The sequence below is a fragment of the Lemur catta genome, chromosome 17 (assembly GCF_020740605.2).
Source record: "Lemur catta isolate mLemCat1 chromosome 17, mLemCat1.pri, whole genome shotgun sequence".
In the NCBI taxonomy this organism is placed as follows: Eukaryota; Metazoa; Chordata; class Mammalia; order Primates; family Lemuridae; genus Lemur; species Lemur catta.
In genome coordinates, this window is record NC_059144.1 from 15,156,950 (window position 1) to 15,217,090 (window position 60,141).

Below are 60,141 nucleotides of genomic sequence, written 5' to 3' on the forward strand. Positions count from 1 at the left end.
GGCGCCCATTGGCTGCGGCCTGTCGCTCCGAGCCCGCCCCGCGCGGCCGGCGGGGGGCGCCGCGGGCCAGAGCGCGCTGCGCCGCCGCCGCCGCCGCCACAGCTGCCGCCGCCGGGAGCACAGCGCGCCTCGGGCTCCGCGCGCCGCCAGCTCCCGGCCCGCCCGCCGCCCGCCTGTCGGCCCTGCCGCACCCGCCAGCCCCGCCGCGGAGCCCCGGCCCGGCTCCGGGCCGCCGCCACCACGCCGCGCGCCGTACTCCGCGTCAAGAATGGGGCGGCCAAGCTGCCCAAGCCGCCCGCCGCCGCCGCCGCTGCCGCGGCCGAGGCGCCGGGCGCCGGCGCGGGCATGGAGCGCTCGCAGAGCCGCCTCAGCCTGTCCGCCTCCTTCGAGGCGCTCGCCATCTACTTCCCGTGCATGAACTCCTTCGACGACGAGGACGCGGGTAAGCGCGCGGCCCGCCCCCCGACCCCGGGGGGTGTCCTGGGACCCCGGTCCGGAGGCTCCCTTCCCGACCCGGTGCGTCCTTAGAGGTGGCCAGTCTCTCCTCCCCACCCCCGCCCCGCTCGCGGAGGCGCCCCCAGGGTCTCCTTCCCCAGCCACGGACCCCAGGGTCTCTAGGATGCGCCCTCCTCTAGCCTTCCCCCAGGGACCCCGAGATCATCCGCAGGTGGGCCCTTTGGGTCGCCTGGACCCAGCCCTCCCTACTCACTTGCGCCTACTGGATGCCCTCTGCCTCATCCCTGGATCCTACCTGCCACCCACCCTGAGTCTCCTAAATGTGCCCACTCTTCACACCGCGGGGCCTTGGCCGCCTCACCCCTGGGGCCCCGACGCGCCCACCGCCATTGGAGGTGGCGCGCAGACCTTACCTCTCCATCTTTGTCTTGGCTGCATCCAAAGGTTCTCTGCCCAAGACCCCCGCCTGGCGCCTGAGGCCTTAAGCGCCCCCATTTGTCTCTTCTCCCCTTCCCCCACAGGCTGGGGCTCCGGACTCCCGGATCTTATCCGACTGGGGCGGATCGCGGGGAACCGGCCGGGTGACGGCCTTTCCTCCCCGCTCCTCCTGCAGGGAGGTGCAGGGCGGCGCCAACTCTACACTTGCGCGCCGGCCGGTGTGTGCCCCTGACCTCAGGTCCTCTTCTTGTCCCTTGAGTAGCCCTCCTGGGTGGGCCGAACCCGGCCACCATCCAGCGGCTGGAGCCGCCTCCTCCCGGGCCTGCGCGCAAGCTCAGCCAGAGCCCGAGGGGCGGGAAGGGGTAGGGAAACCTGCTCTTTGGAGCGCTGGGACCAGGCAGAGGGAACATGAGAGTTCCAGACCTGGTTCTGGGGTAGGGGAGTGGATCCAACAGGTGGGGAAGCTAGAGGGTTTGGGTGAGAGTTCCCCAGTGTGCCAGGTTGGGAGTCAGAAGCAGGTTCCAGTCTTCATTCTCTATTTGTTAGCTGTGACCTTGGGCAAGTCATGCCACCCTAGAGCCTTGATTTCCTCATCTGTGGAATGGGGATGACACTGCCTCAGACACAAGGCTCTATATGGTGTGAGGGTGGAGTTCAAAGTGTTTTGTGAGTTGAAAATCTGAGAGTATTTGAATTCAATGAGGGGACAAAGTGGAGAGGAGTGTCTGTGGTGGGGAGGAGCAAAATGGTTTCATGGCCACTTTCGAGACTCTGGTGAAAATATGGACTCTCTCTCCCACAGCGTGGATATATATGTTTATGTGTGTGTGTGTATTTATATGCACATATATATATATATATTATGCACCATCCACAACATTTAGCCTACATTTTTAGGGAGTTTGTGGACCCAGGTTTAGACTTTCTGCCCTTGGGGACCCTTGCCTGGTCCACTTGGCTATCTAGGTTCTATCATGGGATGGAGCCGTAGGTGATGGGTGCTCACGTCCTGCTCCAGCGGGAGGCAGGTGGGGAAGAGGAGAGAAGGCTGTCCTGGGGCATTTGTTGGCTAGTGAATGAATGGGGGTGGGTGAGGCAGACCCCTAGCAGACCTGTCTCGCTGTTGACCTGGAGGTAGGGGCGGGGGTAAAGATGGTTACTAGAGAGCCATTTTACAGAAAAAATAACTGAGGCTCAGGATTAACCTGCCCCTTGATATAGCTGAGGGAGGTTGTGTTGTTACTCTGGACTAGGCAAGGTGAGGAGGAGTGGGGTGGGGCAGTCCCTAACACAGTGGCCTCAACTGGAGCAAAATCAGAGAGAAGAAATCAGGCTACCTAAGGGTCTCAGGGAGGGAGCAGCTGCAGAGAGGGACCTGGGACAGGACACCGCAGCAGCCTAAATGAGCTGGCCCCATCCCTCACGTGATGGCTGGATACTCTCTTGAAGTTCAGGGGGCCACTTGGGTCTCAAGAGCCAGGCTAAGCAGGAGCATGGGTTTGTAGGAGTATGGGAGGCAGGGACGGTTTGGTTTTTCTCCAAAGCCATGCTCCCTGTCATGGGTCAGACACTTGATTACTGCAGGCTGCAGGTGACTTGCTCTGGTTTCACTTAAGTCAGAACAGACAACTTTATGTAATATTAGCAATATTTATAAAGGTCCACCTGATTTTTTTTTTCTAGTGGATTTCTTGAAATTCTTGTGTTTCACTTGGAAGGGACCTAGAAATTATCTTGTCCAACCTCCTTTTTGACACCAGTTGGATGGGAGGATGTGTGTATTTCTGTGAGCCTGGGTGCATGTGTGCGACTGAAGCCCTGGGTGGGGATGGGGGGGTGTGTACGTGTGTATCTATAACCCAAGGTTATCCAGTGAGGCAGACACAGAGCTGAGACTAAAATCAGGTTTCCAATTTTCTTTCCAGTAAACCAGTAGCCCACCCTCTGAAAGAGGATTTTTAAAAAAGCCAGATCTCACTCTGTAGAAAATGGTTCCCAGGTGAGGAGGCCTCAGGGAGCGGCTGGCAGCCCAGAGTTAGGTTTGGGCTTCTTTTGCCCACTGCTCTTCTTGAGGGATGCTTTGAGTTTGGGAGGGGGAGGGGGAAATGAACTTTGATTTCCGGAAGACTAACGAATGTCTGGTGAGAGTCGGAAGTAGGGAACGTTGTCTTGGTGCTTTAATTTCTCTTGTTCTTAAAGTCATTAGTTTTTTCCTAAAAGAAGCCTTTTGGATTTATTATTTTCGAACAGCACTGTGCTGAACTAATTTCTAAAAGCAGTTGGAATGGTCTCTCCGATACTGGCCAGAGACTCCTTCGGCAGGAGGCTGTCAGCAGACTGGGCTCCACCTACCTCTTCCTCCTCTCTCTCCCCGGCCCTCTTAATGCCTGTCTGTCCCTGATGGCTCGGAAGTGTGTCCTTGACAGGCCTCTGGCTCATCTACGAGCCTCCTCTTCGTTGCTGCTTCCAACTCATGTCGAATGCATCTTTTTCATCCACCAGATTGAGCCAGAGCCATCTTCAGGGCTTATGTGTCATCCTTCAGCCAGTTTCCTGAGAAATGGTGTGAGGAGGAGACTTTTTTTCATTAGCTTAACTGGGGCAGAGCAGATTCCTGCTTTGGGATCGGGATCCTTGGCCATTGGGGTGGTCAAAGGAAGCTGCCCTTTCTTCCCACCCTTTCTAGCCACCCCTGGGCCCAGGATGCTGGTCATTGCGGGTTCCTGGAATTCCTCTCAAGGGGCACTTTCTCTTATGTGCTCTGAACTGATTTTTTATGATTCTTCTTTTGCCCCTTTTCACAAGGATGCCAGGGTTTTAGAGAGCCATGCACTTGGGGGCATTTTTGTGTCTGTTGCTCAGCCTTGCTGGCACTGGACTTGTAATTGGGGAGGTTTGGGGTGGGGAGGAGTTAGACATGTGGCCTTAGTTTTTTCATCTATAGGAGGAAAAAAATAATAACCTGGACTGGATAGGATGAATGTTTTTTAAAATGATTGCCTTCTGCTGAACATATTCTTAGGCACTTTAAATATATTATCTTAACTCATTCCTCATAGCAACCCTGTAAAAATAACATCCTGTTAACATCCCTATTTTCAGATGAGAAAACTGAGGCACAGACGTTAGTAATTCGTTCAAGGTCACTCAGCCAGGAAGTGAGGGAGTTAGGATTTGAACTTGGGCAGTCTGACTCAAGCATCAGTGCTTTCAAGCATTATGCTACTTGTGCTGTGCAAAGGGCTTAGTATAGTACCGGGCACGAGGTTGACTCTCAATACATGTTAGCTATGATCTGTCTTATTACCAAGTAAGAGTTGTTTCTGAGCATGACTATAAAAAAGAATCTGTGGGTTTGGGAAGGGGAGAAGACTGATTTTCAAAATGTTAGCTTTATAATTTCAATAATTTTATTGCATTGTTATAGTTATTAAGGTGGAGCCGGGCTCTCCTTCTTCGAAGTGGCTTAAAGGTGGGGCTTTGGGGGACTTGCATGTCAAACATGCGGGTGGGGAGCATCCTGGCTGCCGTTTCCCTGCACTTCCTGACTGGTTCATTTGCACCAATCTCATCTGCAGTCCCAGTCCTGCCAGGCCGCCTTGGGGCATAGCTGGGGAGCTGGGTGTCTCCAGTTTCCAGCAGATGCCAAAGGGGGTTGTTCCATCAGGGTCTGGAATTGAGGATGGTGTTCCTGAGCCTGATTAAGTGGTTTTGGCGTCCAGTTTTCCCCCACCCGCCCAGGAGAAGGGCGGAGAAGCTGGAGCAGCCAGCTCTGATTTGCCCATAGGATGGAAGCTTCGATCCAGCGCAGGGAGGAAGTTGCCATGGCAACACCAGCCGGCTACCGGTCCCTCTCTTAGCGGTTCAGGCCACATCTCTGGGCTGGAAAGCCCTTCATGGTACCACCCTCTTCCACTCAGACCAAATCTGGTGGGCTGGGGTGGGGGGGCATGCTGGATGGGACCCACAAACTAGTACCCCACCCCACCCCTTTTGGACAGAGGGGAAATGGAGGCAGTGGTCTGAGTGCTTCTGGGTTGTGGGGTGGTGATACCCATATCCTGCCAGACAGATCCTGGCAGGGGGAATCAGAGTTCCAATTCCTGTCCCCCTCCCCCAGGGACCTGGAATGACTGCACTGAAATTCTCCCTTCCTCTCCTTTCCTCCCCATTTATTCCTTTGGCAGAGTTTTCTTTCCCAGGCCAAGTGCTAACTTTTGTCCTTGAAATTTGACCTGAGCTTTTTCTGGGAAACAAAATGTCCTGCTGTCCTACTCCTCTCCCCCAAGATGGTGGGAACAGAATCCTTCAGCCTTACCCAGCCTGGCTGGGTACATGAGGGGAGAGGCCTTAGAATATCCTTCATGATCACTTGAAGGAATGAGGTTGAGGCTTTGAAGCTTCCACTCCTGCCTGCACCCCCAGGACAGGCCACTTCCCCGTTTACCACTGAGCACTATGATCTTCTTTATGTTTTGGGAGCTGAGCAGAATTTTTCTAGATTTGGATAACTGAAACATGGAAGAGAATTGAATCAGTTGTTCCATAGCTCAGGTTGAGGACTGGGGTGAGAGTGTGGACCCAAACCACTTTATTTTAATCAAATTATCCTGAAAGAATTATCTCAGAAAAATCAGGTGCATGAGGATTCACCCCTTCCCCTATTATACAGATCTGGGCTGCAGATCTGCTCTGATGCTGTTAGAGCTCTTTCCTGAAATTCTCTCTCCCTTAGGCACCCCCCACCCCATCCCCAAGCACCCAGACTCCTGGCTCCAGCATCTTTGGTTTGCAGCCGCCAGAGGCCCACCTGGTGCTTTGGTGGGAGGGGAGAAGGAGGAGCTCATCCACCTTGTTTCCCGTTGAAGATGAGGCTCTGCCTCCCTCCCCACTCAGCCCGAGTGCCTAGTGCCAGAGTGCCGAGGCCGAGCCAGTCCCAGCTGAAGGCTGAGTGGGGGGAAAGCGTGAATGAGAACGTAAAGAAGCCTTCACCCCCGGCCTGTCTCACAGCCTTTCTTCACGTTGCCTTCTCTACGTCTTTTCATTATGGCTTTAACTACCGTCACTGCAGCATATCTTTTAAACATTGTTGGATAGGCGCCACTTTGGGCGAATGTACTCAAAAGGGTGCAACATCTCCCCCACTGTAATCCATCCTCCTGTCCCCCAGGGGTCCACAGCAATTCCTCTGTCTTTTTGTAGTGGAAAGGTAACTGGGCTTGGATTTGACTCCACTCTGGCTCTGTGGCCTCAAGCAAGTCCCTTAACCTTCCTGAGCCTCACCTGGAAAAAAAAGGATTAATTATTTTTGTCTGAGCATCTGTCAGGATTGTAACAATGAAATGATTGAGGGGCTTGCTTGGCCATGCTCAGTGCTTCCCATGATCTCACTGAATCCTGTAGCAACCTGCAGGGGTAGCTACTGCTGCAGATGTACCCATTTTGCAGATGAGAAAAGCAAGGCAGCTTGGAACAGTTTAATGACTTTCCCAGATTATGTGAGGATTCAAGCCCAGGTGTGTTTGACTCTAGGCTTTCTCCCTCTGGGTATGCAGTGAGATGCCCGGTCGGAAAGGGCTATGTAAGCCCCAGGGGCTGTCCTTATGCTGTCAATACAGCTGGTGACAGGGCTGGGGTGCAATGTACCCCACCAGGGTCTACCACCCCACTGTAGCCCACACCAGCCGGGTGGAGTGCCCTCCTGGCCATCAGTTCCTGGACGGTCCCCATCACAGTGGGTCAGCAGCTGCTGTGGCTGCCTGGCCTCCTTGAAGAATCCAGTTGTCTGCCCTGGCCCTGGGGACCAAGCTATCACCTGCCTCTCCAGACTGATGTAGGCCAGTGCTGGATTATATTTAACGCTGTGCTATTTCCACTTGACAGCTCCAGAGCGCCATCCCCCCTCCCCTTTTCTCCTTCCTCCCCCCTCCCCTTCTGATTCACTCGGAAACTGAGGAGGCTGATGTCAGCGCCTTATTCTTAGCCCCCGTAATTGTAACTGCATTTAGCAGTGCGCACTTCATTAACAGTTTCTGCGATGGGGGAGTGAGATGACTGTGTGGCTGGGCAGGGACGTGGGTGGGGGTGGGGAGAGGGCAGCTGCTGCCGGGACCCTGGCCAGCTGCCTCCTCTGGATGGACCAATTGGGCTGGTTCCAGGCCTGGCTTTCCAAGACTGGCAGTCTTGGAAGGACCCTTCGAGAGCATCTAGTCCATTTTCCTCGTTAGGCAAGGAAGGAAACTGAGGCTCAGAGAGGCAAAGTGGCTTGCCAAGGTCACATGCTAAGGATCTAGAGCCCTGGCCTCTGAGTCCAGGTTTTCTTTTCTGGTGTTTATTCATTCAACTAATATTTCATTAGTTGCTCTGCATTAAACAGCATTCAAGGTGCTAGGGATGTATCAGGGAACAAGTCAGACGTGGTTTCTGCTCTCATGGAGTTATGTTCTGGGGTTGGGGAGACACAATAAATAGGTAACCAATTAAAAAACAATTTCAGATTGTGTTAAGTGGACTGAAAATAAAACGGTGAAGGCATAGGCAATAGCATTAAGTAAGGCAGTCAGGGGAGGCTTACTAAGGAGGTGACATTCAAGTTGAAGCCTAAATGACAAAGAGCCAGCAATGGGAATATGAGGGTGGAGAGTGTTCCAGGCAGAGGGAACAGCTGTGCAAAGGCCCTGAGGTCAGTATGAGTTTGGGTTTTAGGGAACAGAGAGCAGACCAGCGTGGTTAGAGAAAGCAGGTGCTAGGAGACAAAGGTCAGAGAAGTAAGCAGGGGGCTAGATCATCTCAGCCTTGCAGGTGATGATAAGAATTATCCAGTGGGGAAACTGAGGTCCAAAGAGGGAAAAAAAAAGGGCCCCCGGCTGGGTAAAGCCAGAGAGAGGGCAAGAACTCATGTCTCCCGCATCCCTGTCTTTTATGTTCTGTAGGCACAGATGGCTGTGGCTTTAAAGGTGTAACATGGCTTCCTTTCACAGTGTAGCTGGAAGGTACTGTGGAGTTGGGGCTGGGCTCTTTCTGCCCACCCTGCCTGACCCAGCTTGGTCGCGTCTCAGGCTGACAGGCGTGAGAGATTCTGTGGACCTTCCCTGGCGGGACAGAAAGAACATGGCTTTGGAATCTGACAGACCTGAATTTTCATCCTGCCTCTGCCAATTGTAAATTATGTGATCTTGGGCTTCAATGCCCTCACCTGTAAAATGGGGCATAGTAATAGTAAATACTTTAAAGGGTTATTGTGAGGAAGAAATGACATAATGCACAGAATGCACCTTGCCCCGAGCCGGACATGTGGGATTAAGGTGTTCTCCGTTATGGGGACCGATGAGCATGTGTTTCATGCTTGGTACACAGTAAGTGCTCAGTCTGTGGTAGCTGCTGCAGTTGTTGTGGGTGTTGTCAGTTTTAATGGGTTAGGGCAGGGCCACCAAACTTGAGTGTGCCTCAGAATCATCCAGAGGGCTTGTTAAAACACATACTGCTGCCCTGCTCCAGAGTTTCTCATCTAGTTTGCAGTGGGACGTGAGAATCTCATTTCTAACAAGTTCCCAGGTGATGCTGATCTGGGGACCCTACTTTGAGAACCACTGGGTTAAAGGGAGAGGCTGGAGAGAAATGAAGGGGTCTTGTCAACGTGGGCTGTCTCCTGGCTCCCTGTGTCTTGGATGCTGGGACGCTGGGTACCACATTCAGTCCTGGATATAGTCTTCAGGCTCTCCTGTCGCCATCACATGGGCTCTGATCTAAATGAGTCTCAGCTGCTGCCTGCTTTTGTACTGGGCTTAATGTGCAGGACCCCATAAATCCTCTAGGAAGTCATCTGTATAAATGATAAATGAGTCAAAACGAATAATGCATCAGGCCATAATATCATTTCGTGGGACATTGGACTCAGACAGCTCTGAGAATTCTGAGGATTCAGGTCTAGCTTCTTTTACCAGAGGGAACAGGACGCAGTCCTTTTTCTGCATTGGGGAAAGGCAGGGCTATGTGTTAAAACCAGGAGGTTCATTCGAGGACAAGCCTCTACTGGGAAGAAGTAAATCAAGGGAATCATTGGTGTAAAGGGGCAAAATGCTGGGAAATGCTACCAAGGGAGTTTACCAAGTCAATTTATTTAGACATTTCTAAAAAAGGGTCGCTGATAGTTTTCTGGGGAAGGTTGGGATCTAGCTCAGGTTGGAGGTGGGGGATAGACCCTATGATGTGATGAGATTCTCACCCAGCCCCATAAAACTCACAGTCTCAAGACTAAGGCACTTAATACTTTCCAGGTGGGACTTATCCTAAACTGATGGGACATGCCCTCTGAGAGGGGTGGCTTGGGATAGCGAAAATGAACGGACGTTGGAGGCCCAAAGACATGGGTTTGCATCTCTGCCCCTTACGAGCTGTGTGTCTTGACTGTGATATGTAACCAATCTGGGCCTCAGTCTGTCCTTTGCAAAACGGAGAGGAGAGACACCTTGTGAGAATTGGAGATAATGTATGCACAACACATGTCCGAGAAATGGAAGCTGCTGCCTTTCCTGTTGTTGTGGGCTTACTGAAAATGCAGTCTACACACACCCGGGTAGAGGAAGGGTGTGAGTGGGGGAGTGCACTGCTGGGGTCTGGGCTTTAGGCCGTGGGCTGTGTATGTGGGGTTTAGTGTGTGCACGACGGAGCCCGAGAGGCTGCGTTAGGAGTTGAGAGAGGAGGACTCCATTGAGCTGCTGAATCTGTGTCTCCTATGGCCGCTTCCCTTCATCTCTTTGGGCCTCAGTGTCCCCATCTGTAGAGTGAGAGTCTGGTGGGCTTGGTTCAGATACAACCACAGTCTCCCGAAGAAGGGAGGACACTTGCCCAGGCCCCCCAAGGAAATGCCTCCCTCCCACCTCAGCTTCCCAGTCCCTCTCCCACAAACCACCATCATAGTCTTTGAAGCTACCAGTTTTTTCTTATTTTCTTGATACCAAATTCTTATTAAGCACTTACGGGCACTGTGAGGGTCCCAGAGAAGTCGGCTTGTACTAGGCAGTAGAGCATGGTGGGCGTAACAATACGCGCTCCATAGCCACATAGCCTGGGTTTGAATCCTGGCTCTGTCACTTATTGGCTGTGTAAACACGAGCTAACTTAGTTACTTAATCTCTCTGAGCCTGTTTCCTCATCTGTAAAATGGGCTTACAATAGCCCCTTCCTGCCTCGAAGGTGTCAGGAGGATTAAATGGGTAAATATTTGTACTGTGCTTTGCAGAGAGCCTGCACACAGTAAAAATGTGTTAAGAGTGTTAGCTGATATTTTAGCCAGAAGTCCCTCTGAGGTCATCTACTCTGGCTGTCTTAGGTGAGGCCCAGAGAGTGATCTCAATTTGCCCAAAGCCTCACAGAAGGTTAGCCGCAAAGCCAGGACCAGCCCCCATGTTTCCGACTCCCTACTCAGGGCCTTTCCAGACCCCCAAGGTGTCTCCGGAGGCCACTGTGGACTCTGCTGGCACCTAACTTTGCTTCAAGGCTGTACCCTGCATCTCCAGCACTCGGTGTCCCTGATAAATGCCACCTGGAGTTGCCCTGCAAGTGGGTGGGAGGATGTGTTACTAACTGGGGCCTGTAATGGAAATTAATTAGTCCTCAGCAAATGTCTTGAGAAACCTCTTTCATCTGCCTGGGCCCAACACTAGGACTGGACCAGGTGCCTCTGAGGTCCACCCCGGCCAGAGCCAGCCTACTCCTGAGCCATCTGGCCTCAGGAAGCTGCCATTCGTGCCCAGCTTCTGTTGGGCCTGCTGAGTCCCGGCAAAGGGACCCCCAAACTGGGCAGCCGAGCCCTGAGGGGAATCCGGCAAGTGCCTCTAGTAAGGGGGTTTGACACCCACATTATTCTCTGGACTCCTCCCAGCAGTTAGTTGGAATTGAAAACATAAGATGGGAGAACTCTTCCCTCCCATTTCCACCGTCTCGGCCTGGATTTGTGTGCAGGTGATAGACCGTGGGATGCCCTCAGGTGAAACCTAAGAGAGAGTGAGAGGGACGCAGCCCGCGCAGGAAAAGAGCAGCCAGCCTGGGCCCCCGTCTGCCTCAGCCTGGGCCCTGGGGAGCTCTAGAGAGTGGATGGCATCGCAGGCTGACCAGCCTTTGGTACTCCTGTATCAAGGGGTCCCCCAAGTTGGCAGAGAGCATCACTTTTGGGACAAGACAGCTCCCATGAGCTAAGGGCAGTTCTCCAAAGATGGGGCAGCTGCGAGTGAGCACCAGCCAGTATAGCAGCTGTGTGGTGGGTGACCAGCTTGGTACAGGGGATTTGGCCAGGGGACCAGCAGGGCCACCCACCCACTCTCTGGGAACCTCTGGCTATTGAGTGGGGGGAGCAGGTGTGCCCAGCTCTGTGCTGAGCAATGTCCAACCCTTATTTCAGGTCACCCTCTCCCCACTCCCTCAAGGTGGACACAATCATCTCATTTGACAGTATGGAGAAATCAAGTGTCCGGATGGACTCCTGACTTGGCGCAAGTCACACGGCTAGTGAGGGGTGGGGCAGGGCTTCAAACCCAGGCCTGACTCCAACACCTGTGGCCTTTCTGGGATTCTGTACTGCATTTAATTTTTTCTGATGAATATACATGTATATTTGGTGCTTCTTAGTGGGCCTCTTTCCAAGTACCTCTTTGAAGGGTGTCTATCCCTTCAAAGTAGGGATAGTCTATCCTGACCTCCTACTTCGCACTGTGCAAACATAAAGTTCATTGTGTCTGACAAAGCATGTTTATCTATTAGATCTCACCTGATCCTCGTGGAAAGTTGGCCCTATATCCAGAGAGGTGGGCAGGAGCCCTACCAGGCTACCTGAGGTGAAAGCTTAAGGGATAAGCTGATTTGTCATGGAATGAGCCCTGGATCTGTCATAAGGAAATCTGGATTTGAGATCCCATTTCTGCCAGTTTGCCAGCTGGGTGACTCTGGGCAAGTCATTCTCCTTGTCAGACCTTAGTTTCCTCATTGGATGAACAAGTCCATGACTGTAAGCAGCAGGTACCCTGCAGGTGTTTTAAGGATACTGCATATATCAAAGACGTATCCCAGGGCTCTGGTTAGGAGGTGGGGAGGGGGGTCCAAAACCAAGGCTGACCCCAGCCGTTGCTGAGGAGGCAATGTGCGTGCACGGAGCGGTCTCAGATCAGGGCTTATCTGTAAAATGGGCGTGGTGACACTTGCCCTGCTGTCCTAGTTGGGAAGCAGACCCTTAAACAAGGATTTAAGTACCAGTCTTAGGTCAAACCACATGAAACAACCATTTTTATAGGTCAAACAGTCTGATAGCCATTTTACATGATTTACGTGGTTCACAAAGTGACCGATGAGACCCCAGGACAGGAGTGAGAACATGACACAGGGAAAGAAAGAAGTCAGGAAGCTGTCTTTTGTCAGGAAGGTTACCCCTGAGTGGGGACAGCTGGAACGTAATCTTGCTGGGGACTTGGGAGGGACAGTGTAGCACAGAATTCGGCAAATTTCTGTAAAGGGACAGACAGTAGGTATTTCAGTTATTGTAGGCCATACGGTCTCTCTTGCAACTGCTCAGTCACATGGTTGTAGTGAGAAGCTGCCACAGATGATATGTAAATGGATGGATGAGGCTGTGTTCTAATAAAACTTTATTTATAAAAACAGGCAGCAAGATGGATTTAGCCCAAGAGCCATAGTTTGTGGACTCCTGGGGTAGAACACGTGCTTTAATTATCCCACCCAGGAACGAGGGAGCCGGGGTATTTATACGCCAACTCCCATCAGTCATTGGCTGAGGGCTGCTGGGGCAGGTCCAAGAGTTGGTTACTGCCTGTCATTTCCAGCCTGTCATGGGTGGTAGCCCTCAGGCAAGGAGATGCAGGTGCCAGCAATAGGCTGTTGGGCCAGGACAGGGCTGTGGGACAGGGGAATGACAGCATTGCTCACTCCGGCTCTAGAGCATGTTCTGTGTGTTTGGAGCGGGTACTGGAGAGAAGGTGGCAGGATGAACAGGGAAAACAAGTCTTGCATTGGGCCAGATCATATTTCCAATCTTTCCAGCCATTTTTTTCTTCCAGGCAAAAATCAGCTTCCCCATATTTGGTGGTCTTGTTTGAGTTTTCTACCTCCGTGCCTCTGCTTGGGCCATCCTCTCGGCTAGGATGCCCTACCCTCCCTCCTCCAGGCCTCCATTGCCACCTCCTCCAGGAAGCACACTTCTCTTCCCCCCAGTGGAGTCGATCATTCCTCCTGGGCGTTCCCATGGTGCTTTGCCTTTCTTCCTCTCCAGCACTTGCACAGTCTGGCTTCTGTCACCTTTCCATTGCCACACCATGAGCCCCCTGGGTCAGGGACTGTGTGATTCCTGTCTGCATCCCACCAAGGGGGCAGTGATCTGGGACAGGCAGAGCTGAATCCCCTCTCTTCCTCCTTTTCTCCCTCCCTCCCTTCCTCCCTACTCTTCCTCCCTTTTTCCCTCCAGCAGTTGTTGACAGCCAGGCCCCGTTCTAGTGACCTAAGAAAAGCCCAGTCTTTGCCCTCATGGAGTTTCCATTCTGGTTCTGGGGGAAGGGATTAGACATTAGACAACCCAAAGGACAAACTCATAATCCACAGTCCCTACTGTGATGAGAGCCAGGTATGGCAAGTACAAGGTGCTGGGAAAGGCCATAGCAGGGAGGACTGGCCTATGGTCGGGGGGTGGGCAGCTAAGCTGAGGCCCAAGGGACAGTGGAGTTGGCCAGCAAAGACAGGGCAGGGGAGGACAGGATGCCACAACGCTGGGGGCACAGCCTTGGGAGCCAGTGATGGGAGTGGAGGTTGCATCCCAGGTTCTCTGCCTGTGTGGCCGTCTCTCCCCCTCCCTCTCTCCCACCCTCTCTCCCTCCCCACAAGACAGATGGAAATATTAACTATCACTGCTTCTGTATGACAGAATCATGGGTGGTTTTGGCTTTCTCATTTGTGCTTTTTAAAAATGTTTTCCAAATTTTCTACAATGAACATGTCATGGTAAACACTGAGGGCTTCGGAGTTGGAGACCACACTGCCCCTGGTAGTCGTGTGACCTTAACCATGTTATTTACCACCGGTGCTGCCTCTGTTTTCCCCCCGTAAAAGGGGGATGGTGACAACACTACTTACGTGGCACCCCTCATGTTCTGATGCTTCACTTCCATTGACTCATTCGAGCCCCACAACTGCTGTGTGAGGCAGGTGCTATCACTATCCCTATTTTATAGAGGAGGAAATAGAGACACAGAGAGGCTGAGTAAGTTGCCCCACATCACACAGTGAGGGGTAGGGGTAGGGTTCAGATACAGCTGTCCAGCTCGGGAGTCCGAGCTGAACCCCTGGGCTCTGCTGCCTACTTTACAGGGTAGGGGTGAGAGGACACCTGTCAAGCACTTAGCACAGTGCCTGGCACATAGTGCTCAGTAAACATCAGCTCTTGGTGTTACTAGCGGCCATGCAAAGGCCCTGAGGTCAGAAAGGGACGTGGTCTTTCGAAAGCCGAGGGAAAGGAGCATGTGGTGGGTGAGGTAGCAGGACTGGGTCGTACCAGGTCTTTAAAGTTAAACATTTTGGGCTTGAGTGTAAGGACAATTGGAGTCCCTGTTGGGTTTTTAGCAGGGACAAGACAGACTCAGATTTGGAGTTTGCAAATCTTTGAAGACCTCTCTGGTTGCAGGAGGGAAGAATGGAGCCAAGAGTTCGCAGAGGGTTCTCTCTGGTTGTAGCAGCTCTCTCCAGACAGACGGGACCGTCGTAGTCCTGAGTCCTCAGACCCGGCTGGGGATCTGGCGTCTGGGCTGGCTGCGTGGGCTAGAGTGCAAGAGACAAAAAAGTAGGAGTGTGTCACCAGCCTGGTCTGGTGACGCTGGGAAGTGCCGCTTTGAAGGCAGGAACAAATTACTCTCCTGGAGACGAGGCTGGGCCAATTCCTGCCGTGTTACATTATTAAATTTGTAATCTTCATTCTAATACTTTCCAGCAGTGAATAAGAACCAAATTTAAAATGCCGGCTTTACATTTCTGGAAGGAAGCTCTTTGTCAAGAACTCTTGAAACCCATAATTTCTCTCCAGAGGTGAATGTCTAAGTCTTAAAAAAAAAAAATTAAAATAAAAAAATAAAGGAAAACCACTCTTTAGTTAAAGGTTGGGTGGGAACGGTTTTGACCTCAACCCTGGCCGGGAATGAGGAGGGAGGGTCTGTCTGTCTCCAGCCCCAGAAAGGGCTCCATGGTGGACGGGGCCCGCAGGAAACGTAAACTCCCAAATCTGGGCCTTGCCAGGGAAGAAAGTGGGAGAAGCCTCATGCCCACCTCGCCCCCGGCTGGTTGGCAGATCTGTTGGTTTGTGAATGGTTTGGTAAATATCGGAGCACAGTTCCCAAAGGAATTGACCCACGTCAGGCTCCTGTGAGTTTTTGTTTGGCGAATGTTAGGCCTGGCTGGTGGGAGAATTGGGTGCTGCCTCGGTTCCTGCCTTTAGACCTGGGCAGGGAGGGCCCTGATCTGGGGTCACCAGCATTACTGGGCTGCTGTCTGCTCCTCCTCCAACCACATCTCTCCTGGGGGCTAGGGAGGGTGAGGAGCCTGTGCCATGAAGGGGAAGTGCCAACCTGGACTCTTCTTGCTGGGCCTGCTCCAGGTGTGGGGACCCTGGGATTCCCTGCCCACATGGCCCTGAGTCAGCCTTTGGGGTCTGTCTAGACCCCTTCCCTGGTCCATCCTCCTGCCGGTGGACGGATGACATCATTGCTGGTATCCCGAGGGGTGGCCCTGGAGGTGCTGTTTGTACAGGTAGGAACAGCGGACAGATGAGCAGAGTGGGACCCCTCGATATGAGGGTTGGGGGGAGAGACAGGGGGGCCACAGCTGAGGGCCACTTCCCTCCTCACTCCACATTCAGCCGTGGAACACTGAGGAGTCTAAATTTGAACCTGTCCTGGCCTTCAAGGTCATTATGAAGACATTTGTCAGAATGGAAGGATAAGACATATTTTGTTTGATATCCTGATTTATACCTTTTAAGTATTTAGAACAAGTATGAGGGCCTTCCTCTGTACTCTTGTCCTGGGCCCCACAATCTTAGAGGGGCCTTTGCCTCATCGTTTGAACTGAAAGTGAGCACAGCCCAGCGTGGCCCTTCCCCTCAGGGTCCGGGACTCTGGGCCCTGGCACAGACGTGTGGCTCATACGGCACCTTTGTGCAAACTGGGGGAAGGCACTTCTATCCCCACTCCTGGTGGCTGAACTTAAAAGATGCTGCCTCCTCTAGGGCTCTGCATTAGAAGAGGCTTTTCCTTCTCCAGTGCCATGAGGGTGTGGCCAGTGAAAACAGGCTGTGTCTCTGCATCGCTCCCCCCACTCAGCTGGGCACCTTCATGCAGGGAACAATCTGTGTGAGAGTTCCCGTGACCCCACAGCCCCGAACCAGAAAGGAGCCAGGGGCAAGATCTGAAGGGAAAGTGCTGACGCTCTGGGATCCCGGGATACTCATTAAGTCATTTTACGTTTTTGTAATCATCCTCATCAGGATAGTAATATTTATTGTGTTTCACGTATGCCAGGTCCTCTGAGCACTTTACCCGGATTAGCCTATTGAAACATCAGACCAGGAGGGGGTGCGTAATTGTCGTACCCATTGTACAGATGAGGAAACTGAGGCTCAGAGAGGATAGTCCCATCTTTGTCCCAGGGCCATTCAGTAGTAAGTTCAAAGAGACCTGCCTGGCCCTGGAGGCTGGTTGCCTGATCACTTCCCTGCACTGCCTTTGATCATTTTTTAAAGCATTCTTTATGCAGTCAACAAATATTTACTGGCCCCTGCTCCAGTGTGCTGGGTACTCAGGTATGGTGCTGAGTGGGACTCGGACCGCCCTCAGCCTAGGGGGAAAGATATGCAGAGAAGGTCACCCATCAAGACGGGGTGCCAAGTACCAGGCTAGACAGGGGGAAGGTACCCCAGGCCACCAGGAGTCTTTTATGGTCAGGGAGGAGCTGCCTGTGGTTTATTTATGTCTCATGGGGGCAAAGTAGGTGCATTAGGAGGTGGGTGCAGGGAGGAGGTGGGGCCAGGAAAGAGGGGTGGGTAGGACCAGGCCCTTCTGGAAGATCTGAGTTACTGCATCATCTTCAGTCCTCTTGGGCCTCTGCTGAGACGGGTGGGGCTTAATATCCAGCCCCTGCCACCATCCTTTTCAAAGTTAGAAAACCGATAATCGAGAGAGGAAGAAGGGGTCACTCGCGCATTTGGGGGCAGGTTGAGCTGGAACTCAGGCTTCCGAGCCCTCCCCAGCCACGATCCAGTCCCTTTGAAGGGCTCTCTCCACACCTGTGAGTGGGAGAGTCACTATTTATCCTTTTAATTTTTTTAAAACAATATTATGCTTTCACAAGTTACAAATGCTTGTACAGTTAAACTGGCATTTTCTGAGTGCATACCATATTCCAGATGCCATGCTAAGATTTCACGCGTATTACCTTGTACAGTCTTCAGAGCAAACCTCTAAAAATGGTCCTGTTGCTGTTCCCATTTTACAGATGAGGAAATTAAGTAACTCCCCCAAGGCCACACAACTGGCAAGTGGCAGAGCTGGTTTGCTTATAACATCCTATATGCTATATGTACCCATGGTGGGTTTTTTTTTTTGGAAAATGCAGAGAAAGCACACAAAAAGAAACTAAAAGCAACTCTAAATCTGTAATCCAAAAGCATAATGTTTATTTAACCAATGGAGTGTGTGTGTGTGTGTGCGTGTCCGTCCGCGCGCGCACACACAGGAACACAGAAGTTTAAGCCAAAGCAAGGTCGTACGTTGATACTAGTTTGTAAACTGAAGCCACCATTTAAAAATCACCTTAAAAGGACCTTCACAGGCTGGTCTCCACAGGGACACTGACTTCTAGGATCACGTCTGATTTGTCTGTAGTTCACCAGCTTGGCATGGAAGGCCCAGGGACAGCACAAGGCAGCTCACCCTAATAGCCACGGTTCATTTTTGTCCCTGCTTTCTGCTTCTGTTCTTGTAAAAAAATTAAATAAATAAAATTTAAAACTGACAGACCTCCCCAGGATTTTATTCCATGCTTGGCCCTGCATTTAAATGCAAGAAGCAGAAGGCTTGTATGCTATAAATAGCCCAGGCCTCTTCTGAACAGTGGCGGAGAGAATTTGTAGGTTCTGTCTCCTCCCAACCTGGTGACCTGGATTACTTCCTTCCTGCAGGGACTGCTTTCCTCGCCACCTCCTCTGTCCATCCTTTGTGGAGCACAGCAAGTCCCTCTCTGCAGATGTTTAGTGAGCACCTCCACTGGGCCAGGCACTAGGCGTTGGGCATGCAGACTTGAGTGAGACACTAACCCTGTCACGGCCTGGGGTGGCAGAGGGCAGATATAGACACAGACATCTACAAATGAGAGTTTTGTCTGGTGTGGAAGCCCAAAGAGGCATCCCTAGCTTTGGGAATCAGGGAAGACTTCCTGGAGGAGGGGATGCTGGAGCTGAAAAAGGGAAGGAGGAGAAAGGAGCCTGGGGAGGAGGTGGCCCAGGGGAAGGAGTCTATGGGACCACAGGTGTCCTGCTTAGCACAGAGCCTGGCCAGAGCAAGCCTTTGCTATTATGTTTCTTGAGAGTGTGTCCTGGGTTCCTTTAGTGACTTCTGTGGCTTCTGGAATTCAGGAGGGTGCTCAGCGTGTCACTAGTCTGTGATTCCCAACCCGCTGTGCACATGCTTTCCTGTCCACAGCCAGGATCCTGAGCTCCGACCCAGACCAACCAATTACAAAGCCTGGGCGGAGCCTGGACGTCTGTTGCTTCACAAGCTTCCCAGGTGACTCTGATGCTCATCCACATGTGGGATGGGCTGTGCTGATCCTGTCTCCCATCCGGGGACCACGCCCCAGTCCGCACTCCAGTCCCCCAGCTGAGTGGGAGCTTAGTCTCTTGGATGCCTCTAGTGACAGGAAAAGAGCTCACGACCTCTCAGGGGGCTCCTCCTTCCATCGACCGGCAGCTGCACTGCAGAAAGTCCTTTCCCTGTGCCCGGAGTCACCTTCGTCATTAATCCTAACGCAACGATGATACTGACAACCAACATTTGTACAGACCTTTGTTGTCCGCAAAATGCTTATTTGATTTGGGAGGCAAAAAATTCATGGAGTTAAAATTCGGATAGACCTAGGTTTAAAAACCCCCTTTCTTTTTTGTGCTACCCTATTAGCTGTGTCCTTAAACAAATGACTCAACTTCTCTGTGTCTCATTGAAAGGATTGACATGTGTCACAATTGTGACATTAAGTGTGAGATGGGCCCAGTAGAGTAGTAAGGCACTCACTTCATAGTAATTTATTATTATTATTACTAATAGTAAGACATTTCCATGGTAAAGTCAACATTCAAGAGCTTTTTACTGAGTGCTTAATGTGTGCCCAGCCCTACTACAGATGATGGGGTACATCGTGAAAAAGTTCATTAATGACAGTCATTGTTATCAATGTTATTAGTATCATTTGATTTTTACAATGCTTTGGGGACAGGTGGTAAAATCACCCATGTTTTGCTGATAGGAAGATACAGGTCAGAAAGGTTGGGGGCTTCTAAAGCCCACTCACTCAGCTGTTAAGACATGGGAAGGGGATTTATTTATTTATTTATTTATTTAGAGACAGAGTTTTGCTCTGTTGCCCAGGCTAGAGTGCCGTGGCATCAGCCTAGCTCACAGCAACCTCAAACTCCTGGGCTTAAGCAATCCTTCTGCCTCAGCCTCCCGAGTAGCTGGGACTACAGGCATGCGCCACCATGCCTGGCTAATTTTTTTTTCTATATATATTTTTAGCTGTCCAAATCATTTCTTTCTATTTTTAGTAGAGACGGGGTCTCGCTCTTGCTCAGGCTGGTCTCGAACTCCTGACCTCAAACAATCCTCCCACCTCGGCCTCCTAGAATGCTAATATTAAAGGCATGAGCTACCACGCCCGGCCGGGAAGGGGATTTAATCCATGCCTTCCATCTCACACTCTTCTCTTCTCCCATCTTCCACGGGCTTCTGCGACAGTCTGTATGTACAGGAAAAAAGAAAGGAAGGCAGGGAGGGGCAGACCATTACGCACAGAGGTAAGGGGCTCCCCCAGCCTTAGCCTCTGTGGTTCCTACTGTGCCAAGCAGTTTCTGGACAACTGTGTGGACCTTTCTCCTGTCCCTCAGTATTCCACCAAAGAAATCTAGTTATGATGCTTTTGAGCATCTTACAGGCCAAAAGGAGTCCTCAGGGAGCATTGTGTGACTTGGCTATTCTGCCAGCTCTCCTGGGGTTGGGTTTGCGGCTGGAGTGTGGTCTGAGTCCGCAGATCTGCCCTGCCAGCTGCAGGTGCAGCGGATACCTTGTCTACCGTCCACAGCCTCCACTCCACCCTGAGTCACTGCCTGGTGCCCACAGTGCGGCTTCCCCCAGTCGAGGCCTCATCAGATCTGTTGGGTCGAAGACTGGCCTGGCTGGCCCCTGAATGTCCCCTGCTCCCGGCCTCCTTCCCATCCTCGGAAAGTGAGCAGGAGTTTTTTGTTTTCTCGCCCAGGGGAACTGGCTGCTCAGCCTGATCTCTTCCCACGGGGTGAAAGGCCCTGCCCCCAGTAAAGAAACCTCAGGCATCAACAAGGAAATGAAAGAAATGTTGTAGTTAACGGGGGTCCCCATTATCAGACACACACACAAGTTCGTTGCTGGCGAGGTGGGTCCCCAGCCAATGGCTCTCGTGTCTTCTGCCCTGTACAAGATGTCAAGTTACGCCTCCCTCCTACAAGTCTTCTTTGCCAGAGTGCTCTCTAGCACACCCTCAGCTGTTCTATCCCTGTCTCCTCTTTGGGGTCCTCTTCATTTATCAGGCAAATCTAATTTCTAGTAGCCCCTGACAGTGGAGAAACCTTAAGTTGGGAGTCAAGAGACCAAGTTCTAGGCCAGCTCTGCCTAATTAGAAATTTCTGCAATGATGGAGATGTTCTGTGCCTGAACTGCTCAATACTACAGCTACGAGCACGTGCGGCTGTTCTGCACTTGAAATGTGGTCGGTGCAACTGAGGACCGAATTCTTTACTTTTTTAAAGTTTCATTAATTTAAGTAGTTAGTGGCTGCTGTATTGGGCAACACACCTCTAGACCCAGCACTGGATGTGTTGAGCTGTGAGACCTTGAGCAAGTTTCTTCCCTGCCCTGGGAAGATGAAAGGATGTCGTTGGAGAAATCAAAAGAGAGGCTGCCTGGAATAGAGACTTTGATCTGGGAGATTCCAGCTCTGCCATATACCAGCTTTGTGCCTCAGTTTCCTCATTTGTAAAGGGATCATAATTAAAGTCACCTCACAAGGTTAAAATGAGGTCTAAATGAGATACAATTCTACAAATGCCCCATTCCCAGTAGGCTCTTGACAAACTGTAGAAGTAGTTTTAGCCATTATACCTGCTTATGTTACCCTCTTGCCTCTTTGGAAATCTCTGACAATTCTTGTTCTTGCTCCAAATGTTTATAAAATGCTTACTTTCAGGGCTAGAGTTCATAACCTTGAACCTCTTGAAATTATATGCATGTTATATCATTGTGCATCTGTATTTTTTTCCTGGGGAAAACCAAAATTTTTCTCTGGGGAAAAACAGCTTCCAGCAGATTTTCAAAGAAGTTCAAAAGGTTTAGGAACTGCAGGAGGGAAAGAAACTGGTATTCATAGTGCACGTGGAACAGGACTGCCAGTGTTCCTGTCCCTTCCCTGCCACCTCCAAGTTTGTTAGACTTCAGCTTCCCCATCTGTAAAGCAGGGATAACATAGGATGTATTTCACAGGCTGCTGTGGGGATTGAGTAAACGAATCCACGTAAAGTGTGTAGCTTAGCACCTGGCACCTGTGCCCAGTGAACGTTGGATGCTTTTATCACCACGTCATCATCACCATCGTTTCCATCCGTCGTATGCCAGGCCTGGCGCAAGGTGTGTCTGTCTTCCAAAGTCTGCCCTCCCCGCCTGTCACATCCTCCTGAGCCTCATCTCACATTGCTAACCCTTGCTCCATCGCCTCCGGCCACTCTGGCCTCGTTGTTCATCGAATGTACCAGACTGAAGTCTGCCACGGGCCCTCGTGTTTCTGTTCCCTGTGTTGGGAAGGCTTTCCTCCACGTAGCCACAGGGCTGCTGCCTTTACCTCCTTCAGGGCTTCACCCACGTGCCCTAGTGAGGCCTCCCTGACCACTCTGTTCCAGAGAAACACACATCCTTCCACTCACTCACCGCTTTCTAGCATCCTCTTTGTCTTTACGTATTTGGCCTAATGTTTGCTTGCCTCTCCTAGAATGGAGCTTCAGGAGGACAGTTTGTTTTTTCTTATTTTGTTTCCTGCTCTAGGTCCAGTGCATAGAACAGTGCTTGACACTGAAGGTTCTCAAAAACAAACCTTCATGAATGAGTGAATAAATGGGTGAATGAATGAATCTCATCTAGTCTGAGATGGGCTCCTGTAGGGTTCCCAAACTCTGCCAAGTATCTCCTATGTGATATTTTCAATCAACAAATAATCCCTGTACCTTCCTCTGTGCCAGGTTAGGTCTCAGGTTCTAGGGATAGAAAGATGAATGAGAACATCTCAGTTCTTGTGGAACTCACAGGCACGTGGGTACGGTTCTCTTCCGAGCACTTAGCGCAGTTGTAACTATGGAATTGTGCTGCCATCCTGTTTGCTGTCTGTCTTTCACTCGAGACCGGAAGAGCTCGCAGAGGGCTCCTATCTGTCTTGTTCAGTGCTGCATCCTCAGCACTAGTACAGGGGCCGGGACATTCACCTGGTGTGTGGATGACAGATACAGGGTGTAGCGGGATAGGGACCAGCAGAGGGGTCTGTGGATGTATCAGGAAGGAGCAACTGGCCCTGCCTGGGAAAGGGTGGGACAGAGCGGGGTGGGGCAGATTTGCAAGGGAATCAAGGAAGCTTCTGTCCCTTGGCAGCTTGCCACTCTCACTTGGCCAACCATGAAGCCACTCGGGAATGATAGGAGGGTGGTACCTTCCCCACCCTCAGGAGGCTGGGTGGCCCTTCTATATTTCAGCTTCTGCCTGAGCTTCTGTCCTTGGAGTTAAAAATAGGCAAGGATGGGAGCACAAGGACATGCTGTCCTTCTCTGCCACTGAGCAGTGATTCTGCTACCTCTTCTCAAAGGGGGCTGTAGGGCAGCAGGTTTGAGAAGCCAATAGCTTAAAGAATTATCCCTCCCTACCCCCTTGAGGACAAGCACAGACTTCTCTTTCCCCAATCTGCCAGGACTCTAAATGAGCTGTGGAATGTCACAGCTGGAAGAGCTCCCTGGGGGATGTAGACATCTGGCAGGAAGCCCATCACCCTCCGGGCCTGGGACCTTGGCAGACATCACAAATCAGTCAAGGCCCCCTTTCCTGGGACCATGGCAGGCATCACCAATCAATCACGGCACCCTTTTCTGCCAAATCCAGACACAGTCTAAGAATTCTTAACACAGGGTATTTCAGGCAACAGCTCCCAGAGTTGGCAAAAAAGAGAAAACCTATTTATCATCCCCAATCTAGTCCATTCGCCTCATGGTAGGAAAACTGAAGCTCAGAGAGAGGCAGAAACTTGTCTGATGTCACACAGGAAGGCAGTAGAGGAGCTGGGACGAGACCCAGGAGTTCTGATTCCCTGCCAAGGCTTTTTTTTTTTTTTTTTTTTTCTGTCTGTTGCATCCTCTTTCCACCAGAACTAAAGTTTGTATGTGCAAAAGAAGGGCTTTTAACCTATGGACTGCAGCACCCCCAGTTTTATGCACCATATTGTGTGTATGTACTGGCAGATCCTTTTCTAAGAAAAGAGAGAATAGATTTCATCAGCTCTCAAGAGGTTCTTTGAACAACCAAGAAGGCGAAGAAATCAGAAAGGACAGTGAGTAGAATGTGCTAAAGTCTTGCTACTCAATGTGTGGGCCACAGGCCAGCAGCACTGGCCTCACCCAGGAGCTGTTAGAAATGCAGAACCTCAGGCCCCACTCGGGACCTACTGGATCACAATCTGCATTTAACGAGATTCTCAGGTGAGTCATCTGCACATTCAAGTTTGAGAAGCACAGGGCTGGGTTCTATTCAGCCTTTGATTTCTGCGTGGCATACCTGCTGAGTACCAGCAAGCGCTTTGCCAGTCTGGATAGACGTGGTCCCTGCACTCATTTGAGAGAGTGGAAAGAACTGAGTTGCCTTAGCCAGGATGGGGCCCAGCTGCTCTGCAAGGCTGCTAAGGCCAAGTCAAGGCAGGTGTTCGTTTAAACTGAAGATAAAGCGTAGTGCTTCCTATTCAAGGAGTATGAGACCCCAGCATGCATTAAGCAGGTGAGTGGGAGGTTCTTGTTGGGAAGCCTGAGCAGGCTCTGGGTTAGCTGCCGTCCTGCAGAGACGACTGGAGAGAGACTGGATTTTAAGCAGTTGTGGGATGTGGATGAGCTGAGCTGGAGTGACAGGCGGTGTGCTGCTTGAGGCCAGCGTCACTAGCAGCCTCTGGTGCTGGGAACGCCTTGACTAAGGTGGGTTTGCTCTGGTGAGTGCTGGTGTCAGGTGGTTCCAGCTGGTTCTAACCAGTCTTACTGATCCTGGCTCGTTCTCCTGGGTCTGGTAGGCTCTGAAGGAAGCTGGCCATGCATCGATTGAGGAAGGTGGTGGTGGGGAGCCTGAGGCTTGCCCTCGTGGGCCTGGGAAGAAGGAATTCCATCACCCCAACCCTATCCCATCCCCCACGTCTCTGCTTCCCATGTCCCTACTGCATATTTTCATCCGTGAGCTTTTGTGGGGATACGAGTGCACATGTGTATTCTGAAGATGACGTGCCTAACGTCCAAACTGCACAGCTCGGGCCTCATTTGGTCTTTGCAGCAGTCTTCCTGTGCCGCCTCTGCTTGTCCCCACGCTATAGGCTCCTTGACTCTCTGGGGGTCAGAGTAGAATAGGGGTTAACAACCAAGCCCGGGAGATGAGATAGGATGGAAGACAGAGAGAGAGAGAGAGAGAGAGAGAGAGAGAGAGAGAGAGAACACACGCGCATAAGCTTTTGAAGATTTAATTCACATAAAAGTGCAGTTCAGTGGGTTTTAGTGTATTTACATAGTTGTACAGTCATCACCACAATCAAATGTAGAACATTTTTGCCACCCCAAAAAGAAACCCTGTACCCGTTAGCAGTCACTTCCCATTCCCCACTCACTCTGGCCCCTGGCAACCACTAGTCTGCTTTCCATCTCTATGGATTTGCCTGCCTTGGGTATTTAATATAAATAGAGTCATAAAATATATGGTCTTTTGTGTCTGGCTTCTTTTGCGTAGATATCAAGGTTCATCTCTGTTGTAGCATGTATCAGTACTTCATTCTTTTTTATGGCTGAATAATATTCCATTGTGTGGATATACCACAGTTTGTTTATCCATTCATCTGTCAGTGGACATTTGGGCTGTTTCCATTTTTTGATTATTATGATTAATGCTGCTGCAAACATTTGTGTTCAACCCTTTGTGTGAACTGAATGGATTTGTTTTGCGTTCTGTCTCTCTACCACTTGTTTTGGGACCTTGGGCAAACTGCTTCAGTTCTCAGAGCCTCAGTTTTCTGAGAGTTTCTGGGAATTGGGAACACTACTGTACATCTCAGAGTATTGATGATGATAGTGGCTCTAATTTATGGAGTGCCTTTATCTTACTTTGACATTCACTGTACAAATGTTATGTCATTGAATTCAGCCCCACAAGGGGCATAATAGGATTTATTTCACAGTTAATTTGGATCTGTGTTATAAGGAGCTAACATGCTACTCTGTGATAACAGATCACTTGGTGGCTTGAAGAGTTCTTTCCAGTATGTGTGCTGGGGAGGGAGCTCTCCATGGTCCCCTACACCTTTGACATTTCCTCATTAGTAGAGGCCATATTTCTTTCTTTTCCTTTTCTTTTGTACTTAAAAATAATTTTTTAAAAAAACATACATGGAGAAAATTGCAGTGACTGGAAGAGTCCCTCATGGTTCCATCATTCCTCTGTCATGAGAACAGCATGTCCCAGATAGGGCTTTCTCTTTTACCCTATCCCACAAGGATTCATGCAATAGAGCCACAGCTAACTTATAAAGGATGTTTAATGTGAGCAAGAACTAAACCTTTGTTCTGTAAGCCCCTGAGATTTGGGGGTCATTCGTTATCACAGCATCACCTAGTGAGAACCAACTAACACATTTAATCCTTACAACAATATGTGTGGTGGATTCTATTATTATTTCTATTTTACGAGGGAGCTTAGGCTCAGATAGGCTCAGTAACTTTCTTTAGTTTACTCAGAAAGTGGCAGAGGGATGCTTCAAGTCCCAAACCCAGTTATTCTGGCTCCGGAGCCTGTTCTCTGAGGAAGCGGAAGTATGTGGGCTGTGTTTGGTGAATGATGAGTAATCCAGTGTGGATGGAACACCTGGTAAGTGCATCACGTCACACTTGTAGTATAGGTTTGGGGCAAATCCTGGAAGTCTTGAATGCTGTGTGGATTGTGAAGCTTCCCGGTGCCAGATGGAGCCATAGACTCAACCTTTTGCCCACACCCAACCCCTTCCAGAGCTTGTTCAGCTTGTTCCTAGTGCTGGTGGGAATGGCTCCCTGGGAAAAGACAACCATTTGTGGGAACAGTGAATTGCTGAAATGCCCCTTCTTTGAAAAGCCTTCCCGTGTTGGCTGGAACAGAGTGAATGACTTTCCTCTGACCACCCCTGCTAAGTGCAGGACCTGCCCCCACCCCAAATACATTTGCTCTACATCCAGAAATTTTTGTCCTTAATCTTTAGTTCCACATTTTTGCCTCTCTCTCTACATGTTTTCCATTAGTCAACATAACCTTGGGTTGTACCGGAAGGTAGCACTTGCATGTACAATGAAATCTTAGGATTTTATTTGCAATCAAGTATAATTCAGCATCGAAACCATTCTACTTACAACGAGACCCTGCCTCTGCCTCCAGTGCTGTATTAATTACCCTTCTCCTTGCTCCCATAAAATTCTGTGTATCTCTCTGCCCTTACACTAGACTATGTTGTAATTATAACACCTTGTGTTATAATTGCCCCTTTACTTGTCTGTCTCTTCTGACTGGGAGTTTCAGCAAGGTCTGGGTTTAATTCATCTGTGTTATGAGTCTCCAGCACAGGCTATGGCACTGAATAGGCAATTAGTAACAGTTTGTTGAATGAATAATAATTGCTTATCTGTTTCATCTCCCCTCCCCCCTCCACTACCTGTAAGGACAAAGACTGTGTCTTATACAAATCCCCAGTGCCAGGAAAAGCATGGCATAGGAAATGAGCTCAGTAAATGTATATTTTGCTGGATAAGTGAAAATAACATTTCCTGCCAGGGGCAGAACCCTTTAGAGTTGCAGAGCACATTTGTATACATCACCCAGTTGATTCTCTCAAAATCTTCCCTCTCCCTCTTTATTCTCAAATCCTTGTCATTTGCCCTTTGCTGCTCTTCCTTCCACTCATTTCATCTGTGTCTTTATGATCTTTCCCTCTTCCTCCTTCAAATCCTCTTGGAAAACTGTCCGAGGCATTCATCCTGCCCCACCCTTACTCCCAAGTGTAAAGCAGCCTAAAGTGCAAAAATTGCACTCTGGTCTGCATTGAACCAAACTCATGCTCCCACTTGACGGCTTTGCCATCTTGGGCAGATTCATTAACCCCTGAGCTGCAGCTTTCTCTTCTGGAAATGGAGACAATACTTACCTTCACTGGTGGTTGGAGGATTAAGCAAAGGGGTGAATCTCAAGCACTTCCCATAGGCTCTGGTTGAACTCAGTAAGTGGTAGTGCCTGTCTTTCTGGGAAAGGTTGATTCTTTGAGAGTGGGATTTCGGGTGTCAGCAAGCCAATGGGAAGGAATTGTGGTTTAAAACAGACACAGGATGAGGAGGCCCGATTGTTCTGAAATCTCCCTTTCTTGTGGGCCCCACCTCTGCACCAGGCAGGCCCAGTCTCTGCACCCGGTCAGCACCACGGACAGTTCCTGCGGCCTCCAGCTCTTCAGCTACTAGACTCAATAGCATCCAAGAGGCCTTCATTTGCAAGTCATACCTTTATTTTATGTATCACCGAGGGAGCTAAAACATGTCAGAATTTAACTCTGACATGCCATGGGTTGTCATTCACATCTCAATTTTGGAGATGTTGAAAAATGCTTGTCTTTGAACCTATGAAATAATGACAGTTTACTAGAGGTGGTACCAGTGAGCAGTTGACTGTGGCCCTTAGAAGAGTTAATAGTAATAGCCAGCATTTATTGAATGCCAGCTGTGTTCCAGGCCTTTTTCACTCCATCCTCCCCATCCTAGATGTTGTCTACCCTCTATAATTCTTTTAACAAAGATTACTTTTGGGGAATATAAATGTGAGACAGATATACAGTAAACCAACAGTCTTTCCACCATTCTTCTTCCCAAAATATTCCAGTCCTGAGCCTCACTTCTTCAGAGCATTGCTTCCTGCTGATTGATAATTGAAGGCATTAACCTTACAGTCCACACCGTGGTTAACCCATTTGAAAAGCATTTCAAATACATATCCTATGACCCAACAGTGGCACTCCTAGGTATGTGCCCAAGAACTGTGAACAAATGGTCACCAAAAGACATAAAAAATGTTTTTGACAGAGCTATTTGTAACAGCCCCATAAAGGAGACTACCCAGATGCTCATCAACTATAGAATGGATGAAAATTATTTTGATATATTTGCACAGTGTATGACAATAAAGCCATGAGAATGAATGAACTGCAATGGAACAATCAACATGGATGAACCTGACAAACATAATGTTGAGTAAAAGAAGCCAGACACTAGGTAATATACACTAGATGATTTTATGTATACAAAAGTACAAAGTAGGCAAAACCAGTCTGTGCTGTTAGGAGTTAGGATAGTGCTACTGTTGGAGGGGAAGTAACTGGAAGTGTGCAGAGGGCTTCTGGGACATTGTTAATGTTCTGTTTCTTGATCTGGGTGTTGGTTCCATAAATGAGTTCACTTTGTAATATTCATCAAGGTATATACACTTACAACATGCACTATATAACTGTAGAGTTTTCTGTGTGTATATTATACTGCAACAAATAGTTGTTTTAAAAGCACTTTTTTCCAGAAGAGAAGAGAATGCTGAGATGTGTGTGTGCAGAATGATGAGTAAGAAATTTTGGGGGGTTGCTGGTCAAATGGGATATTTAGAACAACTCAGTGTGAGTAGAATGCAGAGCATACTGGGGAAAAGTAAAAAGAAAACGAGGCTGGAAACGTAAGTTGGGACCAGGTCAGAAAGACAGTGTGTGTTAAGCCTTTGGAGTTTGTTCTGCAAGCAGTGAGGTGCCATTGGAGGTTTTTGATCAAAGAGATGATGTGTGCAGGGCTGAGGTTTGGAAGGCTCATGCAGGCCATGGGGTGGAGAGGAAACTGGTAGAAGAGGACACCTGGGTAGTGGGGACACCAGTTAGCGTAGAGGGAGAAACTGAGTCACAGAGGCTAAGTGACTTGCTCAAGATCACACAATTAAATAGAGTAACTCAGGCAGTCAGGCTCCATCGTCCATACCTGAAGACGCACCAGAAGTATTAGTGAATGGCTGTGGACTGTGAAAGAGCGAGACATTGGCAGTTAGGAGACCTGAATTCTAATACCGACGCGGTCATTGACTCGTTTCCCTCTTTGGGCTTCTGTTGCTCTCTATACGGTGAAGGTGTTGGTCTGGGTGATCCCTAAGTTCCCTCCAAGTGGGATCTTTGATTTTAAAGGAAGGCAAATCTGATAGCTCTAGGGAGGAGATGGGGAAGGTAAGGACCCCCACAGAAGTCTTCAGGGTTTGTGCCTCCACAGCCTGTCCTTGGAGACACAGCCAGAGGCGACACTAGCACTCCAGAGGCCTGAGTGCCTGCAGGTGTCTCAGCCCTTGATTTTCAGATGGATTTCAAGATCCAGGCAAGGGAGGCCTGTGGGGCTGAAGTCACTGGGAGTAATGAGGCCAGGGAGAGGCTGACGGTGGAAGAAGAAGAGGCAGCAGTCTCCAGGGTGTTTATCTCAGAGGGACAAGGATGGCAGCCGCTGTGGGAAGGGGACGCAGTGAGCCGCAGGCCTTGGTGCTTCTCATCCTGGTATAACTCAGAGCTCTTGTGTCTAGGGGAACTTCACAGGCTGCTATATGGACTTGGAGTGGGCACTCATAGTGACGGGATTGGATGCTGGTCAGTGACATGGTCAGGGAGCCTGGGGACCTGGAGCAAGCCATGGACCCTCACTCAGCTTTGGGTGTCTCATCGGGAAGACAAAGTGGATAATGCCCATCTTCAGTGAAATGTCGAGGTGGGGAATGGCTGTGTTCGCTCCTCCCTCTCACCACCACAATCCCGGGATCTCTTCTGGTTAAGAGTCCAGGATCTGTTTCCGCACAGACCTCGGTTTCAAACCCAGCTCTGTCTTGCCTGGTGTAGCCTTGCACAAGTTGCCAAACTGCTCTGAGCCTGTTTCTTTATTGTAAAATTAGGATAATAATACTTTTGGAGCTACGGTGGGTTAAATTATATGTATAATAGTAGTTGGTACAGGATAAATACTAAAAATAATGGTATCTGCTCTTATAATTTATCATTGTCAGTTTATTATCCTGTTCCTTAGGAACACTTGCTTTTGGGAGAAGGCACATCAAACACATTCATATGCAGGTATAAACTACGGAGGAAGATGTACTTGTTTTCTTTGTTGGAGAATTTGCATTTTTCTTGGCGATATGTCCTAAAGCCAGTTAGATTAATCACACTTTAGTGGGGATGGGCAGCGTGGGTGCTGTCCCTGGTGCTGGATGGCAGTGAGGGAGGGACGAGCTTGCTCTGTAAACACAGGCATCGGCTGGGCCAGCCGGTCAGTCTCAGGGCAGGTTTCCCCAAGGCTGACCCTGCGATGGGATCCGTGTGCAGGCGGTGTATGAGGAAGGTGCCCCCAGAGGAGACTTGGGGGTGCCGGACAAGGAAGGAGAGAGGCAGCTGAGGGTGTGCTCTCAGGCAGATCCCACAGATGTGGCCCAGCCTGTGTGTAGGTGGCCCCGGAACCCATGTTAAGCCTCAGAGTTGTTCTGACCTGAGACAAAGGAGATGAGGGTCCAGTGAGTCTTTGATGAAGGGGCAGGGCAGGGAATAGGTGGCGTCATACATTTCCAGACACTTCTAGCTCTGCCTTTGGGGGGTGGGAGTGGGCTCAGTAGCCCAAGGGAAGACCCCCCCTCCTCAAAAAACAACTGTGGGGTACCGGTACTGATTGTCAGAAGCCACCGCACACTAAAGTGGGAAGGGAGCTCTCAAAAGTTGTGGCATCTTGTTGTTTACTACAGCGGGTTGAACGAGGATCTGTTTCTGGTCCTGGTGAAAAATGCATCTATTAGGGTGGCAGCGAGACAGTTGGCGAGGGCACATTTGGGGAGCCCGCTCTCTGCAGTGACTTGGCTCCTTTTGTTTAGCACCTACTGCATGCCTGGCACTGTGGTGAACGTTCTGGCATTTAACCCTCTCGACACCTCCACAGGGCAGGTGCCATCCACATGCCTGAGGTCTTTGTACCTGGGCCATCTGGTTGCAAAGCCAGGCTTACCTGTGTGGGGGGCTAGGGGTGTTGCGAGGCTCAAACAGGGGACTGGATGGGAAGTGCTTTGGGGGCCGCAGAGTGCCACGCAGCTGTGAAGCACACCTCTGGGGATCGAGTCATTTGTCATGCTTTGCTCCTCCCTCTTCCGGGAGAAACATGTCAGACCCAGGTGGGTGGGAGCAGGGCTGGGGATCCAGAGAGCAGGGCCTTGTGGGGAGGTGAGAAGCCCGGCAGGTGTCCCCCGCCTGCACCTGCAGGAGGTGCTCTGTCGTGGTCTGTATCCCCAGCAGGGAGGGGTGTTTGTCCCCGTACACATGACTGTGCTTGTGTGTGTGTGTGTGTGTGTGTGTGTGTGTGTGTGTGTGTGTGTGTGTATGTGTGCGTGTGTGTAGGGACATCTCTATGTCTGTGAGTCTGTGTTTCTGAATGTGCGTGTACCTGTTTCTGTGTCACTCTGTGTCAACTCTGAGGCTTCTCTGCCACGCACAGAGAAACAGAAACTGGGGGCAGGGAGGCTGCAGGTACAAGTTAGGGAAAAAACAAATGGCGGAATGGAGAGGGGGGGTCAGAGACCCTGGTTAAATCCATGCAAAGCGCTCGACAGAGTGTGACACGTAGTAGATATTCAACAAGTGGTAGCTGAAGAGGAGGAGGAGAAGTGATTTGGAGAAGGCTGCAGGGGAGAAATGAACTCGAGGGGGAGAAAAAGTACACGTAACTGAACCCACCAGTAATCAGAACTCACGTGATACTGGTGTTGGGGGTGGGGTGGCTGGTGAGGTCAGGGGCCTGAGGAGGTTGGTGGGCCAGGGTGGAGGCTGAAGCTGGGCAGCCACCAGCCGCTCAAGCACTAACCAGATGGCTCGTCTCTCTGTCCCCCTCCCACCTGTATCTCTCTCCCCATGTCTCCTGGCCCTTTTGCCCAGAAGGGGACAGCCGGAGGCTGAAGGGAGCCATCCAGAGGAGCACGGAGACAGGCCTGGCCGTGGAGATGCCCAGCCGGACGCTGCGCCAGGCCAGCCACGAGTCCATCGAGGACAGCATGAACAGCTACGGCTCAGAGGGCAAGTGAGTGTGGGGCCCGCCAGCCCTCCTGGCTCTTGCAGCTCCCTGTGGTGGGGGGTGGGCGAGCCTGGGCAACACCTCTCAGAGCCCTGGGTCAGCCTCAGGCTGCGGGACCCTTGGCTCAGGGCTCCCGGGCCGTGCCCATCTTCGGAAAGCAGCGAGAGTGAGCAGAGCACGGGCTCCGGTGCGTGACCGCCTGGATCCGGATCCTGCCCCACCCCTTTCCTGTTATGTGACCCTCAGCAGGTCACGTCTCTGTGCGACAGTTTCCTCACCTGTAAAATGGGGATAATAGTACCAATCTCATAGGGGTGCTATGAGGATTAAACATTTGTAACCATTTGATCCTGGGCTAGCACTTACAGAGCACAGGGCAGTGTTTGCACAGACGTGCTGCGTGTCGGTGTCGGGAAAGGCAGTACAGAAGGGGCTCCAGAGGGGTTTTATTGTCATGACCCTGCTTTAGTTTCTTAAGTCCCAGTTGGTTTTTAAGCATACATATTACTGCTCGGTAAAGGCGTCTCCCTTGCACCAAATCATTAAACAGGAGTGCTGCCCGGCTCCCCGTGTTTCTCTCCCCTGGCTGCATGTCAGAATCCCTGGGGAACGTGTTCAAATGCAGATTGCAGGGCCCTGCGGCACCCGAGCTGCTGAATTAGAGTCTCTGGGAGTGGAGCCCAAGAACTCCATTGCTGAAAAGCTCTCTGAAAGAAGGATTACTCTAGACTAGGGGTTTCTTATCTTTATGGACCCCTTTGAGAATTTTGGGAAAGCTTTGGGCCTGCTTTCCCCCAACACACACACACACACACACACACACACACACACACACACACACACACACACTCTAACACATACACACTCATTCTCACACACACGGTCATACAAACACACTCTTCTCCTAACTGTAGAAGGTTCCCACATTCCCCTAAAACCATCCTTGGATCCCTGGCAAAGAAACTTTCATCCAAAGCAACTTCCTTATGGTAGAGATGACTGGGGCACTCAGAGAGGTTAGGGAGCTTGCCCTGGATCACACAGCATGCTAATTAATAGGTCTGGAACCTGGGAGTCCTGACTCCCAACTGGGGGTTATTTCACGATATCACCTTGCTTCATGGCCCCAGCCATCCTCTGAAGTGGGGTGGGGGCCAGGGGTCAATGTCACGATCCTTGTGCACATGAGGAGACTGAGGCTTGGAAAAGTTAAGTGCCACACAGTCCAGTCCAGCAGCCACTAGACATACGAAGCTACTTAAATGTCAGTTAGTTCAAATAAGATGAAATATTCTGTTCCTCTCTTGCATTAGCCATATTTCAAGGGCTTGATTGCAACACGTGGCTAGTGACAGCCCTATTGGATGGCATGGAACATTTTTGTCATTGCAGACAGTGCTGGCTGAGTGGCTTGTGCAAGGGCAGACACCCAGCCGGGGAGGGGTAGGGCTGGGCTCAGCCTCCACCCTTTGCTGCCCTGGCTATCAGCAGGGGGCTCCTCCTGGTCGAAAGCCTTCCCCACCCCCAGCCCCTCCTACACTGGGCATCTCCGGCCACAGGAATGGCCTCACCTCGGCAGATGCTGCTGTTCCACCCACCTCCTAGCGAGACTTTCCGGTGGGTGAAAAGAGGAGGACAGCGGAAGGGAGAGGAGCAGGAGGAAGGGAGCCAGTGTTTTCCTGAACTTGAGAAACATGGCAAGGCAGCAAAACCTGGAGGAAGATATTCTCAGTGTTTGGGAAGCAGTGGGTCCCTGCTGACAGACGCGAGTCTCAGGGGAGCAGGAGGCTCGGGTCCTAGTCCTGGCTCTGCTGCTGAGCCCCTGGGTGGCCTTGGGCACATCTGTGGGCCTCTCTGAGCTTTGGGGGGGCCAGTAAACATCTTGTTGGCCTCATGGGCAGATGTGGAGGACCAGATTATGGGGAGGGCAACCAGCGTGGTTCAGTGAGCAGCAGCAGGGAAGTCGCACCTGTGTTCCCATTTTACAGAAGTGGAGGCGAAGGCTCAGAGAGGTCACATGACTTGCCCAAGGGGCGCATCCAGGGAGAGTTTCATGAGGAAGAAACAAGGTGCCACCACACATTGCAGATGCTCGCACTTGTTAACATTTGTACGACCAAAGAGTCCAATTATGTTACAGACAGGTTCAAAGCCAGGACTCAGGAGTGAGATAACCCTGGTTTGTGGCTCATTTGTGCTGCTTAGCAGCTGTGTGGCTTCACCTCTCTGAGCCCAGTTTCTTCTTCTATAGAAAGGGGACGGTGATAGTACAGACACTCCTAGAGTATTGTGAGGATTAAATGTGGTAATATACGTAAAAGCACTTTGAACAGTGACTGGCACCTAGCAGGCACTATGATTATTAGCTGTTATTATTGTTTGTTAATTAAGTGACTATTAGTTATTTAGCTGCTTGCAGTCAGTTGTGTTCTAATGGATATAGTGAGCCACTCCAAATACAATTGTATCTATAAAGTGCCAAGCACAGAGCAAGCCCTGAATAAATGTTAGCTGTGATGATTATTAAAAGGTTTGGGGTGGGTGTTTTGAGCCCAACTGAGGAAGAATCAGGTGGGTTGGAATCAGGTGTCCCCTGCCAGGTCTAGCAGGGAGGACGGTCTTGGCTTCCTGAGAGGGGCTGAATCTTGGTAGATTCCAGCCAAGTGCTGCCACATGCCCAACACCTAGGCAAGGAAGGGACATAGAAGGGATAGGTAGGGACATTGAGAAGGGACAGCCTCTTCCTTGTTCTGCAGGTATTTTGGGCACAGGTTGGACCCAGGTGCCAAGCTCTGATGTAGGAAGAGATGTGACTGTCCTCCCCTCTCCCCACCCCCTGGGCGTCTGCCAGCCCAGCTGGGGCTTAGAGGGAGCCTGTCTGCCTGAGCAGCCCTGGCACCGCCGGGCACATGTATTCCTGCAAGCAGGCACAGGAACGCTCCCATGTGGATGTTCATTTCGGCAAATGTGATTGAGCATCTGCAGTGTGCCAGGCAGTTGAGCTGGGCACCTCAGAGACCCTGCCCAGACCTCCACAAGCTATCCGTCTAGGGCACAGACCAGCCAACTAGCAGTGTGGGGAGATCTGCAGGGGACAGGTATAGAAAACTTGGGAAATGCCGTGTCCCCAGCCAGGCCTGAGGGGTGGAGAAGGAGTGCACGTGGGTTGGGCCACTCTGTCAGTGAGGATGTCCTGGGCTCCAGGTTGCTGAGACAAATAGCCCGTGGCTTCTGCCTTTACTATGCAAAGTGTGGGCCACAGCCGGGCAGCACTAGTGTCCCCTGGGAGCTGGTTAGAAATGTAGAACCTCAGACTCCGCCCCAGACCCACTGAATCAGAATCTGTATTTTAACAAGATCCCCAGGTGGTTTGTGTGCACGTTAAGGTAGAGAAGCCTAGGGGACACTGACCATGTGCGGGCAGTGCTCTAAATGCCTTCACGTACATGGACTCATTCCATTCTCACAACAACCTGACGGTAATGTCCCCATTTTACAGATGAGGAAAGTTCAGAGAGGGTAAGTAACTCACCCAAGGTCACATGGCCAGTAAGTGGCAGAGCCAGGATTCCAATCCAGGTATTTGGAGCCTGCCCTCAGTGATTACACTCAGCTCTTTCTCTGATTTAATGTCGCATCTATCAAGGTTTCTGGAGGTGGAAGCTTCGAGGATGCTGTCAAGGACCCACCCGTCCCCTCCACAGGGCTCAGCATGTCAGACCAGACATGTTTATACCCTGGGGCTGGGGGAGGGCTCCCTTTCCCTGAGTCCTTTTCTGCCTCATCACAAACTGGGGTTCTGTGTCTTAAGGATGGAGAGTCAACCAGCCCAGCCACCAGAGCGGGCCCGTGTCACTCAGACAAAGGGCAGGGGATCGAGTTCAAGGCCCCTGAGAAAGGGCCACGAGAACAGGGCCTCCCTAGACACACCCCCACCCCATCCTGAGACTCTCCCTGTCGACTGTCTGCTTTAGTTTGGGTTTTCCCAGAACCAGACCTGAGACGTGGATTCCAGTGCAAGTGATTCACTTGGGAGGTGATTCTAGAAAATAATGGCGGAGCAGCATGTAAGAGAGAGAGGTTGGGGATGTGTCCAGTAAGGCAGGCTGTAAGAAGCCAGCTACCCCAGGGGGCAACCAGAGCTTAATCCTGACGGGGAACTCTGGGAGCCAGCCTAGAACCACATCTGAGAGTTACCCCTTGGGAGGCGAGGGAGCTGGAGTATTTACACTCCGGCTCTCACCAGTTACTGATTGATGGCTGCTCCCTGTTAACTCTCTGGCTCTTCCTGTGGCTAAATGGGCTCTGGAGGTTCAAGTTCTTCAGGGGCTGGAGAAACCTAGGCAAATGAACGCAGGTGCTGGCAGTTAGAAGTCAGCAAGTGCTGACGTGGTAAGGGGGTAGGGCGTGGACCAGCAGAGCCTACTGCATTTCCAGAGTGCATAGAACCACCATCTCCCAGCTGCCCAAGCCAGAAACCTGGGGTGCTCCTAGACAGCTCCCCTCAATGCATAAACTATATCCAATCCATATTGGGCTCCACCATTTTACTCTTAATTATCTCTGGAATCCATCCATTTCTCCCCATCTGCATTCCCCTGGTCAAGGCCACCCATCACTCTTGCCTGGATACCTGCAAGTCTCCTTTTTGATCTGAACTCTGCAGTCTGTCACCCAGCACCTATTTGCTCTGACATCGTCCAGCCTCTCCTAGTCCCCAGCCATGTGTCCCCTGTTCCACCACCCTGAATCTTTCATGCTGCCCTCTCTCTCACCTCTGGGGCTTTGCATCTATTGCTCCCTCTACCTGGCTCTCCCTTTTCTACCCCTGCTCCCTTTTCACCCTCTGACTCATTCCTTCTCCAGATCTCAGCTGAGAACTGGCACATAATCTGTATCTCATGTGCCAGCTCCACTTAATTGATAGTGGCTCCCTGGAGTGCTGTGTTGCGAAGGATGCTGGAGCCCCTCCAGGCTCGGCAGCAGTGCTGAGGTTGATTAGCAATGTCTGCCCTGGGCGTGGGCAGGAGAAGTGGAATAACAGGGGTCTTCTGGTCCTCTGGCTGCATCAGCAGCTTCCACAGACCCCTGAGCTTCCCCACCACAGCACCCTCCACTCTCTGTCCTAATTGTCACCTTTGTGCCTCTCTATCCCACTGGACGCTGAGTTCGTTGTTGGCAGAAGCATATACACATTCCGCTCCTTCCCAGTCTCCATCATCTCACAAAATCCAGGGCCTTAGCATCCTCTCGGTCAACCCGGAAGCTCTCAGAGCTGGCTCTCAGCACCTACCTGCTCCTTCCATCTGCCCCTCGTTGTCCTAAGGTGTCTGGGTCATCAGCATCCCAGTCCCTGGGTGTCTGCAAGGTCACGGTCAGTCCCATTCCTGCCCAGGGCTGTTCCTGATCACCAAAGGCTCCGGAGGCTGGGGTGGGTGGGCAGGAAGCTCTTCCCTTTCCTACCTCTGCGATTTAGCAGAGTCATTGCGCCTACAGGACAAAGTTGGACTGAATGTGGCCATGGGCTAGGAGACGGGGATTTGTTTTGTTTTGTTTTATAAACACTAGTATTTCTTGAACATTTAAATGTGCCCGATTCTGTTCTAAGGCGTTTATCTCATTTAATACTTACAACAGCACTGCAGATTATCCTATTGTTATTTATTCCTATCTTACAGGAAAGGAAACCAAGGCTTTGAGAGGTGAAGAATGTGTCTCTAGTGAGTGGGGGAGTCAGGATTCAGTTCCAAGCCTGCCTGAACCCAAAGCTTGGACTACAAATCCCTGTGCTCTGCTCTGGGCAAGGCTAAGGTCCCCTCAGGGCACACAGACAGTCTAACAGAGTGCTCAAGAAGGTGAACTCTGGAGCCAGACTCTCAGGGTTCAAGTTCTGGGTCTGCCACTTTCTAGCAGAGCGATTTCATTGAATGACTTAACAGTTCTGTGCCTCGGTTTCACAGTCTGTAAAATGGGTATTAATTATAAATAGCCTAGCTTTTATAGAGTTGTTAAGAGGATTAAATGAGTCAACATTGATAACTTAGTACTTACTGTCAGTGCTTGGCTCATGGCACATTTTTGATAAATAACAAAATAAATGGAATCCCTGGCTTCGAGCTCGCAAGCCACACCCTCACGGAGGGGGCAGGTTTGGAAATGTCTTGAATGCTTGAAAATCCAGAATCAGAATTGTGTGATACAGTGTATCCTGGCACGCGGGCAATTTTGCTACAGCGCTTGTTTTCGAAATGAGAATTGGTTCCAACTCCATTGAAGTATTAGGGAACAATTTGAGCATAACGCGATTTTCACATTTGCTCAGTCAGGCACATTTTTGTCCGTGAGAAATACTTGGTGAATGCCAAAAGCCGCACCTGCATAAGAATATACAAAACACACGCCCCGCGAACACCTACTGCACCCTCTCAGCTTATGGTATATAAGCCACACCCTTCCACGCCTGGTGGCACAACCTTCCATCCCATTTCATTCTTTCCTTCACCACTCACAGTCACTCACGTGCTTCAGCCCTTCTGACACCCACTTGCACAAGCCAACTTCGGGTTGTTTTCAAGGTCAAGTGCCACTTTTATTGTGGTATAATATTTATGCATTTCTTAACCATTTGACATGTATAAAACTCCGCTATTGTTTTTATTGTGTTCCTGTCTTTCCTTCCTTTTTTTTTTTTGATGTGATACTGACCCCATTTTCTCCATAAGTTCTGTGATTTTTATAGCAGAACTTTGCATCGCACAGTAATTTTTAGGAATGCATATTTCACATTGCACCAGAATTGACTGTGTTGTAGGCTCAGCAAGTCTGTGGAAAGGTGGATGGATGGACGGATGGATGTGTTGGGGGATGGGCCGTAAATGGGCGGACAGGGAGCCCATAAGCTGCTAAAACCTTTCAGAACCACATAACCCATAATCACCACAAGGGCTGTGCAACCTTTTAATTTCTGCTGCCATTGAGACGGGTGATCCATCTGGAAAAGAGAATAGGATCAAACCCCTGAATAACCTAATTACTTCTTTAACCATCAAGAACACAGAAAATCCAGGGGCCAAACCAAGCTCAGAGGTTAATAATAAAAGACAAATGGGTTTCAGCTCCACAAACAAAAGTAACAGGATTTGAAATGCAGGAAATCTCATTTCACCATTAACACAAAATAAAAGGCTAGCACAACACGGGTTGTAGTCCTGTTTCAGGGCTCTGCCTTTGCCCACGTGGCGCTTGTCCCTGGCAGGAGCCTGCTGCTGCAGCATTTCCTCCGTAGCCCCCCAGATGGCCTGGGCTGGGTCTCAGGCAGCCAGATCCTACACTTTTTAACAGGTCTGGAATCAGAAATGCCATGCAAATGCCGAGAAGAGGGAGAGGAGGCTCTCTGAGGCGGGGCAGCGGCACCAGCAGGCTCTCATTCCTTCATGCATTCAGCAGACACTCTGTGCTAAGCACCTTGCCTGCGTTACCTCCCTGACTGTCCCCAGCAACTCAGCAAGGTGATTCTGTTTAGTCCCATTTTATATCTCAGGAAACTGCAGCTCAGAGAAGTTAAAAATTTTGCCCCTGGTTGCACAGCACTGGAATCTAATGTTTGTTATGCCAAAGTCCAGTCTTCACTGCTGTCCTTTATTTTCCCAGTTTGAGTCTAGCTGTAGGGTTTGGCAGTGAACATTTATTGAGTTCCTGCTGTATACAAGACTGGTGTAAGTTGTAGCATGTATGTGGTACTTAATTCATCAAGCTCTCTTATACTCCTTTGCTAGTGGATCCTATAAGCAGAGATTTGGGGAACATTTAAAACTGGTACAGCACAGGCACTTGCCACCTAAACAGCTGTACACTGTCGTTTGGAGATAAGAACATTGGTTAAAGTGCAGAGACAACAGCACCTTGTCGGGTCACACAGCAGGCGTTTGGCCAGCAGATCTGATTCTGTAGCCTCTACCTTCTTTCCTGCTCCAAGGAAGATCCCAGGGTGGAATAGGGTCTCCAGTGCAGTTGGACCTCTGGCCAGCAGGGACCAGCCACCACTTTATTCCTCCTTCCTCCAGTCCCTGGAGGATATGATAACCCGTTCAGGGTTTCTGGGGCGTCAGCCTGGTTCCTTGGCAGCCAGCGAGGCTCCCTGGGATGGGAAATCAGGCAGCCGCCCAGATATTATAAACAATTACCGCTAATTACCAGGCCTGCCAGTTCCCCATTGTCTGCTCACAATCCCACCAGGAACTGAGGAGCAGACAATGATGATGTTGGAGGAAACTTTCAATTTCAGGCTGTGGAAGCCTCGCTCTGCCTAGGAGGCTGGGCTCCCTCGTGCCTTGGAACCCATGAGGCCCCATCATTTTTCAGGCTTTTGGAGCCCAGACCCTTATAATCTGGAGCCTGGACCCCCAGGTGGCCAGGAGGGCGGGGCGGGAAAGAGAGAACCAAGGGCGTGGAGGAAAGGCTTTGGTGCTAGTGCGAGAGGGTCTAGGGTTGGAGCCTCAGTGCTGTTCATTAAGGGTCTTTGGTTTTGCAAGAATAGTGGGTACACATTTCAGTCCCCAGACATTTAAGTGATTTTATTTTTTCCATGCTTTCTCTATTAAAGAAAAAAAATACTGTTGCATAAGACTCAGAAGCCCAACTGCCTGGGTTCAAATACTGCTCTGCTTCTGCCTTTGGTTGGCTTCTTCCAGAGCAGACCTGACTCAGAGGTTCAAGAGGGAACCCCGTTATTGGTCAGGCCTTCCCAGGAACCCCAGCATGGGATCCGTGAGGAATGAGACGGGAAGGTAAAAGGTGTGTGATCAAGGCTGTTCCCACTGTGGACAGCTGGAGCTCAGGCCCGCTGGGGAGCCCTGGGAGGCTGGCTGGACATTCATCCTCCTATCTCCACTACACGCCACTCCCAGTTTGCCACCGGGTTGGGGGCTGCCTCTGGGGCATTAGCCCTCAGGCACTTCCAGCCTGGCTGAATTTGCTCTCACAGCCCTGAGACTGAGCCGGCAGCCTGTGTGTGTGTGGTGAGTGCTGAGAGGGCCGAGTGGGCGGCACACTGCCTATGTGACTTGGGCAGGTTTCTTAACTCTTCAGCTAATCTATAAAATGGGCCCAAAATAGTATCAACCTCATAGGGTGTTGTAAGGCTGAAATAACAAGTGTAGAGCACTCAGACATTAGTGGCACTTAGTGAGCCTATGAGTTTGCTCTGACTGATCTACCAACTCCCCATTTTTCCTGTTTGCTGGAAACTTTGTCTCCCTTGGGTCAGAATTTTCCCAAGAGTTATACCTATGTCCCAGGGAAGTTTATAGAGAGAGAATCCATGTCAATTGCTAGAACAGCCCCAGGGTGACATTTAAAGTATTTAGTAAGAGGTACAGGCCAGGCGTGGTGGCTCACACCTGTAATCCTAGCACTCTAGGAGGCCGAGGCAGGAGGATTGATTGAGACTGGGAGTTCGAGACCAGCCTGACCCCGCCTCTACAAAAAATAGAAAAAAAAATAGAAAAATTAGCCAGGCGTGGTGGCATGTAGCTGTAGTCCCAGCTAGCTACTCAGGAGGCTGAGGCAAGAGGATCACTTGAGCCCAGGAGTTTGAGGTTGCAGTGAGCTATGATGCTGCCACTACACTCTAGCCCCAGGTAACAGAGCGAGATCCTATCTTTTTCTATTTCTTTCATAGCATTTACCACCTATAACACACTGTGTTATTTATGATATTAATTATTTGCTATATGTCTTCCTCCACTAGAATGTAAGCACCTTGAGGGCAGGAATCACTGTTCACTGGTACATTCCAAGTGTCCATAACAGTGCCTGGCACATAGTGTATGCTCAGTAAACATATGTTGAATGAATGAAATGGATCAAATGGATGCTGGCTGTAATGCTTGGTGTCCCAGCTGAGCATGAGTGCTGGTTAGTATTCAGTAACACTGGCTGCCATTATTGTGCAGCTGAGATGTTGGGGACAGAGTATGTGGTCCTCAATCATCATCCATCCTTCCAGTGTCTTCTGGAACATGATCGTACTGTCTGTTCCTTGGTCATTGTTTCACACTGGTCTCAGCCACTTCTCTTTGCCCAGACCATCATATCTGCATTTTTCTCGGGTACATCTGGATCATATGTTCCTGTCTAGGGTGTGCAGGCGTGTACTGAGAGTTTCAGGGGCTCTCCCAGGGGGTCCAGGGGGTCACTTGACGAGACACCCAAGCAGCCTTTTCTGCAAAGCATGTGCCCCTTGCTCGGCTCCACCCAATAAGAAGGGTGGGCACAAGTCCTCTCCACTTTCAGATGCCCCAGACCTGCCTGGAGTTTCCCGCCATCCCTCAGGGCCACCAGCTCAGCCCAGGGACCACACCCCTTCCTCAAGGGTCCTGCAGCATCTCCGCTCTCTTTCCTCCTCGCCTGACTTCCTCTGCTCTCCACGGCTGGGGATTTGCCTGTTTAGGGGCAGGACAGCCTAGTTTTGTACCTATTCTAAGTCTGGTTTTTTTATTTTGTTTTTTTTGTTTTGAGACAGAAGTCTCGCTTTGTTGCCCGGGCTAGAGTGAGTGCCGTGGCATCAGCCTAGCTCACAGCAACCTCAAACTCCTGGGCTTAAGTGACCCTCCTGCCTCAGCCTCCCGAGTAGCTGGGACTACAGGCATGCACCACCATGCCCAGCTAATTTTTTTTTTCTGTATATATTTTTAGTTGGCCAGATAATTTCTTTCTATTTTTTGGTAGAGACGGGGGTCTTGCTCTTGCTCAGGCTGGTCTTGAACTCCTAACCTCGAGCGATCCTCCCATCTCGGCCTCCCAGAGTGCTGGAATTACAGGCATGAGCCACCGCGCCTGGCTCAAGACTGTTTTTTAAGATTTGGAACTGAAAAGTCAAGAATCTGCGTCTCTTGTTGTCTGCATCCTGCTCGGAGGCGGTAGACATAGGACGCCCTGGCTGCTGCCTGCACAGGGGGCAAGCAGGCCAGGGGCGTAGGAAATCACAAAAAGGAAAAGCATTGGGACCAAAATGTCAAATTACTGTCTTGCCACGAACTCTGCTGATAACTTAAGTAACAACAGAACCTGTTGCGTACACCGCGGCACCTCACAGGGCTGAGGGAAGAGCTGAGCGGCCAGGGCTGGTGGCTGGTAGAGTTTATGGGCTCTTCGCAAGGGAAGGCCGTTTGTGTGGCTCAGTCCTCGTGACTTTCAGTCTCGGGGATTCTCTTTTATTTCCCAGACAGAGTTTTTGGTTGGCCTAGTTTGGGTCAGGCCTCTATCCCAGCTCTGGCCAGGGAACAGTGTCATCTTTTGGCTGGGCAAATGTGTTCCTTATCTGAATAAAGGTGTTAAAGGTAAACCAACCTCCTGTGGTTGTGATAAGGATCAGATAAGAAAATGGGTTGCAAGCGGCTTTTGCTCCTCAAGAAAATAGGGGTACATCAGGCATGGTACTTAGTGCCTCACCTCACAACAGACCTAGGAGATAGGAACGTTGTTATTCCCATTTCAGAGATGGGAAAGAAACACTTCAAGAGGTGAAGGGAGGGAGAAATTTTACTGAAATAGGCTTAAGCGATGATAAAATTATTCTTGTTATTGTTGGTACTGACTTATATAACCAAAAGCTGAAGTAGCTTGCTTCAGGTAGAGCTTGAGCCAGGATATCACACAATGCCGTCATTTTGATGGCTTCGTTCTTGGGATCCAGGTGGTAGCATGATAGCTGTCAGAAGCTCCAGTCCTGTGTCTCAGACTCCTCAGGTGGGAAAAGAGAGCTTCTTACTCCGCACAGTTCAAACAAAGCTTCCAGGCCAGATCCTCACTGGCAGAAATGGGCCACATGCGTGTCTCTGAGCCAGTCACTGGCCAAGGGGAAGAAATGCCCTGATTGGCCAGGCTGAGCTGCAGGCCCAGCCTCTGGAGCTGGGTCTGTTCTGCCCTGTTGCAATCACATGCCATGGGGAGAGAGCTCCCTAAAGGAAATTTGAGGTCTCGTTACTGCAGAAGGGGAAGTGGATATTGGGCAGCCAAGCAGCAGGAACGAATGCACACGGCAGAGTCCAAACCCGCAGTTGCATCTCAAACTTTCAAATACAAACGGATCATCCAGGGCTCCTGTTAAAATTCAGGTTCTGATTCAGCAGCTGGGGGTGGGATAGGGCGCAAGTCTTTGTTTCTGTTTAGCTCCCAGGGGAGGCTGATGCTGCTGGTCTCTGGACCACGCTTTGAGTATCAGGGCCCTGAGCTTCATGAGCCAGGGACTTGCAGACTTCATCTCCATCGATTCTTGCAGTCACCCCGGGAGGTAAGTATCAACATATCGATTTCATGGGGCTGGAGCCTCAGGCTTAGCAAGGAGAGGTAGGGTGACGGATATTGACAGAATGCTGTGGAACGTGGTGTGTTCTGGACCTGCCCGCCTGAGTCGTTGGAGTTGCCATTCAACCTGTTTGTCTTGTCTCATCTTTTCTTGCAGCCTTAATTATGGGGGAGTTTGCCTGGCATCAGATGCACAGTTCAGTGACTTCCTGGGCAGCATGGGACCAGCACAGTTTGTGGGCCGCCAGACCTTGGCCACCACGCCCATGGGTGAGTGCCCCAAGGCCTGTTCCAAAGGGACTGAGGTGGGGGGTGGCGGAGGGCCCAGAGTCTCTCCCTCCCGCCCCTCTGCCTGTGGGTACATCCTCTGAGCACCCAGCCTGGAGCCTGGTGCACACTGCCGAGCCCTCAGCGGAGCCCAGGCACAAGGGGTGGGAGCTGGTTCTAGTCTTGTTTTGGGCTGGGCATGGGGAAAGAGTTTTCATCCTCAAGCAGAAGGGAGGGGCTGAGTCCTTACTTGAGCTTCTGAGCCACTTCCCAGTCCCATCTCTCGGGGCCTCTTGCAGGGGACGTGGAGATCGGCTTGCAGGAACGGAATGGTCAGCTGGAAGTGGACATCATCCAGGCGCGGGGACTGACGGCCAAGCCAGGCTCCAAGACACTGCCAGGTGTGGGGGCTGGAGGTCAGGGAAGATATCCTGAGGGGTACTTAGGGCCTAGAAAAGAGAAAACTGGGCCCAACTGCAGTGTCTTACATGGAACTGGTGGTTTAGGGTTTGTTTGGGGCCCCAATTGAGATTGTCTGTTGACTGTGGTGTTCTCCCCCACGGGACTGAGCTGGAGGGCAGGGGCCACCTTTCTTGTTTGTCATCACACCCCAGTGCCAAACAGGGTACTTGGCACGCAGTGGGTGCTCAGCAGGCACTTGTGGAGTGAGTGGGTCAGCAAGTGAGTGAACAAGCCAGGCAGGGGGTGGGCGAGCAAGGACCAAGAGAGGAAGCAGGTGAGCTCAGAGTAAGCAAAGGAAGGGGGAGCCCGCCCGTCTGTACCAGCAGAGGAGGTGGAGCGGGCCCCACCCCCACCTGCCCGTTGCGTCCTCCCTAGACCCCATGGAGGCACTCCTGTCCCCAGCAGTGGGTGGGCTGCCTCGCTCTGTTGTACCGTTTGTCTGCTAGCAAGGAGCCAGACTAGAACTCACCCCTGCTGACCTCTCTCCCAGCGGCCTACATCAAGGCCTACCTGCTAGAGAATGGCGTCTGCATTGCCAAGAAGAAGACCAAAGTCGCTCGCAAGTCGCTGGACCCACTGTATAACCAGGTGCTGCTGTTTCCTGAGAGTCCCCAGGGCAAAGTCCTGCAGGTGAGGGGTGCTGGTGTGTGTGTGCAGTACCAGAGTGAGAGGGGCACTGTTGGGGGGGGGTCTCTGGAGGGCCTCACCTGGAGGAAATAGACACTGCAGTTTATCTGAGCTCCATAACTTACTGTGCAACTTTGAACAACTTCCCTTCTGAGCCTCAGTTTCTTCATCAGTAAAGTGGGGATGTTATTAGTCCCTGCCTGGTGACATTGCTGTGACAGTGGAATGTGTGCCGCGTGCAGGAAAAGTATTTGCAAGTTTGGCCTATAGTAAGTGCCATTGGCCATTATCATCAACATCATCATTATCAACAACCTCTCAAGGTCAGACGCTTGGCCTGGAGCAAGTGATAACAATCTGCAGGCTGCTGTGGACCCCAGAGAGGTGTTTGGCTCCAGCCATTGGGGGGACCCTAGTGGTCACCCAAGCCTGGGGCTAGAAGCAGCTGCCCATCCTGGGAGCAGGCAAGGCCAGGGTCGAATGCCGGCAGAAGCCATATGCCCGCTCTCTCAGCTGCTGCTTGGGTACCTGTGGCTCACACCTTAATTCTTGCATCCAACCTGGGCAGGCAAAGCAACTGAGGGCAGGGCTAGAGTGTTACAAGTTGCCAAGATAGTGGGGGGCTTTTGCCAAACTGGGAAGGCCAGGTCCTGTCTAGGGCAGAGTTTTTCAACCTGTAGGTTGAGACCCATTAGTGAGTTGTGGAATCTATTTAGTGGGTCTCAACAAGCTTTTTTATTTTTAATGGAATGGAATAGGAAAGAAAACATTTATCACTCTTAGTAAGGGGAATATTCTTCCTTGGGGCACTTGCTTCAATTACGCGTTTCCACGTGGTGGTGGGATGATGTCTTTTTGTATATCGCTGTCAGAAATGTCTGGGAAGACCCTACTCATCTAGAGGTATTCAGATGAGTACCTCTTAAAATATTCCACTTAAAATAATCCGAAGACCATCTGGGGCCACACCTGGCCTACTGGATGAAGGTTTGTGCATTCTGGCTCCCAAATCTTTAGGGAAGCCTCGGTACCTGTCCCTGTCTGGGGTGTGGAGGGGGCGGGGAGACAGAAGGCTGAGATGGGGTCCCTGCTGCTGGGTGCTCTGACCAATGTCAGAGCAGGACAGACTGACCGTGAGCGATGTTCCTAGTGTCTCTCTTTGTCTAAATTTCCTCATTTTATCATATAAGCACACCAGTCCAATTGGATCAGGGCCCACCCTAACAGCCTCCTTTTAAGTTAATCACCTCCTGAAAGACCCCATCTCCAAATTCAGCCACACTCTGGGGTACTGGGACTTAGGGCTTCAACACATGGATTTTGGGGGAACACAGTTCAGCCCATAATACCAGTGAAAATGAATCCATCCATACACTAGAAGTTGGCTTCTGATCAGCTGCCTACGCAGCACTTAAGACGTAGTTGAGTGACTCTGGGCTAATGATTTAACTTCTCTGAGCCTTGGTTTAAGTGGCTGTGAAATCAGATCATTTTTTGGAGGGTTGTTGGGAAGATTGCATCTAAGGCTAGTTTAGCCTCAGAGCAGTTCCTGACACACAGCAGATGATGATGTTGGCTCCTGTTGTTTTAACGTCACCCCGTGTGCTTGGGAGCGGCTGACAGCTTGCAGTGAGCTTTTATAACCGTTACTTCCTTTGATCCTCACCCTCGAGGTAAGCTGAGCAGGGATCATTCCATTTACAAACAAAGACACTGAGGCTCAGTGAGGTTAAATGACTTGCCCAGAACCACACAGCCAGTAAAAGTGGCGGAGCTGGGACTGAACCTACATATGCCTGACTCCAAAGCCTTTAGCCCACCAGGCTCTACCAAATGGTCGAGCCAGCCTGCCTTCGTAGAGTGGGGTGGAGTTGGGAGCCGAAATGCAGAACAGCAAATGAGGGTCTTGCAGTCACAGAGACCGTCCAGCCGGCAGCTCCAAGACCAGGGAACAGGTGACCAGGGTGAGGGGAAGACCCTGCAGAAAACGGTTGGTAGGAAGAAAGCTAGCGTGTGCTGCACACCAGCCACTTTTTAGAACTGTTTCACATGGAGGGTTTCTGAGGATCTGGAAGCAGAGGGCTGGTGGGGGAAGCAGTCAGGGGACTCACAATGTAAGGTCAGCCCTCAAGGCCTGGGTTCGAAGATGGGGCGTGCGGAGGATGGAGCGGATACAGCAAGACTGGAGGCAGGAAGCCGGTCACCCAGGCACGCAGTAATGGGGTGCTGGAGCTGGGAAAATACAGTCGGGCTTGAGCAACTTTACGGAGGTGGAATCACAGGTGGACGGGGCATGGGGGCAGCCCCAGGCTCTGGTCCTGGGCCTGTGGGTGGCACTGGCAGGATTCAAACCACTGTGTCTCTTGCCCCACAGGTGATCGTGTGGGGGAACTACGGGCGGATGGAGCGGAAGCAGTTCATGGGCGTGGCGCGCGTGCTGCTGGAGGAGCTGGACTTGACCACCCTGGCCGTGGGCTGGTACAAGCTCTTCCCCACCTCCTCCATGGTGGACCCAGCCACGGGCCCCCTGCTCCGGCAGGCATCCCAGTTGTCCCTCGAGAGCACCGTGGGGCCCTGCGGAGAGCGATCTTAGTGCTGGGGATGGGGAGGGGCTCCCCAAGAGGGCCTGGGGACCGCCCAGCCCTGACCTGGGACCCCAGGCCCATGGGCACACTGGACAGGAGGACGGGGTTCTCCCCCACAGTGGGGAAGTAGAACGGGGAGACCTGCCCCCCTTGGGCCCCTCCTCACCCCTTCTTTGCCTCCTACTCCCTGAGACCTTCCCTCTCCCAACGGGATTGGCTACACTTTTGACTTGGCGGGTTCTTGACCTGGTGGATGTGGCTGCAATCCGGAGAAAGGAGAGACTGAGGTAGCAGAGCAAACCACTCTCCTGCCCCAAACACTGTCCACTTCCCCTTTTTGCCTCCTCGGAAGCTCGCTGCCCGGAGCCAAGTCCAGAACCCGGCCGGCCATCTCCATGGTGCCAATTACCAGCAAGTGTCTTTCCTGCGGCACCGGGTTTAGGCAGCTACTCCTGCCCCAGAGCCGTCGGGGCAGCTTTGCAAGGATCCGGAGCCAGCTCCCGGGGGCCCAGAGCCCCCCACTGAAGAGGAGCTCGGGTTTCCCTCTGTCTGCCCGTGGAAGGAGCTTTGCCGCAGCCTGTCCGAGTCCATCTGTCCATCCCCTCCTGCCTGCTCCTCTTCCGGTGGCTCTAGAAATTGGGGTCCAACAGGGATCAAAGGAAAGGAGGGGGTGCCCAGGGCCTGGCAAAGACCCCCAGGGTGCCTTGCTCCATGGGATTGCAACAGGCTAGTTTGGGAACTATTGGCGGTCTGGAAAAAACGTTGTCATCTGTTTTGGTGGAGAGGCTGTGTGACCTGAGTTTTCATAACTCCAAGCCTAGAGCTCACTGTCTCTTCATTTGGGGGATGTTGGATTGGAGGGGGAGGCTGAGGAAAGCTGGGATTGGGATCGGTGGTGCCAAGGTAAGGGTTTCCCACATAGGAGAACCCCTCCTTGTTGGATGAGGTCAAAGGTCATCTTGTCTACCCCTCTGCCTCCAGGCCAGGGGTCTGGGGAGGCAATAGAGCCCCCCTATTTTAGTCTTTTTTAACAAACCATTCTGTACTAAGGGCAGAACCCAGCGCCCCAGCCTCAATTACCTTGATTCAAGGAAATATGGTGGTAGGAGAGAGAATGAAGAGGTATGAGTGTAAGAATTGGGAGATTCCTTCTCAAGCAGGCCTGGGTTGCTGCCTTCCCAGCCTGGCCCTCCCTGGGGCCTGCGGGAGCCCTTTTGCATGCGAGGGAGGACATAGGCTGGCCCCTCTTTATAGAAGCACATTTCTGCCACCTCCCCTGGGAGGCACCCAGCAGCCTACCCACTCCTCTTTACCTAGTCCCTGCTGTGTAGGGCGTAGTCCAGGTTAGCTGGGTAGAGTTAGTGTTCCAAGCCCTGGGGCCTGTTCTTAGCTCATGCGTAGTCCTTACAGAGCCCCAGGACAGTGGGGAGGAGACACAGGAACATTCCAGGAGACCACTGTCTCCTCGCTGGCCTGGCAGCCTGGTTTGTGGGAGGCCAGCCCCTCCTCCCCCGCCCCCTTCCTTCCCCTGTCCCCCGTAGGGTTATAGCTGGAGCTGCCCATTAGACTCACGTTCCAATTTATTATCCTTGGTCCAGACTTTCTTTTTGAGGCACTCCTGGGGTCACGGGGCCTTGGCAGACGGGGCCTGGTCTCCACTAGAGGGTGTCATTTTCCACTGAGGACACCCGGGCTGTCTTTGGACCCACCCTGTTCCTGGTCCCACCAGGTGATTCCTTCCACCTGGAAACTTTCCCTTGCCCTCAGCCTGTTTCAGCCCTGGGTATCCGTCAAAGTTCTGTCGGTTATAGCGCCTCCTTGGAGCGTCTCACACTGCTCTGGGAGGAGGAACTCGGGAGGCCCCTTCTGGGGGTGGGGGGCTTCAGAGCTTCCCACGACTGTGGCGGGGCAGATCCCAAGGCTGTGGGCAGGTGGGAGCAGGTCTCTGGGTGGAATCAGCACCCGCCCTGCCGCCATTTGTGTTTTTAACCAGTGTGATTTCTCTGCTGTTTGTTTATTACTCACCATTTGGAATATTTTGAGCCAGGAGAGCGACTTCTCTCTCCAGCCGGCACTGCTGCGGTTGTTCAGGGGTAGCTTTTCAAAGACAGGGCAGGGCCCGGCTGTCCCAACCAGAGGGCGAGGCAGCTCGGCCTGGCAGCCTGAGCCCTCCCTCTGGTGGCCGCGCAGCCTTTATAAACAGAGAGAGAGAGAGAGAGCTCCGAAGCAATAACAACACCCTGGGGGTGGTCAGCGAGGGCCCCCTCAACGATTTTCTTGTTTGTTCTGTGAAATCTCGCCCACCTCCTGGAGGGGTGGGGTGGATGGGGGCTGGAGCCCTATTTCTTTGTGTCATCGTTGTGAGCACATGCCCCTCTTGTTCGGGGCTGTGACCATCAGGTGTGGGAACCACCACCGTCTGTCCTCACCAGGGGATGGGGGTTTGGGGAGGGGAGTGCCATTTTCATTACCTTTCAGGGAGCTTCAAGCCCCGCCCAGCCTGTCCCTGCTGCTGTCTGATCCTTTGCCGGCTCAAACCGCATCATTTGGAGAGCAGTGGAGAGGTGGAGTTTGGGGGCCTTTGGGGTCTGGGGTCTCTGGGGGTGATTTTATTTTCAATCTCGGGGGCAGGGGCACCACGGGAGGGAGCCATCTCCACTTTCCGTCTCCAGAATCCCCTTTCATACTAAAGGGAAAGGGCCTTTGGGACCATTAGTCCATTTTCATTTTACAGACATGGAGACTAAGGCCCAGCACAGGGGAGGAGCCACCCCTGGGGCCACTTGGGCATTCAGTGGCACCCCCACCTGAGTCTCCCTCCCAGCACAGGCTGAGCCCGAGCAGGGCAGGATGAGGTGGGGCCGGCCCTACCCTCACTTCCTCCTCCCTGCTCTCTTAGGAGCCTCCTAGTGGCCCTGGGAAGACAGCAGGACAAGTTGTAGCCCATCGGAGAGGTTAGGAAACTGAGGCCCAGAAACAGGAAATGACTCGCCCAAGACCCCTCAGCAAGTGTGCAACAGGGTGGACAGAACTAGGGCTCCATGGTGCACCCTTCCTTCGTGTGACAGAGGACATGGCCGCAGAGCATGCCCAGCAGGGCTGCACAGCCCTGCTTGGCTCCCCCTCCGTGGGCAGGAGCTTCTGGGTGTGGGTTTGTGGGGAGGGTTGCAGGGAGACTCAGCCCTGCGGGGGTCTGGCCCAGCTGACTGAGGGGCCACAGGATTTGGTCCAGGCCTTGATGTCTGGGTGGGGGCTCCCGCTGAGGGGCTGTAACCTCTCTGGGACCAGCTGGAGGGAGGTTAAGAAACACCTGCTCCTGCCAGGGGCTGTGAGCGAGTGGGGGCAGCGTGGTGCCCCTCAGCTTAGGGAAATCTCCCAAACCTTCAGATGTAATGAGACCTGGCCCTCCTGCAGTGCTTTCCAAACTTTCTGTTTTCTGAATGCTTTCACCTTGAGTGTGCCCTCTGGCCCTCACAAGAGCCCCTGGGTAGAAGGTGGGGGCCTGTGTTGCCAGCCCCATATTAAAGAGGGGAGCTGAGGTCCTGGGTGGGGAGGTGCTTGCCTAAGGCCCCACTTAGGCAGGTTACTGGCTGAGCCAGGCCTGGAACTCAGTTCCCCACCAGTTCAGAGCTCTTCTGCACCCGGAGGTGAAGGGGATAGTTTCCGGGTGGTTATGCATTTAACAAGCTGATTGACCATCCTGTTCCTTAAACCAGGAGCTCCTGGGTACATTTCGGCATCAGAAACAGCACTGAGTCCCACTCCTTTTGGAGGTACAGCTGTTGCATCAGGCAAGGTCACCTGCATTTATTTATTGAGCAGCAGCCGTTCCAGGCCCAGGGGACCGAGCCCATTCCTCTGTAGTGACTCCGAGGCCCTCTGGGAGGGCCCGTGTCTGTAGAGCAGCACCTCGGAATGGACAGAAAGTGTCCACGGCTCCCCTGACTCTCAACCCCTGTGAGGTGGGCTGGTGGTGCCCATTTTACCCAGCGCTTCTGTGAGGCCAGAGTGGAGACTTGAACCCAGGGCCGTGGGCATTGCCTCTGGAGCCGGTTCACTCTACGGCTGCCTCCTGATGGGGTGGCGGGAAGGCAGGGCCCTGGGTCCTCAGGCTGGGGGCCTCTCTCCATCCACCCACCTTTCCCTCCTTCCCTCTCCAGGAGCAGGAGCTGCCCAGGCCTTTGGGGAGGGAGGGTTTCCAGGGCCCCTGGGTTGGAGTGGGTCACATTGCATTGTGTTCATGACCACGTAGCTCATGTTGAAAATTAAAGTTTTTGGCTTTTCTAACCTGGCTTGCTCTTGCTTTGTGTTGAACCCGTTCTATCTGGGAGGTTGAGGGAAGTTGGGGTTTTAGGGGGCTGAGTGCTACAGGTGCCAGGACACCACACCAGGGGCTTTGTTCATGCCCCTGTGGTACACGGGCCTGTTCCAGAAAGCCCCGCCAGAGATGCAGAAGAGGGACAAGGGTTCTGGGTGAGCCCAGTCACTTTAAAGATGTGGCAACTGAGGTCCAGGGAGGGGATGCGATTCCCCAAGGTCACATTGCTGGTGATTGAGAGCTTGTACCACAGCATTCGGCTGTGTCCAGGTGGCCCAGTGACAGTGGGTGTCATGGCAGCAAGGCCCCCCTCATCCCGAAGTGGGGCTGGCCAGGGACAAAGCATCAGCTTTACGGGGGAAGGAGCAATCGTTCACACAGGGGCCAATGTCACTCCACGCCGGCCCATCTCAGTTCCCAGCGCTGCTGGAAGCGCGAGCATCTGGCCTCACTGATTCCGAAGGGGATTCCGGGGTTGAAAGTCGTGCATTTCTCCTACAACACGGAAAACCGGGCTCTTCACACAGAAAAGTTGCTCTGAAGGGCCCGTTGGTGACGCGGACCTGCGCAGACCCTCTCCTAGGTGCCGATGTGGCCAAGCCTCCCTACAAATTGGTCTAGGAGGGATTTGCTCCTGCAGGGTGGCTGTAAAGTCTGGCGCGTGCTTGTGATGAGACCAGTATATTTCTGGAGAGGAGGGAGGGGACACAGGTGAGGAGAAGCTGCCCCTGGCGGAAGACAGCACTGGGCCCCTCACCCTCTGCAAGCCCTGGGGAGGGCGCCCTGGGAGGTGACGCCACCCCTGCCATTCCGGGTTCCACCGGGACCGGGGCCTGTCTGCCTCGCCGCCGCGCACGGCCCCGGGGCCGGAGGGGGACGAGAACCCCAGATTGTCGCGGGCGCACGTCTCCAGCCGGCGCACGCGGTGGGCGACGGAGGCGGAGCTGCTCTCGGGCGCCCCCGGGCGGTGCGGGCTGGCGCGGCGGGCAACGCGCTCGGGGGCGTCGGCGCTGGCGGCGGGGAAGCGCAGGACCGCGAGGTTGAGGAAGGCGCCGATGACCGTGAGCCCCAGGAGGATGTAGAGGAAGCTGAAGGCCACGTAGGGCGGCTCTTCCTCTGCAGCGCCCCGTCCTTCTGTAGCGCCACGAAGTCGCCGAGCCGACGGTGGTGAGGGTGATGAAGCAGTAGTAGTAGGCGTGGAAGGAGGTCCAGCCCTCGAAGCGCGCGAAGGCGGCGGCCCCGAGGCCCAGGGTGGCGGCGCACGCCGTGTTCTCGGTGGACACGCGCGGCCGCCGCAGGCCCAGGCAGCGCTTGGCCGCCAGCAGGAGGCGCCGCGCCAGCGCGTTCAGCCGCTCGCCCAGGATCTGGAAGGTGACCAGCGCCAGGGGGCTGCCCAGCAGCGCGTAGCACATGCAGAAGACCTTGCCCGAATCCGTGCCCGGTGCAGCGTGGCCGTACCCTGTGCGGGGAGAGCGGAGGGGACGGCTGGTGAGTGCCCAGCTCCATCTCATATCAGGTGTCCCTCCCCATCCTCAGGGCCCGCAGAGCGTCTTCCTCAGCTTTAAAACCTTGCGTGGTTATTCCTAATCGCCCCAAACTGCAAACTACCCAGATGTCCCTCAACTGGGGAATAGACAAACAACCTGTGGTACATCCAAACAATGGAATTCTTTTCAGCAACAGAAAGGAATGAACTACTGTTACCTGCAGTAACAAAGGACAGATCTCAAATGCATTGTGTTCAGCGGAAACTCAGAAGCCTACCTACTGCATGGTTCCATTTAAATGGCATTCTGGAAACAGCAAAACTATAGGGACAGAGAACAAATCCGTGGTTGCCAGTCACTGCGGATGGGGGAGAGGTTAACTACCTCCCTGTCAATTGCATGACATGCAATTGCATGATAGCATTTTCGGGGGTGATGGAAATGTTGTCTTGATCATGGTTGCAGGTACGCAACAGGTATTCATCTGTCAGAACTCACAGAAGTGTACACTCAAAAAAATGGTGAATTTTACTGCATGTAAATTATGCCTTGATGGAAAAAAAAAAAAAAAGCAAAACCTTTCCTGCTTTCCCAGTACCCACACGTAAAGTCCCAGTTCTCACATGGTGTCCAAGCTCCATCCTGAACACCCTCCCCCGTCTCCAGCTTCACCCCCTTCTCTGTACATCCGCACGCTCCAGCTACACCCCGGTTGTTTCCCCAACCAGCGTGTCCCACCTCCACATGCCTTTTCTTAAGTTTTTTTCCTCCCCTGGATTGCCCTGTTCTCCCCACCCCCAGTCTCTGCCTGCCCTTCTGCACTTCAGCCAGCCCTCGCCAAAGACCTGTTGGTTCTGGCTCAGTCTGGTGTGGTGACTCTTCACGGGGTCCCCTCCACTGTTGGAGGGGCTCTAAACATAACTGGGCTTCCTTGGGTCCTGGAGTGTCATGCTGTCACCGGGGAATGAGTGGATATGTGCCTTTTCTTGGAGAGAAGAGCAATAGCTTTCATGGTGTTCTCCGAGGGGCCCACACCCGAGGAAAAGTCAGGTGGATCTTCTTCAACAGAATTGCCTCCTCGAGCAGATTGGCCCCATCTGCCAAAAAGTAAAATATACAAACCCTTTGACCTAGGCAGTTCCACAGTTAGGAAGTTAACCTCCAAAATACATGCATGTGCGAAATGTCTATGCACGTGGGTCCTCACTGCAGCATTGTTGGTCATAGGAAATATCAGAAACAACCTAAGTATCCATCAGTGGGGGCCTGGTTAAATAAATTATGGTGCATCCAAATGATGGAATACTGCACAGTAGCAGTTCTCAGCTGGGAGTGGTTTTGCCCCAAGGGGACATCTGGCAATATCTTGAGACATTCTGGTTGTCACAAACGGGGGTGGGGAGTGGTGCTGCGTTCTACTGGAATCTAGAGGGTAGAGGCCAGGGATACTGCTAAACATCGTGCAATGCACAGGACAGCCCCCCACAGCCCAAAATGTCCGTAGTTCGAGGTTGAGAAATTCTTCTATACAGCCACGGAAAAGATGATCCAGCTCTTTAGGGACTGATATAAAAACATCATCAAAATATATTAAGTGAAAACAGCAAGAGGCAAAACAGTGTATATAATATAATGTCTATATAATGTGTATGTTTAAAAAAGAATATACAGGCAGAGAATATATCTGGAAGGATGAGAAACTGGTAACTGTGTCTGATCCAGGGAGAGGAATTTATTAGCAAGCTGAGAGACAGAATGGGAGGGAGAATTCCTTTTCATCTTATACCCTTTTGTGCCCTGTGAAGTGTGCATATGTGCTATATAACATTCATAACATCAACCCAATATATGTATTGAAGGACCTATGGCTCCACTTCCACATTTTGATTGCATGGCCCCTATTATTTGGTGGGGCATGGGGGGGGCAGGGAAGCTGCCCATCATCAGATTTTGAGCTCTTTGAGGGCAGGGACCATGGTGGTCACTTCTCTATGGCCCCAATCACCAGTGCCTGGCACAGAGCCTGACACAGACTCAATGACAGTTTACTAAATCAAACCAAGCTGAAGGGCACGCTAGTGTGAGACAGGGGAGCCTCTTTAGAAAGAAGAGGCCAGGAAGTGCTGTTGCCAGCTGTTTGGGGCTATGACAGGTTTTGGCAGAGAGTGAAATGAATAATGATAATAACTAAATGTGCTAGGTACTCTACATGGATTATCTTATTTAACAGTCTCAGTGGCTATATGAGTTACACTGTGCTCATTGCTTCTCAGTGCCACCCTTCTAGCCAAGCAGAACTCAGACTCTTCGGCCCTGGCCACTGGCTCTGCAGGGCTGGTTTAAGCAGATGGTCCACACAGCAGGTAGTGGCGCCTCCAAGTGGCCAGAAAAGCCAAGACTCTTGTTTCTATTTAACTCCAGACTCCAAGATGCATGTCAGAGGGGGAAAGCCAGGAAAGGAAGCCAAACCCATCTGGGAAGTCTCCGAAGATGGGGAAGGGCAGACAGAGAGGGGGATGGAGTCCCATACCAATGGGCATGGTGACAAGGAGGGTCTCAGGCTAAGCCAAGCTAGGGAAGCAGAGGTGCCCATGGGGATAGGAGGGGCAAAAGGGCTGAATGAGAGCTGGAGCCACAGTTGACAAATAATGAATTATTATTACTAATTAATAGTGCCTGCTTAGCCTCAGACACTATGCCAAGCCTTTTTCATGCTTGACCTCATTTAAACCTGGCAACCACCCAATGAGGTAGGAACAACTGCATTTTGCCTTTGAGGAAATCAGGGCTCAGAGAGGTACAATCAATTGCTGGAGAAGGCACGTGGCAAAAGAGATGAAAAAACAACTCCAGTCTAGGTAACTTCAGAACTTGTGCTTTTAACTCCACCGAAAAGCCCACAGCTCACAGTCAGTGGCAAGAGTATTACGGAGAAACTTCCCCCAAGGCACGGGCTTTCAGGCTGGTGGTCCAAGCCCGAGGGGCTTCCTGGACATCCACAGCTGGAGCCCAGGAGTGCGGCTGGCACCACGCTTAGAGCCCCGCAGAGCCTGCTTCTCTCCTTCCCTGTTTCCCCAGGCGTAGGCTCAGCAGGTACCGGCCAGACGGTAGTCATGGCAACAGCTGGCGGTCCAGATGCTACAGAGGGACTGCTTTGGATCCCCGAGGGTGAGGTCCAAAGCTGTGATAATCAGTCATTCCTTTAACAAATATTTATTGAGCATCTATTACACACTAGGCACTGGCCATACAGCAGTGACTAAGGCAGACGAGGTCCTCATTCTCATAGGGTAACAGAATAATCAGCATTATAATGCAAAAACCAATCTTCTTTTGTACTGCTCTCTATGTGGCAGGCCCTGTGCTAAAACTTTCTGCATATGATAACAATTATCATACCACATCCCTGAGATAAGACCTATCAGCACTCCTAGTTTACAGAGGAGAAAACTGTGGCTCAGAGAGGTTGAGCAACCTGTCTAAGGTCACACAGCTAATGGGAGGCAAGCAGGTAAGGAAACAACTCCAGCCACTCGGTCTTCCAGCCCCACTTTATCTGTCTCCCAGCCCCCGGGACGTCGTCTGTGCACTCCCGGGTCAGCCTCTTGGCAAACTCCACTTACTGACTCCTGCCGGCTCCATTCGACAGAGGGAGGCAAGTGAGGCTCAGGGAGCCGAAAGGACCTGTCCAAAGTCACTCGGCGGGGCAGGGGCAGAGGTGGGGCTGCAACCCAGAGGCGCCCCGGGCGGCGCGGGACGGAGCGGCTCACCGATGGTGGTGATGACGGTGATGGCGAAGTGGAAGGAGCCGGCGAACTTCCACCGGGGGGCGGCGCGGTGCGGCTCCGCCTGCCGCGCCAGGCGCCGCAGCTCGCGGGAGTCCTCGGCGAGAAGCCGCGCTTCCTCCGGAGCTCGCCGCGCCGCTCTCCGCCTCGGACTCGAGCGCGTCGGAGACGGCGGCGCCCACCGGCAGGTAGGACAGGACGCACAGGACGAGCGCGGCCGTGCGCGCGCTCTGCGTCCTCATCGCGGCGCCCGGCTCCGGGCCGCGACCCACGCGCCCGCCCGGCCGCTCCGTGCGCCCCGTCGGCGGGGCCGCTCCCAGGCGCCGCGCGCTCCGCCCGCCCGGCCCACGGGGCGCAGGGGGAGGGGGCGGGGCGGCCGGGGCACCCGGGGGCGGGGCTCGGCGCGGGGGCGGGGCGGGGGAGGCGCCTCCCGCAGAGCCCGCCTCCCGCACGTCTGCCTTAGTTTACCCGCTGGGGTCCCGGGACTAAAGGGTCTGGAGGCAGTGACATCTGGAGCAAAGGCCCAAAGCCTGGGTCCACAGAAGTCCTGTGACCTTGGCCAGGTCGTTCCTTCCATCCTTCATTGATTCCCTCACTCAATCAGTCACCCGACAAATATTTACCAAGCACCTAGTGGTGCAAATGACATTCCTGGTGTAAATAGAGCTCATACCCTAGTAAAGGATGGGATGCCTCAGTGTCCCCATCATTAAAATGGGGTAAAAAAAATCCTATCTCATAAGGAGCTGTGGGAGGCAGAAGAACGCCATGCCCCAAAAGATGCCCATGCCCTCTGGGACCTGTGAATACGTTAGGTTACCCGCAAAGCAGAATTAAGTCTGCAGGTGGAATTAAGGTTGCTAATCAGCTGACCTTGCGAAGAGACATTATCCGGGACTCTCTGGGTGGCCCCGGGGTAATCGCAGCGTCCTTATAATGGGAAGAGGGAGATGGCAGGCTGAGAGGGGCTCAGCCTGACATTGCTGGTGTTGAAGGTGGAGGAAGGAGCCCCAAGACGGGGAAATTGGGCGCCTTCTGGAATCTGGAAAAGGCAAAAAAAAGGATTCCTCCCTAGAGCCTCCAAGAAAGGAACTCGGTCCTGCCAACACCTTGGTTTTGGCCCCGTGAGACCAGTGTAGACCTGCGTCCTGCAGAACTGGAGGGTCATAAATTCGCCGCTGTTTGTAATGATTCGTTACAGCAGCAGGGGACTAATACAGCAGTTGTGGGGAATAAATGAGCCAATAGACGTGAAGCCTGAGAGCTGCCCTTGGCCCTGGGGGCTTGTCTAGAAGTGTGGGCCACTATGGCAGATATCACAAGCGAGCGTGTGCCCGGGCCTATAGGGACATCAGACCCTGTGCCTGCCCCGCCTCAGTTACCAGGCAGAATTAGAGCCCAGTGCCTGCTAGAGGGGTCCTTGGACCCCGTCATTCCCCAAGAAGCAGGATGGAGCTTGGTGGCCCTGAAGCAGGGCTGGCGCTGCGATTTCAGCCTTATTTTTAGTAACGACATCAGCAAGTTTGATATTCTGATTTCTGCTCAGACTTCAGAGGACAGAAACCTCTAGAGTCTCAGAGTGGGGGTGGGTGGGGCACCAAGGACCTGCAGCCCAGCAAGGGCCTGAGAAGAGGTGTGGAGACCGTGGGATTGGGAGCACAGCCTGTTCTTGCGGGAAGGGCAG

The 60,141-nt window shown here is 52.0% G+C and overlaps 2 protein-coding genes across 3 annotated transcripts; one reads left to right on the forward strand and one right to left on the reverse strand.

The window, feature by feature from the left end:
- The first annotated feature begins 345 nt into the window (after positions 1–345).
- On the forward strand, positions 346–49,099 carry RIMS4 (regulating synaptic membrane exocytosis 4). Of its 2 annotated transcripts, none has more exons than XM_045529155.1 (6): positions 346–442; positions 32,488–32,626; positions 45,084–45,196; positions 45,493–45,594; positions 46,146–46,285; positions 48,657–49,099. In XM_045529155.1, exons 1-6 carry the CDS (start codon positions 346–348, stop codon positions 48,873–48,875), a joined length of 810 nt encoding a protein of 269 aa, XP_045385111.1. In that variant the 3' UTR covers positions 48,876–49,099. The 2 variants fall into 2 exon arrangements, with proteins under 2 accessions (XP_045385111.1, XP_045385113.1); XM_045529157.1 differs by having other exon boundaries at positions 32,485–32,626; positions 48,657–48,875.
- A 4,476-nt stretch (positions 49,100–53,575) lies between these two features.
- On the reverse strand, positions 53,576–58,699 carry KCNK15 (potassium two pore domain channel subfamily K member 15). The gene is given in 7 exon segments (XM_045528423.1): positions 53,576–53,680; positions 53,943–54,290; positions 54,293–54,342; positions 54,345–54,644; positions 58,443–58,562; positions 58,565–58,591; positions 58,594–58,699. Coding segments are annotated over 7 exon segments (1,056 nt in total).
- Positions 58,700–60,141: the final 1,442 nt, after the last annotated feature.

Coding starts and splice junctions, on each gene's coding strand:
- RIMS4 (XM_045529157.1), top strand. CDS start 346: ATGGAGCGCTCGCAGAGCCGCCTCAGCCTGTCCGCCTCCTTCGAGGCG. Junction 45,197..45,492: donor CTTGGCCACCACGCCCATGG/GTGAGTGCCCCA, acceptor GGCCTCTTGCAG/GGGACGTGGAGATCGGCTTG. Junction 45,595..46,145: donor AGGCTCCAAGACACTGCCAG/GTGTGGGGGCTG, acceptor CCTCTCTCCCAG/CGGCCTACATCAAGGCCTAC.